A 72,089-nucleotide genomic window follows, 5' to 3' on the forward strand; every position below is an offset into this window, starting at 1 on the left:
ATATAGACCTTTCTATTGTGTTATTGACTGTATGTTTGTCTATGTGTAACTCTGTGTTGTTTGTGTCACACTGCTTTGCTTTAATTTGACCAGGTCGCAGTTGTAAATGAGAACTTGTTCTCAGCTGGCCTACCTGGTTAAATAAAGGTGACATAAAAAATAAACACATCTTGGCCAGGTCGCAGTTGTAAATGGGAACTTGTTCTCAACTGGCCTACCTGGTTAAATAAAGGTGAAATTTAAAAAATGATCTCCCCTCCTCTCACCTTTTTCCTTCGATTGTGGACTTCAGTGCACAATACAACATGTGGCCTGTCCCCTTATTAATGTCATAGTCAACATAGCTACTACAACTAACACGTTAGTAAACCGCTACAATCACGCAGTACAGTGTACAGCAAGCAGTTTAGCAGTTACACTGGCAGGCCCTGGTGGCAATACATTAATAAAACCTTTCCTTGACTTGGAAGAGTTCCAGTGTTGGATAGCCATAGTCAGCTAGCTAATGGAGCATCCCTCTCTGTTTGAACTGGGTGTTTGAGTAAGCTAAACTAGCTAGCTGCATATGCTAACTAAGTGAAAGTGAAAAAAAATTATATATACCCACGAAATATAGCTAGCGTGGTCTCTCTCTCTTGCTTCTCATTAATTTAGGAATAAATTAATTAATTAAAAACTGTTCAACTATTGTCTTTCTCTTTCTTTGAGTCGATTGCTGAATGCACCAAGGTGTCTATTTAAACTACTAGCACACAGTTCAGTCACCCATGCATACTCTACAAGACATGTCACCAGAGGTCTCTTCATCCCCAAGTCAAGAACAGACTATAGGAGGCACAAAGTACTACATAGAGCCATGACTACATGGAACTCTATTCCACATCAGGTAACTGATGCAAGCAGTAGCATCAGATTTAAAAAACAGATGAACATACACCTTATGGAACAGCGGGGACTGTGAAGAGATACACACAGAGGAACACACAGGAACAGACACACTCTACACACATGTACTGATCATTGTAATATTGTTGTATTGCAGTATTATACATTTTAAAACAACAACATCCAAATTATTACTTACTTACACGACTTGCTGTGTGCCAGATGGTCTCATAGACTAGACGTAACATAGTAAATGTAAATCCTGACATGAACAAAAAGACATGAACGAGCTCCAAAAACACGCTCTCAGTATAGTGAGGTATGACTTTAGATGTTTTACACATGATATTCCGAAATGTATCTGCAACTTTATAATCCATTTGGGTGGAGTCATGTTGTTTCCCCCACGGAGCTGTGCAGCTGGATTATAACATTGCGGATAAAGTCAGCAACACCACAATTTCATGTGTACAACATCTAAAGACCTACATCACTATACTGAGAGCGTGTCCGTTTCTAAAATGACCTATTTGGGTGTTTTTTGAGCTCCTTCCTGTCTTTTGCTTGCCTTGACACTGCGCATTGAGCAATGAGGATGTGAATCGCGATAAGTTTCTGAAAGACAAGCCAAATCACAAACAAAAGCGTAATTTACTTCAGAAATAGGAAACTTCTCCTCTAAGGCAAAAATGAGGGTGGTTAGTCAGGGTGGAAAAATGGGCATATAACACGAGTATCTAGCAACCCAAAAGTTCAAAACTCATCATGGACAACTAGCATTTTAGCTAAATACCAACTTTGCAACTACTTACTACTTTTTTGCTACTTTGCACCTACTTAGCATGTTAGCTATCCCTTCCCTTAACCCTAACGTTAACCCTTTAACCTCACTCCTAACCGTAACCCTAACCCCTAGCCTAGCTAAGGTTATCCACGTTAGCGTTAGACACCTAGCTAACGTTAGTCACAACAAATCTGAATTCGTAACATATCATATGATTTGCAAATTCATAACATATTGTACAAATAGAACATTCATAACATATCAAATTAATTCATAACATATCTTGCGAAATGGATCACGGTAATCCACAAAGTAACACATACCATACGAAACTTAACATATCACACTAAATGGAGTGTTACAGATTTACATTCAGAATAATACGAAATGCTATGAGATCAGGTTGTAGCCAGCCTGCAGCAGCATGCACTTAAAATAACATGAAATGCTTGTTAACTACATGGTTAAATGAGTCTGTTTTCAACAAATTAACTGTTTTAGACTATTGTACACTACATGTCCAAAGTATGTTGACACCTGCTCGTTGAACATCTCATTCCAAAATCATGGATGTTAATATGGAGAAGGTCTCACCTTGCTACTTTAAAAGCCTCCACTCTTCTGGGAAGGCTTTCCACTAGATGTTGGAACATTACTGCGGGGACTTGCTTCCATTCAGCCACAAGAGCATTAGAGCGGTTTGGTACTGATGTTGGATGATTAGGCCTGGCTCACAGTCGGCATTCCAATTCAGCCCAAAGGTGTTTGATGGAGTTGAGGTCAGGGCTCTGTGTATAGGCCAGTCAAGTTATTCCACACTGATCTCAACAAACCATTTCTGTATGGTCTTCACCAAACTGTTGCCACAAAGTTGGAAGCACAGAATCGTCTAGATAGTATTGTATGCTGTAGCGTTAAGATGTCTCTTCACTGACACTAACGGGGCCTAGCCCAAACCATGAAAACAACCCCAGACCATTACCCTTCCTCCACCAAACTTTACAGTTGGCACTATGCATTCGGGCCGGTAGCGTTCTCCTGGCATCTGCCAAAACCAGATTTGTCCGTCAGACTGCCAGATGGTGAAGAGTGACTCATCACTCCAGAGAATGCGTTTTCATGCTCCAGAGTCCAAAGGCGGCAATCTTTACACCACTCCAGTCGATGCTTTTCTTTCTGCATGAAGATCTTAGGCTTGTGTGCGCCTGCTCGACGATGGAAACCCATTTCATGAAGCTTCCAATTTGGCTTGGTCCCTAAGATCCCTTTTTACGTGTTATGCACTTCAGCACTCTGCGGTCCCGTTCTGTGAGCTTGTGTGGCCTACTATATCGCAGCTGAGCTGGTGTTGCTCCTAGATGTTTCCACTTCACAATAACATGACTTACAGTTTACCAGGGCAGCTCTAGCAGGGCAGAAAATTTAGGAAGTGACTTGTTGGAAAGGTGGCATCCTATGATGGTGCCACGCTAAAAATAATTGTGCTCATTCTGCTTACAATGTTTGTTTATTGAGATGGCTGTGTGCACAATTTTATATGGCTGTCAGCAACAGGAGTGGCTGAAATAGGCGAATCCTCTAATTTCAAATTTCTGGTTCTAGCTCCTAAGGAACTTTGCAGTGTATATGTTTTTTGTGTTATTTCTTACATTAGCCCAAAATTTGTTTTATTTTATTATATACAGGTATTCGGAGTGGACTTCTAGTCCGACTGTCACACCCTGGTCAAAGTATTTTGTGTTTATCTTTATTTATTTGGTCAGGCCAGGGTGTGGCATGGGTTTGTGTATGTGGTGTGTATGTATGGGGATTGTAGCTAGTGGGGTGTTCTAGCTAAGTCTATGGCTGTCTGAAGTGGTTCTCAATCAGAGGCAGGTGTTTATCGTTGTCTCTGATTGGGAACCATATTTAGGCAGCCATATTCTTTGAGTTTGTCGTGGGTGATTGTCCTTATTGTCCTGATGTCATTGTTCTGTGTTAGGTTACACAAGTATAGGCTGTTTCGGTTTTCGTTAAGTTTATTGTTTTGGTAGTGTTTGTGTTTAGTGTGTTACTTCATTAAACATGGATTGCAATAGACACGCCGCATTTTGGTCCGACTCTCCTTCTCATCAAGAAAACCGTTACAGAATCACCCACCACAAAGGGACCAAGCAGCGTGTCAACAGGCAGGAACAGCCCAAAGTGGAGTACAGTATGGACTATACTTCTTGGGAGGAGATAGACAGGTGGGCGGTCGACCCAGGGAGAGTGCCGGAGCCCGCCTGGGATTCGATGGAGCAGTGCGCGGAAGGATATAGGAGAATGGAGTTTGCGAAGCAAGCAAGGCGGCGCGGACGGAGGCCCCATAGTCAGCCCCAAAAATTTCTTGGGGGGGGGCTCAGGGAGAGTGTGGCAGAGTCAGGAGCCAGACCTGAGCCAACTCTCCCTGTTTATCGTGAGGAGCCAAGGAGGAGACCAGAGCCGGTGTTGGAGGTGAGCGAAACAGAGACTGTGAAGGAGTTAATGGGGAAATTGGAGGAGAGAGAAATGAGGGAGTTGCTGTGTTGGTGTTTTAAACATGGAATTCGCCCGACGGAGCGTGTCGGGGATTTGATGGCACCTGGGTCAGCGCTCCATACTCGTCCTGAGGTGCGTGTTAGTCGGCTGGTGAAGATGGTGCCAGTCTCACGTACCAGGCCTCCTGTGCACCTCCCTAGCCTTGCACGTCCTGTGCCAGCACCGCTCTCAAGATCTCCAGTACGCCTTCACGGTCTAACCCATCCTGTGCCACCTCCACACCCCAGCCCTCCGGTAGCAGCTCCCCGCACCAGGCTTCCTGTGCGTGTCCTCGGCCCAGTACCACCAGTGCCAGCACCACGCATCAGGCCTACAGTGCGCCTCGCCTGTCCAGCGCTGTCGGAGCCCTCCTCCTCTCCAGCGCTGTCGGAGTCTCCCGCCTGTTTAGCGCTGTTAGAGCCTTCCTTCTCTACAGCGCTGCAGGAGTCTCCCGCCTGTTCAGAACTGCCAGTTAGCATAGAGCTGCCAGTTAGCATAGAGCTGCCAGTTAGCATAGAGCTGCCAGTTAGCAAGGAGCTGCCAGTCTGCATAGAGCTGCCAGTCTGCAAGGAGCTGCCAGTCTGCAAGGAGCCGCCAGAGCTGCCTGTCTGCAGGATGCCGCCAGAGCTGCCAGTCTGCAAGGAGCCGCCAGAGCTGCCAGTCTGCAAGGAGCCGCCAGAGCTGCCAGTTAGCATGGAGCAGCCAGGGCCGCCAGTCAGCATGGAGCAGCCAGGGCCGCCAGTCAGCATGGAGCAGCCAGGGCCGCCAGTCAGCATGGAGCAGCCAGGGCCGCCAGTCAGCATGGAGCAGCCAGGGCCGCCAGTCAGCATGGAGCAGCCAGTCAGCATGGAGCAGCCAGAGCAGCCAGTCAGCATGGAGCAGCCAGAGCTGCCAGTCAGCATGGAGCAGCCAGTCAGCATGGAGCAGCCAGAGCTGCCAGTCAGCATGGAGCAGCCAGTCAGCATGGAGCAGCCAGAGCTGCCAGTCAGCATGGAGCAGCCGGTCAGCATGGAGCAGCCAGAGCTGCCAGTCGACCAGACTCTCCCAGATCTGCCAGTCGACCAGACTCTCCCAGATTTGCCAGTCGACCAGACTCTTCCAGATCTGCCAGTCGACCAGACTCTTCCAGATCTGCCAGTCGACCAGACTCTTCCAGATCTGCCAGTCGACCAGACTCTTCCAGATCTGCCAGTCGACCAGACTCTTCCAGATCTGCCAGTCGACCAGACTCTTCCAGATCTGCCAGTCGACCAGGATCTGCCAGTCAGCCAGGATCTGCCAGTCAGCCAGGATCTGCCGAAACCGCCAGCCAGCCAGGATCTGGTAGATTCATCAACCTGCCTGAGCTTCCTCTCACTCCTGAGCTTCCTCTCACTCCTGAGCTTCCTCTCACTCCTGAGCTTCCTCTCACTCCTGAGCTTCCCCTCAGTCCTGAGCTGCCTCAGTCCCGAGCTGTCCCTCAGTCCCGATCTGCTCCTCAGTCCAGTGGGGTTCTGGGTGAGGACTACTAGGCCATGGTCGGCGGCGAGGGTGGACTATCCAGGGACGCGAGGAGAAGGGACTAAGACATTGATTGAGTGGGGTCCACGTCCCGCGCCGGAGCTGCCACCATGGACAGACGCCCACCCGGACCCTCCCTATTGTTTTGAGGTGCGTTCGGGAGTCCGCACCTTAGGGGGGGGGTTCTGTCACACCCTGGTCAAAGTATTTTGTGTTTATCTTTATTTATTTGGTCAGGCCAGGGTGTGGCATGGGTTTGTGTATGTGGTGTGTATGTATGGGGATTGTAGCTAGTGGGGTGTTCTAGCTAAGTCTATGGCTGTCTGAAGTGGTTCTCAATCAGAGGCAGGTGTTTATCGTTGTCTCTGATTGGGAACCATATTTAGGCAGCCATATTCTTTGAGTTTGTCGTGGGTGATTGTCCTGATGTCATTGTTCTGTGTTAGGTTACACAAGTATAGGCAGTTTCGGTTTTCGTTAAGTTTATTGTTTTGGTAGTGTTTGTGTTTAGTGTGTTACTTCATTAAACATGGATTGCAATAGACACGCCGCATTTTGGTCCGACTCTCCTTCTCATCAAGAAAACCGTTACACCGACTCAGGAGGCTTGCACAACATCCACCGCTTCCGAGTATATATACTCTCGAATGTTCAGTCCCTGGACAATAAAGTAGACAAGCTCAGGGCGAGGAACTCCTTCCAGAAAGACATCAGGGACTGTAACATACTCAGTTTCACGGAATCATGGTTCTCTCCAGATATACTGTCCCCGTCCATACAGCCAGATGGGTTCTCAGTAGACAGGAATAAAGAACTCCGGGAAGAAGAAAGGTGGATGAAGAAAGGTATGTTTCATGATTAACTTTTCATGGTGTGATTGTTTATCACATCTTCTCCTGCTCCTCCCTTCCGGCGTACGACGTTGCCAGAATACTAACCACAGGTTCTGGGATTCATCATTACACACACCTGGACTTCATTCCCTTCAATATTGCCTCCCCTTTATATGTCACTCACTTATGTCTTCTCACCAGTTGGTATTGTTCTTATTTACCGGCGTGTAGCCTTATGGTATTGACTTGTTACTGGTTTTGTTGTTTTATTAAATATTTCACCTGCACCTGCTTCCCGACTCACAGCTCCGTTATTACATTGGGATAACTGACAGGAACTCAAGTCCCTTTTGTTCCACCGACCTAGAATACCTCACAATCAAATGCCAACCGTATTATGTCCCAAGAGAATTATCTTTGGTTAGAGTCACAGCCTTATATATTCCCCCTCAAGCCGATACCACGACAGCCCTCAAGGAACTACACTGGACTTTGTGAAAACTGGAAACCACATATCCCAAAGATGCATTTATTGTAGCTGGAAACCTTAACAAACCAAATTTGAATAAAATGCTACCGAAGTTCCATCAACACATTGCCTGTAGTACTCGCGCTTCAAAAACTCTCAACCATTGTTACTCTCCCTTCTGGGATGGTTGCAAGGCCCTCCCTCACCCTCCTTTCGGCAAATCAGATCAGACCTCCATCCTGCTCCAAGCAGGAAATACCCGTGCTAAGGTCTATTCAACTGACGCTTTGGAATCCATGCTTCAAGATTGTTTTGATCATGTGGACTGGGATATATTCTGGGTTGCCTTTGAGAATAACATTGACGTATACACTGACACAGTGACTGCGTTCATCAGGAATTGTATAGTGGATGTTGTCCCACTGTAACTATTAAAACCTAACCAAAAACCGTTGATATGTGGCAAACAGTGCACTTCTGCCCTCCGTAAGACAATCAAACAGGACAAACGTCAGTAGAAAGACATAGTGGAGTCGCAATTCAATGGCTCAGACATGTGACGTGTGGCAGGGACTCCAGACAATCACGTATTACAAAGGAAAACCAGCCATGTCTTGCTCCCGAACAAGCTAAACACCTTCTTCGCCCGCTTTGAGGATAACATCGCGCCACTGACGCGGCCCGCTCCCAAAGACTGTGGGCTCTCGTTCTTCAAGGCCGATTTGACTAAGACATTTAAGTGTGTTAACCCTCACAAGGCTGCCTGCCCAGATGGCATCCCTAGCCGCATTTTCAGACCATGCGCAGACCAGCTGGCTGGAGTGTTTATGGACATATTCAATCTCTCCCTATTTCAGTCTGCTGTCCCCACATGCTTCAAGATGTCCATCATTGTTCCTGTACCCAAAAAAGCAAAAGTAACTGAACTAAATAACTATCGACACCATAGCACTCACTTCTGTCATCATGAAGTGCTTTCATAGACTTGTTAAGGATTATGTCACTTCCACCTTTCCTGACACCCTAGACCCACTTACATTTTCATACCATCCCAATAGATCCACAGACGATGCAATTGACATCACACTGCACACTGCCTTATCCCATCTGGACAATACCTATGTAAGAATGCTGTTCATTTTCCACAACTCTGCGTGGCCACGCATGCCTCCAATTCAATCATGAAGTTTCTAGATGTCACAACAGTAGTAGGCCTGATTACCAACAATGACGAGACAGCCTACAGGAGGAGGTGAGGGCCCTGGCGGAGTGGTGCCAGAAAAATAACCTCAACGTCAATAAAACAAAGGAGCTGATCGCGGACTTCAGGAGACAGCAGATGGAGCACCCCCACGTCCACATCGAAGGGACCACAGTGGAGAAGGTGAAATGCTTCATACATATCACTGATAATCTGAAATAGTCCACCCACACAGACAGTGTGGTGAAGGGGGACCCTCACAAACCTTTACAGATGCACCATTGAAAGCATCCTGTCGGTCTGTATCACAGTCTGGTACGGCAACTGCACCACCACAACCGCAGAGCTCTCCAGATGGTGGTGCAGTCTGCCTAAGGCATCACCTGGGATACACTGCCTGCCCTCCAGGACACATACAGCACTTGATGCCACAGGAAGGTCAAAAAGATCATCAAGGACATCAACCACCCGAGCCACGGCCTGTTCACCCAGCTATAATCCAGATGTCTACGTCAGAACAGGTGCATCAAAGCTGGGACCGAAAGACTGAAAATAGCTTCTATCTTAAGGCAATCAGACTGTTAAATAGCCATCACTAGCCAGCCTCCACCCAGTACCCTGCCCTGAATTTAGTCATTGTAACTAGCTGGCTGCCACCCAGTTACTCAACAAGGTAATTTCGAGGGTGCTGCCCTATGTACTGTACATAGATATGGAATCACTGGTCACTTTAATAATGGAACAATGGTCACTTTAATAATGTTTACATACTGTTTTACACATGTCATATGTATATGCTGTACTCTACTGTATTCTAGTTTATCTCACTCCGACGTTGCCCATTCTAATATTTAGTATTTATTCATTCCATTATTTTACTTTTAGACTTGTGTTTCTTGTTATGAATTGTTACAGTTGAAGTTGGAAGTTTACATACACCTTCGTTTTTCACAATTCCTGACATTTAATCCTAGTAAGAATTCTCTGTCATAGGTCAGTTATCACCACTTCATTTTAAGAATGTGAAATTTCAGAATAATATTACAGAGAATGATTTATTTCAACTTTTGTTTATTTTATCACATTACCAGTGGGTCAGAAGTTTACATACACTCAATTAGTATTTGGTAGTATTGCCTTTAAATTATTTAACTTGTGTCAAACGTTTTGAGTAGCCTTCCACAAGCTTTTTTTTATTGTGGGTGAATTTTGGCCCATTCCTCCTGACAGAGCTGGTGTAACTGAGTCAGGTTTGTAGGCCTCCTTACTCGCACACGCTTTTTCAGTTCTGCCCACACATTTTCTATGGGATTGAGGTCAGGGCTTTGTGATGGCAATACACACACACACACACACACACACACACAGACACACAGACACACAGACACACAGACAGACAGACAGACAGACAGACAGACAGACAGACAGACAGACAGACAGACACATGCACACCACTTACCAGACCAGACAGACACATGCACACCACTTATCAGACCAGACAGACACATGCACACCACTTACCAGACTTAATATTATGCTAAATACTTCACTATTTAAACATTTGCCTAACAATCCCCCCTTCCCCAGAACAAGTGTAAATCCTGGACTATGAATTGTGCCTTCATGTATTATACTGATGCTGATGCTGACATGTTTATTATATTCTACTGAGTCATTTACTTTATGTTCATATTCTTATATTTGATCATTTCATATTGTTGCTTGTCGAGAAGGAACATCTCGACAACAGGTTTGGAAGCTCATGGAAGCTCTGCTACAGGTTTATCATGGATGCTCTGCTACAGGTTTATCATGGATGCTCTGCTACAGGTTTATCATGGATGCTCTGCTACAGGTTTATCATGGATGCTCTGCTACAGGTTTATCAGGGATGCTCTGCTACAGGTTTATCATGGATGCTCTGCTACAGGTTTATCATGGAAGCTCTGCTATAGGTTTATCATGGATGCTCTGCTACAGGTTTATCATGGATGCTCTGCTACAGGTTTATCATGGATGCTCTGCTACAGGTTTATCATGGAAGCTCTGCTATAGGTTTATCATGGATGCTCTGCTACAGGTTTATCATGGATGCTCTGCTACAGGTTTATCATGGGTGCTCTGCTACAGGTTTATCATGGAAGCTCTGCTATAGATTTATCATGGAAGCACTGCAACAGGAAGACATATCATGGAAGCCCTGTTACAGGTTTATCAAGGAAGCCCTGTTACAGGTTTATCATGGAAGCCCTGTTACAGGTTTATCAAGGAAGCCCTGTTACAGGTTTATAATGGAAGCCCTGTTACAGGTTTATAATGGAAGCCCTGTTACAGGTTTATCATGGAAGCCCTGTTACAGGTTTATCAAGGCATCCCTGTTACAGGTTTATCAAGGAAGCCCTGTTACAGGTTTATCATGGAAGCCCTGTTACAGGTTTATAATGGAAGCCCTGTTACAGGTTTATCATGGAAGCCCTGTTACAGGTTTATCATGGAAGCCGTGTTACAGGTTTATCAAGGAAGCGCTGTTACAGGTTTATCAAGGAAGCGCTGTTACAGGTTTATCATGGAAGCCCTGTTACAGGTTTATAATGGAAGCCCTGTTACAGGTTTATCAAGGAAGTCCTGTTACAGGTCTATAAAGGAAGCCTGTTACAGGTTTATCAAGGAAGCCCTGTTACGGGTTTATCAAGGAAGCCCTGTTACGGGTTTATCAAGGAAGCCCTGTTACGGGTTTATGAAGGAAGCCCTGTTACAGGTTTCTCAAGGAAGCCCTGTTACAGGTTTATACAGGAAGCCCTGTTACAGGTTTTGACTGAGAATTACCCTTTTTTTGATCATCACTGTTTGCAATCATGAAAATCCCTGTCTCTCTTCCTCCCTATTTCTTCACCTCTCCATTGCCCTCTCTCTCTCTTCCTCCCTATTTCTTCACCTCTCCATTGCCCTCTGTCTCTCTTCCTCCCTATTTCTTCACCTCTCCATTGCCCTCTGTCTCTCTTCCTCCCCATTTCTTCACCTCTCCATTGCCCTCTGTCTCTCTTCCTCCCCATTTCTTCACCTCTCCATTGCCCTCTGTCTCTCTTCCTCCCCATTTCTTCCTCTCCATTGCCCTCTGTCTCTCTTCCTCCCCATTTCTTCACCTCTCCATTGCCCTCTCTCTCTACCTCCCCATTTCTTCCTCTCCATTGCCCTCTGTCTCTCTCCCTCCCCATTTCTTCACCCCTCCATTGCCCTCTCTCTCTACCTCCCCATTTCTTCCTCTCCATTGCCCTCTGTCTCTCTACCTCCCCATTTCTTCCTCTCCATTGCCCTCTGTCTCTCTTCCTCCCTATTTCTTCACCTCTCCATTGCCCTCTGTCTCTCTTCCTCCCCATTTCTTCACCTCTCCATTGCCCTCTGTCTCTCTTCCTCCCCATTTCTTCACCTCTCCATTGCCCTCTGTCTCTCTTCCTCCCCATTTCTTCCTCTCCATTGCCCTCTGTCTCTCTTCCTCCCCATTTCTTCACCTCTCCATTGCCCTCTCTCTCTACCTCCCCATTTCTTCCTCTCCATTGCCCTCTGTCTCTCTTCCTCCCCATTTCTTCACCCCTCCATTGCCCTCTCTCTCTACCTCCCCATTTCTTCCTCTCCATTGCCCTCTGTCTCTCTACCTCCCCATTTCTTCACCACTCCATTTCCCTCTGTCTCTCTTCCTCCCCATTTCTTCACCTATCAATTACACTCTCTCTCTCTTCCTCCCCATTTCTGCACCTCTCCATTGCCCTCTGTCTCTCTTCCTCCCCATTTCTTCACCTCTCCATTGCCCTCTGTCTCTCTACCTCCCCATTTCTTCCTCTCCATTGCCCTCTGTCTCTCTACCTCCCCATTTCTTCCTCTCCATTGCCCTCTGTTTTTCTTCCTCCCTATTTCTTCACCTCTCCATTGTCCTCTCTTACTCCCTATTTCTTCACCTCTCCATTGTCATCTCTCTCTTCCTCCCCATTTCCTCACCTCTCTATTGTCCTCTTTTAATCCCTATTTCTTCACCTCTCAATTACCCTCTGTCTCTCTTCCTCCCCATTTCTTCACCTCTCCATTGCCCTCTGTCTCTCTTCCTCCCCATGTCTTCCTCTCCATTGCCCTCTGTCTCTCTTCCTCCCCATCTCTTCCTCTCCATTGCCCTCTGTCTCTCTTCCTCCCCATGTCTTCCTCTCCATTGCCCTCTGTCTCTCTACCTCCCATTTTCTTCACCTCTCTATTGCCCTCTCTCTCTCTCTACCTCCCCATTTCTTCCTCTCCATTGCCCTCTGTCTCTCTTCCTCCCCATCTCTTCCTCTCCATTGCCCTCTGTCTCTCTTCCTCACCATTTCTTCACCTCTACATTGCCCTCTCTCTCTACCTCCCCATTTCTTCCTCTCCATTGCCCTCTGTCTCTCTTCCTCCCCATTTCTTCCTCTCCATTGCCCTCTGTCTCTCTTCCTCCCCATTGCCCTCTGTCTCTCTTCCTCCCCCTTTTTTCACCTCTCCATTGCCCTCTATCTCTCTTCCTCCCCATTTCTTCACCTCTCCATTTCCCTCTGTCTCTCTTCCTCCCCATTTCTTCACCTCTTCATTTCCCTCTTCTCTCTTCCTCCCCATTTCTGCACCTCTCCATTGCCCTCTGTCTCTCTACCTCCCCATTTCTTCCTCTCCATTGCCCTCTGTTTTTCTTCCTCCCTATTTCTTCACCTCTCCATTGTCATCTCTCTTCCTCCCCATTTCTTCACCTCTCCATTGTCCTCTCTTACTCCCTATTTCTTCACCTCTCCATTGCCCTCTGTCTCTCTTCCTCCCCTTTTCTTCACCTCTCCATTGCCCTCTGTCTCTCTACCGCCCCATTTCTTCACCTCTCGATTTCCCTCTGTCTCTCTACCTCCCCTTTTCTTCACCTCTCCATTGCCCTCTGTCTCTCTTCCTCCCCATTTCTTCACCTCTCCATTGCCCTCTCTCTCTCTTCCTCCCCATTTCTCCACCTCTCCATTGCCCTCTCTCTCTCTTCCTCCCCATTTCTGCACCTCTCCATTGCCCTCTGTCTCTCTTCCTCCCCATTTCTTCACCTCTCCATTGCCCTCTGTCTCTCTACCTCCCCATTTCTTCCTCTCCATTGCCCCCTGTCTCTCTACCTCCCCATTTCTTCACCTATCCATTGCGCTTTGTCTCTCTACCTCCCCATTTCTTCACCTCTCCATTGCCCTCTGTCTCTCTTCCTCCCAATTTCTTCACCTCTCCATTGCCCTCTCTCTCTTCCTCCAAATTTCTTCACCTCTCCATTACCCTCTATCTCTCTTCCTCCCCATTTCTTCACCTCTCCATTGCCCTCTGTCTCTCTTCCTCCCCATTTCTTCACCTCTCCATTGCCCTCTGTCTCTCTTCCTCCCCCTTTCTTCAACTCTCCATTGTCCTCTGTCTCTCTTCCTCCCCATTTCTTCACCTCTTCATTTCCCTCTCCTCTCTTCCTCCCCATTTCTTCACCTCTCCATTGCCCTCTGTCTCTCTTCCTCCCCATTTCTTCACCTCTCCATTTCCCTCTGTCTCTCTACCTCCCCATTTCTTCACTTCTCTATTTCCCTCTCTCTCTTCCTCCCCATTTCTTCACCTCTTCATTTCCCTCTCCTCTCTTCCTCCCCATTTCTTCACCTCTCCATTGCCCTCTGTCTCTCTACCTCCCCTTTTTTTCACCTCCATTGCCCTCTGTCTCTCTTCCTCCCTATTTCTTCACCTCTCCATTGTCCTCTCTTACTCCCTATTTCTTCACCTCTCCATTGTCATCTCTCTCTTCCTCCCCATTTCTTCACCTCTCCATTGTCCTCTCTTAATCCCTATTTCTTCACCTCACCATTGCCCTCTCTCTCTCTTCCTCCCCATTTCTGCACCTCTCAATTGCCCTCTGTCTCTCTACCTCCCCATTTCTTTACCTCTCCATTGCCCTCTATCTCTCTATCTCCCCATTTCTTCCTCTCCATTGCCCTCTGTCTCTCTACCTTCCCATTTCTTCACCTCTCCATTGCCCTCTCTCTTCCTCCCAATTTTTTCACCTCTCCATTGCCCTCTCTCTCTTCCTCCCCATTTCTTCACCTCTCCATTGCCCTCTCTCTCTTCCTCACCATTTCTTCCTCTCCATTGCCCTCTGTCTCCCTTCCTCCCCCTTTCTTCACCTCTCCATTGCCCTCTTTCTCTCTTCCTCCCCCTTTCTTCACCTCTCTGTTGCCCTCTGTCTCTCTTCCTCCCCATTGCCCTCTGTCTCTCTACCTCCCCATTCCTTCCTCTCCATTGCCCTCTGTCTCTCTTCCTCCCCCTTTCTTCACCTCTCCATTGCCCTCTTTCTCTCTTCCTCCCCCTTTCTTCACCTCTCTGTTGCCCTCTGTCTCTCTTCCTCCCCATTGCCCTCTGTCTCTCTACCTCCCCATTCCTTCCTCTCCATTGCCCTCTGTCTCTCTTCCTCCCCCTTTCTTCACCTCTCCATTTCCCTCTGTCTTTCTACCTCCTCATTTCTTCACTTCTCCATTTCCCTCTATCTCTCTTCCTCCCCATTTCTTCACCTCTTCATTTCCCTCTCCTCTCTTCCTCCCCATTTATTCCCTCTCTATTGCCCTCTGTCTCTCTACCTCCCCATTTCTTCACCTCTCCATTGCACACTCTCTTTTCCTCCCCATTTCTTCATCTCACCATTGCTCTCTGTCTCTCTTCTTCTCTCTCCCCACTCTTCCACCCCTCTCTCTTCTCTCCTCTCCCTCTTCCACCACTCTGTCCCACCTCTCCCCCTCTCTCGTCTATCCCGCTCTTCTCTCCCTCTCCCCCTCCTCCCCCCTCTTCTTCCCTCCCTCTCCCTCTACCCCTCTCCCTCATCTCTCCAGGAGAACCACTGTAGGCGTATAAAGATTCTGGGGGACTGTTACTACTGTGTGTCAGGTCTGACCCAACCCAAGGCAGACCATGCACACTGTTGTGTAGAGATGGGCCTGGACATGATCGACACTATCACGTGAGTCTGCACTGACCACACACACACACACTCACACACATGCACACAAACACAGTGAGCATACACGGACCGCACACTGTCATGCAAAATTATTTTCAGGATACGCAAATCATACACACACAAACGCGCACATGCGCACGCACACACACACACACACACACACACACACACACACACACACACACTCAGAGAGACATAGTGTCACAGTGTTGATCCCATACTCCAGAATGAGAAGCAGAGCAGAGCATTTCTGCTGTCGTGTTGTTTTCCTTTCTTTCTGTTGAGCGGATGGATGTCAATGCTGGAGCTCATTATCACCCAGGACAAGTGTTGCCATACACTCTCTCCTCACCTCGCTCATACACACTCCTCTCTCATCCCTTGCTCAAACACACTCCTCCCTCCTCCCTTGCTCATAAATTGTCCTCTCTCCTCACCTCGCTCATTCACACTCCTCTCTCCTCCCTTGCTCATACATTGTCCTCTCTCCTCACCTCGCTCATTCACACTCCTCTCTCCTCCCTTGCTCATTCACTGTCCTCTCTCCTCACCTCGCTCATACACACTCCTCTCTTCTTCCTCCCTAATACACATTCCTCCCTCCTCCCTTGCTCATAAATTGCCCTCTCTCCTCCCTCGCTCATTCACACTCATCTCTCCTCCCCTGCTCATACATTGTCCTCTCTCCTCACCTCGCTCATACACACTCCTCTCTCCTCCCTCCCTCATACACATTCCTCCCTCCTCCCTTGCTCATAAATTGTCCTCTCTCCTCACCTCGCTCATACACACTCCTCTCTCCTTCCTCCCTAATACACATTCCTCCCTCCTCCCTTGCTCATAAATTGTCCTCTCTCCTCCCTCCCTCATACACATTCCTCTCTCCTCCCTTGCTCATACATTGTCCTCTCTCCTCACCTCGCTCATACACACTCCTCTCTCCTCCCTCCCTCATACACACTCCTCTCTCCTCCCTCCCTCATACACATTCCTCTCTCCTCCCTTGCTCATACATTGTCCTCTCTCCTCACCTCGCTCATACACACTCCTCTCTCCTCCCTCCCTCATACACATTCCTCCCTCCTCCCTTGGTCATAAATTGTCCTCTCTCCTCACCTTGCTCATTCACACTCCTCTCTCCTCCCTCCCTCATACACACTCCTCTCTCCTCCCTTGCTCATACATTGTCCTCTCTCCTCACCTCGCTCATACACACTCCTCTCTCCTCACCTCGCTCATACACACTACTCCTTTCTCTCTCTATTCCATATGGTCCTCTCTTTCTCTTTCTATTATGGTCCTCTCTTTCTCTCTCTATTCCTTATGGTCCTCTCTTTTTCTCTCTATTCCATATGGTCCTCTCTTTCTCTCTCAATTCCTTATGGTCCTCTCTTTCTCTCTCTATTCCTTATGGTCCTCTCTTTCTCTCTCTATTCCATATGGTCCTCTCTTTCTCTCTCTATTCCATATGGTCCTCTCTTTCTCTCTCTATTCCATATGGTCCTCTCTTTCTCTCTCTATTCCTTATGGTCCTCTCTTTCTCTCTCTATTCCATATGGTCCTCTCTTTCTCTCTCTATTCCATATGGTCCTCTCTTTCTCTCTCTATTCCATAAGGTCCTCTCTTTCTCTCTCTATTCCATATGGTCCTCTCTTTCTCTCTCTATTCCATATGGTCCTCTCTTTCTCTCTCTATTCCATATGGTCCTCTCTTTCTCTCTCTATTCCATATGGTCCTCTCTTTCTCTCTCTATTCCATATGGTCCTCTCTTTCTCTCTCTATTCCATATGGTCCTCTCTTTCTCTCTCTATTCCATATGGTCCTCTCTTTCTCTCTCTATTCCATATGGTCCTCTCTTTCTCTCTCTATTCCGTATGGTCCTCTCTTTCTCTCGCTTCTTGAATTATCCACTCTCTCCCCCTAGATTCCCCTTCTCTCCCTCTATATATACTCATGTGGAGGAAAGGAGAGACTGTGGTGGAAATAGTCCCACTTTATCTCCTCAAAACCATACCACTAAGACACGCACACACACACACACACACACACACACACACACACACACACACACACACAGGTAGGTATCAGCTCTACAAATCAAATCAAATTTTATTGGTCACATACACATGGTTAGAAGATGTTATGTGTGTAGCGAAATGCTTGTTCTTCTACTTCCGACATTGCATCAATATCCAACATCTAATCTAACAATTCCCCCACAACTACCTAATACACACAAATCTAAATAAAAGGAATGGAATAAGGATACAGTTGAAGTCGGAAGTTTACATACACCTTAGCCAAATACATTTAAACTCAGTGTTTCACAATTCCTGACATTTAATCCGAGTAACAATTCCCTGTCTTAGCTCAGTTAGGATCACCACTTTATTTTAAGAATGTGAAATGTCAGAATAATAGTAGAGAGGATTATTTATTTCAGCTTTTATTTCTTTCATCACATTCTCAGTGGGTCAGAAGTTTACATACACTCACTTAGTATTTGGTAGCATTGCCTTTAAATTATTTAACTTGGGTCAAATGTTTCGGGTAGCCTTCCACAAGCTTCCCACAATAAGTTGGGTGAATTTTGGCCTATTCCTCCTGACAGAGCTGGTGTAACTGAGTCAGGTTTGTAGGCCTTCTTGCTCGCACACACTTTTTCAGTTCTGCCCACAAATGTTCTAATGGATTGAGGTCAGAGCTTTGTGATGGCAACTCCAATACCTTGACTTTGTTGTCCTTAATCCATTTTGCCACAACTTTGGAAGTATGCTTGGGGTCAATGTCCATTTGGAAGACCAATTTGCAACCAAGATTTAACTTCCTGACTGATGTCTTGAGATGTTGCTTCAGTATATCCACATAATTTCCCTACCTCATGATGCCAATCCCTCCTGCAGCAAAGCACCCACACAACATGATGCTGCCATCCCTGTGCTTCACGGTTGGAATGCTGTTCTTTGGCTTGCAAGCCTCCCCCTTTCGCCTCCAAACATAACGATGGTCATTATGGCCAAACAGTTCTATTTTTGTTTCATCAGACCAGAGGAGGACATTTCTCCAAAAAAGTACGATCTTTGTCCCCATGTGCAGTTGCAAACCATAGTCTGGCTTTATTATGGCGGTTTTGGAGCAGTGGCTTCTTCCTGGCTGAGCAGCCTTTCAGGTTAAGTCGATATAGGACGTGTTTTACTGTGGATATGGATACGTTCGTGCCTGTTTACTCCAGCATCTTCACTGATTCACTTCACTTCGCTGATTTCTTTTGATTTTCCCATGATGTCAAGCAAAGAGGCACTGAGTTTGAAGGTAGGCCTTGAAAACCATCCAAACGTACACCTCCAATTGACTCAAATTATGTCAATTAGCCTGTCAGAAGCTTCTAAAGCCATGCCATAATTTTCTAGAATTTTCCAAGCTGTTTAAAGGCACAGTCAACTTAGTATATGTAAACTTCTGACCCACTGGAATTGTGATACAGTGAATCATAAGTTAAATAATCTGTCTGTAAACAATTGTTGGAAAAATTACTTGTGTTATGCACAAAGTAATGTCCTAACCGACTTGCCAAAACTATAGTTTGTTAACATGACATTTCTGGAGTGGTTGAAAAATGAGGTTTATTGACTCCAACCTAAATGTATGTAAACTTCTGACTTCAACTGTATATCATAAAAATATATGGATGAGCAATAGAAGGTATTAAATACAGTATATACACAAGAGATGAGTAATGCAATGTATTTAAACATTATTAAAGGGGCATTATTAAAGTGGCTAGTGATTCATTTATTCAATTGGCCAATGATTTCAAGTCTGTATGCAGGCAGCAGCCTCTCTGTTTTAGTGATGGCTGTTAAACAGGCTGATGGCCTTGAGATAGGAGCTGTTTTTTAGTCTCTTGGTCCCAGCTTTGATGCACCTGTATTGACCTCTCCTTCTTGATGATAGCGTGGTGAACAGGCAGTGGCTCGGGTGGTTGTTGTCCTTAATGATATTTTTGGCCTTCCTGTGACATCGGGTGCTGTAGGTGTCCTGGAGGCCGGGTAGTTTGCCTCCGGTGATGCGTTGTGCAGACCACACCACCGTCTGGAGAGCCTTGCGGTTGTGTTCGGTGCAGTTGCCGTACCAAGCGGTGATACAGCCTGACAGGATGCTCTCAATTCTGCATCTGTCAAGGTTTGTAAGGGTTTTAGGTGACAAGCCACATTTCTTCAGCCTCCTGAGGTTGAAGAGGCACTGTTATGTCTTCTTCACCACACTGTCTGTGTGGGTGGACCATTTCAGTTTGTCCGTGAAGTGTATGCCGAGGAATTTAAGACTTTCCACCTTCTCCACTGCTGTCCCATCGATGTGGATAAGGGAGTGCTCCCTTTGCTGTTTCCTGAAGTCCACGATTTTCTCCTTTGTTTTGTTGACGTTGAGTGAGAATGTTGTTTTCCTGACACCACACTCCGAGTTCCCTCACCTCCTCCCTGTAGGCTGTCTTGTCATTGTAGGTAATCAAGCCTACTACTGTTGTGTCGTCTGCAAACTTGATGATGGAGTTGGAGGCCTGCATGTCCATGCAGTCATGGGTGAACAGGGAGTACAGGAGGGGGCTGAGCACACACCCTTGTGGGGCCCCAGTGTGGAGCATCGGCAAAGTGGAGATGTTGTTTCCTACCTTCACCACCTGGGGGCGGCCTGTCAGCAAGTCCAGGACCCAATTGCACAGGGTGGGGTTGAGACCCAGGGCCTTAAGCTTAATGATGAGCTTGGAGGGTAGTATGTTGTTGAATGCTGAGCTATTGTCAATGAACAGCTTTCTTCGATAGGTATTCCTCTTGTCCAGATGAGATAGGGCAGTATGCAATGTGAAGGCATTTGCATAGTCTGTGGATCTATTGGGGTGGTAAGTAAATTGAAGTGGTTCTAGGGTGACAGGTAAGGTGGAGGTGATATGATCCTTGACTAGTATTTCAAAACACTTCATGATGCCAGAAGTGAGTGCTACGGGGCGATAGTCATTTGGTTTAGTTTCCTTTGCCTTCTTGGGTACAGGAACAATGGTAGCCATCTTGAAGCATGTGGGAACAGCAGACTGGGATAGGGAGAGATTGAATATGTCCGTAAACACACCAGCCAGCTGGTCTGCACATGCTCTGATGACGCGGCTAGGGATGCTGTCTGGGCCCGCAGTCTTGCGAGGGTTAACACCTTTGAATGTCTTACTTACGTTGGCCACGGAGAAGGAGAGCCCACAGTCCTTGGTAGCGGGCCCCGTCGGTCGCACTGTATTATCCTCAAAGCGGGCAAAGAAGGTGTTTAGTTTGACTGGAAACAAGACGTCGGTGTCCGTGACGTGGCTGGTTTTCCTTTTGTGGTTTTCCTTTTATGTCTGTAGACCCTGTCTAATATGTCTCGTGTCTGAGCCGTTGAATTGCGACTCCACTTTGTCTCTGTACTGACATTTCACTTCTTTGATTGCCTTGCGGAGGGAATAACTACACTGCTGGTATTCGGCCATAATCCCAGTCACCTTACGATGGTTAAATGCGGCGCTTTCAGTTTTGCGTGAATGCCTCCATCTCTCCACGGTTTCTGGTTAGGGTAGGTTTTAATAGTCACAGTAGGTACAGCATCTCCTATACACTTCCTTATAAACTCACTCACTGAATCAATGTATGCGTCTATGTTATTCTCTGATGCTACCCGGAACATATCCCAGTCCGCGTGATCAAAACAATCTTGAAGCATGGATTCCGATTGGTCAGACCAGCGTTGAATAGTCCTTAGCACGGGTACATCCTCTTTTGAGTTTCTGCTAATAGGAAGGCAGGAGCAAAAGGGAGTCGTGGTCAGATTTGCAGAAAGGAGTGCAGGGGAGGGCCTTGGAGTAGCAGTGATCCACTCTTAGAATTAGTGGTGACTCGAGGAACCCCTGAGATCCTCAAGGAACAACTGGAGTTCCTCAAGGAACCATTGCCATTGGTAAATTGTTCAAATCTGCACCTTTGGTTTATTTAACCAGGCTAGACCTGATTAGCGGCAAAAGGCGGTGGGGGAAGTGGCTGGGATAAAAAAAAAAAAAGACAAAAAAAGTAAGACAAAATGGACAACACAGACAAAAGACAACAGCACAAATTCAGTAGCAAACAAACAGTGGATATGTGTGTGTGTTTCCTTACATAAGGCAGCGCAAGCTAGTAGCTAGAAATAATTGCTTTTCTTTTCATCTTTTTGTCCTTTGAACTCCTCCAGGTCCTGGACTTTTAGGTTGGCTTGGAGGGAATTCCAAGACTAGGGGGCTGAAATGACCTTTTTAGAAGCTTGGTTCTCATTTTTGGGACTCTTAAAACAAGATTGAGACTGGTGTATTATCATCACATGTTAAGGTTGAACACTGACAGTATTGTAGCTTAAATTATGCTTACAGAGGTGAATAAATTCCTTAAGTGTCCATGTAAATCCCAAAGTAAATCCCAAATCCCAAAATAGTAACCATTTTTATTCATTTATGTAATTAGCAATGTTAATATTATTATTATATTAGAATATGTAGTGATGGGACAATTCATGCCGGGGCACTGATGCTCCGATTCAGTTTTCAAAGCACTACTGATTGAACCATAGACATTGAAACCAGTTGACAGTGATAGCGCTGACGTCATCATGTATTCCAATGGAAAACTCCTTATGGCGCATGAAACCGGAAGTATTTCAATTTGGAGTGCCAAGGATCATGAAAATAGCCGTAACTAGCAAAGGATCATGGTCAATGTATTCATTTCAATCCTGCCTGAGAGAGTCAGCCAGGAGCCTCTTCGTAGCATGCCGGCCCGTCATTGGTCTGTGTCAGCAAGTAGTGCTGTGTGATGACAAATGTAGTAGTCAGAATGGATCATTATTTAATGAAATATCTCGATTTGTTGTGAACTTAAAAATGATTCCCCATAGGGATCGAAATTTAGCATAATAAACCAATTTTAGGGCCTAAAACGATCATCTAAAAAAAAATTATTTGGCTGTTCTGGTGATCATAATTTAGATACGCTTTATAGGGCAGATCAGGGCTTTTGGCACCGCTAGGTTGTTACGCAGTAGCCGACCAGCAGAGCTTGTGACGCTGGGGTCCTGGATTCGACACAACGTAACGATGCTTGTATCGAAGAAACAATACCACGTGATGATGATGTTAAAAGCTTCGAATGTCACACTACATATCTGTCAATTGTCGGAACTTGGAAGAACGAATGCCGTCCCCTGCTGGAAGCTTTTTGTTTTTATCTAGATATTTCACCTTCTTAGCAGAGGAATATATTCTGAAATCTTAGCATTGTTTTTTATTTCTCAAACAGTGATTGTAAATGTAAACAACTCTGGTAGTTGCTTTTGATAATTATCACATTTTGTTAATATGTAAAAGTGAGTTAAAAAAGTTGAAGTCAACCCAAAGAAAAGTAGTTACCATGTGATAAATTACATACAGAGCTTTGTTTGGACCCTCAGTGGATCCCACTGTGGTTTCCAAAACATCGACCTCTGCTGTCAGACATTACTTACAGACTTAGTCTATGTCGTGACGTTGTATTAGTTAATGTGACGACTGTTGCTCATCAAATGATTACAAGTTTCTAATTGCGTGATTAACTGAATCAAGCAATTATTAACTCATTAACCTGGGGCACCATGGGAAAACTAGTTTTTATTGAGTTTCTATTTCCCAAATTAACTTAAAGAATATCAGAATATTGATTTTACAACAGCCGCAAATGAACCAGTTGCCTCTACCAATCTCGTTCTGAACGTGGTAGAGCCCGTGAATCTGCACAGACCCGTGTCTCACCAATGAGTTCGTACCAAACCAATCTTAGTTGAATATTTATTTACTAGAAATCTAAAATGATGATAAAAGATACACATAGACAAAACACATTATAGGCTATTGATTAGAACTTAGTATAACAGGGCCAACACACTATGACGCGTGTTACCCGCGTGAAAAAGAAAGTACACAAGAAAAATATACATTTGGGTGAATTTGTCAGCTATGCTATTCTAACCCTAGCCTTGACCCAAACTGCCGCTCTTATGGGTCAGAATATAATGATGTAATTACGTGGGGATGATCTCCGAGGATTCTCTGCGTAGGCCTTCGGCTGTTCGATGACGCACTACTCCGGCGCACCTCCCTGCTCGTCCTCCCGGTGTCAGTGTCCTTTTTGGCTTAGGAGTCTGTTTCCTCACCCCTTTCTCTGGAAGGGGTCTTCTGAGGACAGACAGCTCTGTAGCTCAGAGCTCACAGCGTTGGAATGAAACAGTGCAGATACCATGATTTGATGGGAGATGGAGGCTAGGTGGTTCGACTTGAATTCACCCTCTTAGACACAGCTACTCATCCGTAGCTTGGGTAGAAAAGGATTTCTTTGTCCTCAAACTTGCGTTGCGTTCTGGGTTCATTGACTTTTTAGACCTTGCTGCAGCTTGGGTCACGTAGTCTCCTTGTAAATTCTATACTCACAGGTTTTATACCCTTGGGTCAGAAGTGGGCGTAGCCGCCTTTAGGGCAATTCTCTAGGAGTACCAAGTTAATGAGGCAAGGTCCAGATTTTACTCAAATCCAATTTTAGACAACTAACTTCACATTTCATCTTTACCAAAACATTCTCTTTGATTTGGACATTTTCCACACAACGTACAATGTATAAACATCAAACATATACTAGGAAAACTCTTCACATTACAATGTTTTCGTAATAACGTCATCTATTAACCTTTAATAACAAAACAAAAATGACATACATTTTCATATTCCATCTATCGTCATGACCACCGTTGTGGCTGACGGAAACCATTGTTCCAAATTCCCTTTATTTAATGTTTAATGTTCTGAGGCTGGTTCTCCATAGTAACACGACAAAAGGAATTTGTCTGTGGCCTAAGTTTTACCAGGGGCCTGAGGGGTCATAAAACCCCCACATCTTCAGACCCCTAGATCTCTCCTCCTCTGTTGGGGTTGAGCGATAATCTGTAGGGTTGTGGTCTCCTGTAACCTGACCCGATCAGGACAGTCATGACAGAGTGCACACTCAGGGCCGTACCCGTTAACAAGCATACCACTTGTTAGTTTAAGATTTTAAAGTGAACAAAATGTATATTCTGATGATATAAAGCGGTCTACAACAATGCTTTAGGCTAGAAGCAGGCTGTACATTTCACGAGGCTTCTATCTCTTCCTAGGTCTGTGGTGGAGGCTACAGAGGTGGATCTGAACATGCGTGTGGGTCTGCACACGGGCCGTGTACTCTGTGGGGTTCTGGGACTCCGGAAGTGGCAGTATGATGTCTGGTCCAATGATGTCACTCTGGCCAATGTGATGGAGGCAGGAGGACTGCCTGGGTATGTATGACTTCTGGAAACTATGTCTGAGTCCTAATTGGCTCCCTATTCCCTATATGCAGTAGTGCACTATTTTTGACCAGAGCCCATGAATAGCCCATATATAGGGAGTAAGGTGTCATTTGGGAAATGCCACATATTGATGACATGGAATGTTTTGTCAAGCTCTTTTGGGGAAGAATTGTCTCGCTATTGAAAGAAAGCCTTGTATCTCCAAAACTATTTCTGAACAATCACAAAACTACAGAAGCTATTTTTAATGCATTTTATTGGTCCCAGAGTCGTGAAATGTTGAGTGTACAAAAAGGGGAGTGCTTTCAATTCGATGCAATTAAAGTCTTTTTTATTTTATTTTATTTAACCTTATTTTTAACTAGGCAAGTCAGTTAATAAGAACAAATTCTTATTTGCAATGACGGCCTACACCGGCCAAACCCGGACGATGCTGGGCCAATTGTGCGCCGCCTTATGGGACTCCCAGTCACGGCTGGTTGTGATACAGCCTGGATTTGAATCAGGGTGTCTGTAGTGACGCCTAAAGCACTGAGATGCAGTGCCTTAGACTGCTGTGTCACTCAGGAGCCAAGTAAACAAGAACCAGCTAATGAGCAGAGATAGCAGGGTAGGGATCCATTTAATTCCAATCTCAGTGTGCTCAGTAGATGAACTGAAATGTAATGAATGATTAATGATCTATCTCAAACCTGGAAGAGATGAAAACAGTTTCTGATTCTCCTTTAATGAATTACATATCCATAATTACTCCCCCCACCTCTCTCTCTCCCCACTTTCCCTGTATACCCCTTCCTTCTCATGCCTCTCTCTCTCTCTCTCTCTCTCTCCTCTTTCAGTAAGGTCCACATAACCAGGACTACTCTAGAGTGTTTGAATGGAGACTATGAGGTGGAGCCTGGCTTTGGCCATGATCGACATACCTTCCTACAGAAACACAACATTGAGACCTTCTTCATAGTACCCTCCCACAGGCGAAAGGTACACAACCACACACACACACACACACACACACACACACACACACACACACACACACACACATTCCAATAACCGTATATACACAAACACACAACCACAACAATCTTATATTGTACCCTCCAACAGACTTAAGGTACACAGTGACTCATACTGTTTTCATCCAAAATGGCACCCTATTCCCTTTATAGTGCACCGGGGTCCATATCCTGGTCCCGCCACTTACACTAGTCCAACATCTCCTGTGCTCCACCCAGAACATAATGCAGTGGCTGGTCACCCCTTATGTGTGATTTGGTTATGGGTTGCCCAGATTAGTCAACTTCAACTTCCTTTGCACCATTCTGTTAAATAGTCTGTATTTAGTTGTTGTACCTGAAACACTTAATAACCACAAGAGGTCTAACGTATCATCTAGAGCAGGCAGACACACACACACACACACACACACACACACACACACACACACACACTGCTTGATCTGTCTCATCTTTTCTTCCTCAGGAAGTGTTAGGACTGATAGTCCTGATGTGATCATTTTATCTCTCTCTCTTCCTCTCACATAACACTACCAGTTATTAGACTCTATCACATAACACTACCAGTTATTAGACTCTATATCACATAACACTACCAGTTATTAGACTCTATCACATAACACTACCAGTTATTAGACTCTATCACATAACACTACCAGTTATTAGACTCTATCACATAACACTACCAGTTAATAGACTCTATCACATAACACTACCAGTTATTAGACTCTATCACATAACACTACCAGTTATTAGACTCTATCACATAACACTACCAGTTATTAGACTAAATCACATAACACTACCAGTTATTAGACTCTATCACATAACACTACCAGTTATTAGACTCTATATCACATAACACTACCAGTTATTAGACTCTATCACATAACACTACCAGTTATTAGACTCTATCACATAACACTACCAGTTATTAGACTCTATCACATAACACTACCAGTTAATAGACTCTATCACATAACACTACCAGTTATTAGACTCTATCACATAACACTACCAGTTATTAGACTAAATCACATAACACTACCAGTTATTAGACTCTATCACATAACACTACCAGTTATTAGACTCTATCACATAACACTACCAGTTATTAGACTCTATCACTTAACACTACCAGTTATTAGACTCTATCACATAACACTACCAGTTATTAGACTCTATCACATAACACTACCAGTTATTAGACTCTATCACATAACTCTACCAGTTATTAGACTCTATCACATAACACTACCAGTTATTAGACTCTATCACATAACACTACCAGTTATTAGACTCTATATCACATAACACTACCAGTTATTAGACTCTCTATCACATAACACTACCAGTTATTATACTCTATCACATAACACTACCAGTTATTAGACTCTATATCACATAACACTACCAGTTATTAGACTCTCTATCACATAACACTACCAGTTATTATACTCTATCACATAACACTACCAGTTATTAGACTCTATCACACAACACTACCAGTTAATAGGCTCTTTTATAGAGTTTATATTATAAAGGCTGAAGATCTTTCTCTAGTACTTAAACATCTCTCTCCCCCTGCTTTACCCCCTCCACTCTCTCCCTCCCCCACTCCTTCCCTCCCTCCCCCTCTTTCCCACCTCCCTCTCCCTTTCCCTCTCTCTCCCCCACCCCTTTCTCTCTGCCTGCTCCCTCTATTCCCCCTCTCTCCCCCTCTCCCTCTCTCTCCCTTCTCTCCTCAGATCTTCCCAGGGTTGATCCTGTCGGATATCAAGCCAGCCAAGAAGATGAAGTTTAAGACAGTGTGCTACCTGCTGGTTCAGCTCATGCACTGTAGGAAGATGTTCAAGGCGGAGATCCCCTTCTCTAACGTCATGACCTGCGACGACGATGACAAGGTGTGTGTGTGTGTGTGTGTGGGTGTTGTGTGTGTATTCGTATTTCTGGGAAATAATATGTCTGAGAGCTAAAAGCCTTTTAACGGGTTTTTATGTCCAGCTGTGAAATCCTGCTCGGTTTCCTAATCCTGAAGACACACACACACACACACACACACACACACACACACACACACACACACACACACACACACTAATCTGTATCACTCCTATAAGTGCCAACACACTCATTCCCAGAGTAAGTTACAGAAACTTGGTTAAAACCAAGGCAACAGATATCATTGCTAACTCTAACACCAAAACAAACCGCTATATTATAGGGTGGGTGTGTGTTGAAAACTGTGACTCAGTGATGACTCAGTGTGTTATGATTGGTGTGTGTGTGGAGGCATCATTTCTCTGTCAGGAATAGCCCTGTAACTGTGTAATCCTCTAATAACTGTCGGGGCTTTGTCTGGCTTTAGAATTCACTGTAGAGCTCACTGCTAATGCTAGCGTTATGACACCCAAAAGTATTACGTTGTAGAACTCATTGCTAATGCTAGCATTATGACACTCAATAATATTACATTGTTCAACGGGTGGGTCTAATCATGGACGCTGATTGGTTCAAATCAGCCGGTGTCTATTCCACAAGTTACCACCGGCTAAAGCTCTGTTCCAATCCACTGTCTCATCAGCCCAGCCAGACAATTTATACATTTGATCTCCATTGTAAAAAGCATCTAGACATTATCTCCCATTTCTTTTAGATTAGCAATTGGTTTTCAATAGCGGAGAGCTGTATAAAACTTGTGGTCTGTCTCTCTGATATTTGCAAAATTGTTTCAATATTTAAATAATAATAATGTACGTGTAGGGGTCGGGAGTCGGGACGAGACAGACAGGCAGACAGCTTTTCTCAGCCAGTCAAAATCATAATTTTTAAGAACATATACAAAGAAATAGAAAACAGGTCAAACGAAACGAAATGTAGCTACTTTGCGGTCTTTCCAGCTTCAGTTTGAAGTGATTGTCTTAGCTGTGTTTGTGTTGTGTTATTTGTGTTGGTGTTGTGTTAGCTGTGTTTCCACAGTCTCACCATTTGATACACTAACAAGGGCATTACCAATTGAAGGGAATGTTATTCTTACCAATACAGTTGTTATACACTCAGTGGCCAGTTTATTAGTGGTTCCAGTGGGCACTCAATCACAGACACTGGACAATTGAGGAGTGGAAAAACATTGCCTGGTCCGACGAATCCTGGTTCCTGTTGCGTCATGCTGATGGCAGAGTCAGAATTTGTCTTAAGTCCATGGACCCATCCTGTCTGGTGTCAATGGTGTGGGGAATTTTTTCCTTCAAGCTGTTCTGGGGGCAAAGGGGGTTCCGACCCGGTACTATATGGGTATACCTAATAAACTGGCCGCTGAGTGTATGTTTCCTATATGTTTCCTGTATGCCATGATTCATTATTTATTCCAATAACTGTTTGCGACTAAACTATATAAGCTGTAGGACCTACAGTATAAGAACTCATTAAACCTTGGAATGAACATTTGTATAAAGGTGGAACGGCCACTTCCAGGTTCTCCTGTGGATGGGGTTCAAGTCCTTGTGACTCTGATGCTGTCCTAATATTAGCACATTGTCCTCTGTCCCGCGTCCCTGACAGAGGCGTGCGTTGCGGACGGCATCGGAGAAGGTGCGTAGCCGGACGTCGTTCTCGGGCTCCGTGCAGCACCCGCCTGGTACACGGGTTAACCGCTACATTGGCCGGCTAATCGAGGCTCGTCAGACAGACTCACAGACCACCGACCTCAACTTCATCACACTCACCTACAGGAACACAGACAGGGAACGCAGGGTATGTAGAGTACACACACACATACACACACACACACACACTGTAAAAATCTGCCTTCTCACTGTCTTTCTTTCTCAGTGTGTGGGTGGCAAAGAAGGGGCATGCTTCGTGACTCCCTTCATCTTCTCTCTCTTTCGCTCTCTCACTCTTTCTCCCCCCCCCTCTCTCTCTCTCTTTCTCTGTTTCTCGCTCTCTCTTTTCTTCTCTCCCTCTCTCTCTCTCTCTCTCTCTCTCTCTCTTTCTCTCTTTCGCTCTCCTCTCTCTTACTCTTTATTTTTCTCTCCCCCTTCCCCTCTCCTCTCTCTCTCCCACGCCTGTCATCTTTGGTTGTGGGGTTTAAAGTGATCCACCCACACTCTCAGGAGGGGGTACTGCTAATGATTTGGGAGCCTCTGAGCCACATGCGCCCGCCGGATGACTTTCTCCTTCGTGTGAGTGGGAGTCTGACACAAAGACCCAGAGAACAGAACAACTGTGATTGTGTGTATATGTATGTGTGTATGTTTGTGTGTGTGTCTGTGTGAGTGCGTTGCGTGTGTGCCTGCGTGAGTGTGTTGCGTGTGTGCCTGCGTGAGTGCGTTGCGTGTGTGCCTGTGTGAGTGTGTTGCGTGTGTGCCTGTGTGAGTGCGTTGCGCGTGTGCCTGTGTGAGTGCGTTGCGTGTGTGCCTGTGTGAGTGCGTGTGTGCCTGTGTGAGTGCGTTGCGTGTCTGCCTGTGTGAGTGCGTTGCGTGTGTGCCTGTGTGAGAGCGTGTGTCTGTGTGAGTGCGTGTGTGCCTGTGTGAGTGCGTGTGTGCCTGTGTGAGTGCGTTGCGTGTGTGCCTGTGTGAGTGCGTTGCGTGTGTGCCTGCGTGAGTGCCTGTGTGAGTGCGTTGCATGTGTGCCTGTGTGAGTGTGTTGCGTGTGTGCCTGTGTGAGTGCGTTGCGTGTGTGCCTGTGTGAGTGCGTGTGTGCCTGTGTGAGTGCGTGTGTGCCTGTGTGAGTGCGTGTGTGCCTGCGTGAGTGCGTTGCGTGTGTGCCTGCGTGAGTGCGTTGCGTGTGTGCCTGTGTGAGTGCGTTGCGTGTGTGCCTGTGTGTGCCTGTGTGAGTGCGTTGCGTGTGTCTGTGTGAGTGCATGTGTGCCTGTGTGAGTGCGTGTGTACCTGTGTGAGTGCGTGTGTGCCTGCGTGAGTGCGTTGCGTGTGTGCCTGCGTGAGTGCGTTGCGTGTGTGCCTGTGTGAGTGCGTGTGTGCCTGTGTGAGTGCGTTGCGTGTGTGCCTTTGTGAGTGCGTGTGTACCTGTGTGAGTGCGTGTGTACCTGTGTGAGTGCGTGTGTACCTGTGTGAGTGCGTGTGTGAGTGCGTGTGTGCCTGTGTGAGTGCGTGTGTACCTGTGTGAGTGCGTGTGTGCCTGCGTGAGTGCGTGTGTGCCTGCGTGAGTGCGTGTGTGCCTGCGTGAGTGCGTTGCGTGTGTGCCTGTGTGAGTGCGTATGTGCAGGGTTGGGTAGGTTACTTTCTACATGTAACTTTTTGATTACTTTCCCATTAACAGGTATTAGAAGAAGACAAAGATAATCTAAATGTAACTTTTTGATTACTTTCCCATTAACAGGTATTAGAAGAAGACAAAGATAATCTAAATGTAACTTTTTGATTACTTTCCCATTAACAGGTATTAGAAGAAACAAATATAATCTATTAAACACATTTGCTGTGTCACCATAGTGGTTTCTGACTTGGGGTCAGACTCGCTCAGGTGGAAGAAATGTAAACTTGCATCTTTTTTTCAATGCTGAATTGAATGTCATTGAGAAAACAGAAAGGTGTTGTAATGTATTTTTTCACAAGAAGTAATCATCTAGAGGTCATCTAATTTTTCAAAACTATCTAATCTGATTACAATTTTGTTGACGGTACACACTAAAAACAAATGTTGCCAAATAAGGGTTCTTTGGCTTGTAACCATAGCGGAATCCTTTTTGGTGCTATATGGAACCTTTTCTTGAAGGTTCTATAAACAACCATGCTGTTAAGCTTCTAAATGGACCCTGTATGGTGCTATACAGAACCTTAAGGTAAAGAACCATTAAAAAACTGTTCCGATATCATTACAACCCTTTTACAGAGCCTTCAGAAAGTATTCACGCCCCTTGACTTTTTCCACATTTTGTTCTGTTACAAAGTCATATTAAAATGGATTTAGTTGTCATTTTTGGTAAATGTACACTAAATCCTCTGTAATGTCGAAATGGAAGAAAATTTCCAAAAATGTATCACATTTATGGAAAATGAAACACTTTCTGGGTAAGTCTCTAAGAGCTTTGCACACCTGGATTGTACAATATTTGCACATTATTTATTTTTTTATTCTTCAAGCTCTGTCAAGTTGGTTGTTGTTCATTGCTAGACAGCCATTTTCAAGTCTTGCCCTAGATTTTCAAGCCGATTTAAGTCAAAACTGTTACTAGGCCACTCAGGAACATTCAATGTCATCTTGGTAAATCATTGGTTCGAAACTACAGAACAGTACAAAACAAGAGAACACACATGGTTAATGTTCTGAAAAATATAATATATATATTGGTCATATTGGTCATGGCTCTCGAGTGGCGCAGTAGTCTAAGGAACTGCAGTCCCTGATCTGACTGTGATTAGAGCGATGTTGATGTTGTGCTGTGATGCCAGCAGATTCCAGACTGCATTTGCCGATCGCCCTTCATCTTCATTCATCAGTGAGCTTGAATAGTCTCACTGGAAATTGAATACAATGTAAAAAATGATGACCAGCAGGGTCAAATAATCTAAACAGTCGTTATAGAGGGTGCAACCAGTCAGCACCTTAGGAATAAATGCCAGTTGGCTTTTCATAGCCGAGCATTCAGAGGTCAAGACAGCAAGTGAGAGAGAGAGAGAGAGAGAGAATATCGAAACACACACAGTAACGCGTGTTAATGAGTTCCGAGAGCCGATCTGTTATCCAACGATTAGATTAATATCCCGGCTACTGTAGGTGGGAAAATCCCCCCCAACAAGCAATAGCCTCCCCCGTGTGGTCAACTATTTTAGCACCATTTCGCGCTGATCTGAGACAATGAAGATTACTTAATAAACATATACATTTTATTCACCCTGCATTATAATATATAATTGTAAAAACGCCCCTTAGATAGGAATTTAGAATCCTCTAATTTACTTAGATCTACTTACTGTACAAGGACATTTTATGGATCTGCCAGTATTTCCATTTAGAGATTCCGGTAAAGAAATGTGTATGTAGAGGGGTAACATTCTTCCCCAGTTCTCTTACCATTGTGTACAGTTGTATGATAAGCCTACCAGTTGGTGTGACTGTAATGTTAATTCTCTTGAGAGGAGTTTTGCTCTTCACTATCACAATATGAAACACTTTCAAATGCATTCAGGAAGGAAATCTCTTTAGCCGACATGTTGCTGTTCATCTGATGAAGGATTGACTCGATCTATAAGCCCAGGACGACAGTAAAATGGGCAATAAGATACACTGCAAGAAAGGGAACACAGGACCCTGTCTTTCAAAGATAATTTGTAAAATTCCAAATAACTTCACAGATCTTCATTGTAAAAGGGTTTAAAACACTGTTTCCCATGCTTGTTAAATGAACCATAAACAATTCATTAACATGCATCTGTGGAACGGTCGTTAAGACACTAACAGCTTACAGACGGTAGGCAATTAAGGTCACAGTTATGAAAACTTAGGACACTAAGGAGGCCTTTCTACTGACTCTGAAAAACACCAAAAGAAAGATGCCCAGGGTCCCTGCTCATCTGCGTGAACGTGCCTTAGGCATGCTGCAAGGAGGCATGAGGACTATTGCAATGTCCGTACTGTGAGACGCCTAAGACAGAGCTACAGGGAGACAGGACGGACAGCTGATCATCCTCGCAGTGGCAGACCACGTGTAACAACACCTGCGCAAGATCGGTGCATCCGAACATCACACCAGGTACAGTGTACAGGTACAGAATGGCAACAACAACTGTCCGAGTTACACCAGGAACGCACAATCCCTCCATCAGTGCTCAGACTGTCTGCAATAGGCTGAGAGAGGCTGGACTGAGGGCTTGTAGGCCTGTTGTAAGGCCCCCCCCCTTTGTTCAGGGACACATTATTCAATTTCTGTTAGTAACATCTCTGTGAAACTTGTTCAGTTTATGTCTCAGTTGTTGAATCTTGTAATGTTCATACAAATATTTACATATGTTAAGTTTGCTGAAAATAAACACAGTTGACAGTGAGAGGACATTTATTTTTTTGCTGAGTTTACATACCCGTAGAAAATGGTTGCAGGTCGGAGGGCCATCTAACAAGTGCAGATCGGAGGGCCATCAAGCGAAACAGACCAATGAAGCACGGGTAAACGGTAGGTGTATCTGTGACTCTCTGAGGACTTGGGTAGGGTAGGGGGCCCACTCCCTCCACTTCTCCCTTCCCTTGGCGCGGGTTCTGGGCTGGGAGGGATGGTAGGGTGGCTTTGGCTCTCGCCCGAGCTCGGATCCCCGCGTCTCCACGTGGCCTGGGCTGCACCATCCAAAGTGTAATTAATAACTTCACCTTGCTCGAAGGGATATTCAGTGACTGTTTTTTATATATTTACCAATCTACTAATAGGTGTCCTTCTTTGCGAAAGATTGGAAAACCTCCCTGGTCTTTATGGTTGAATCTGTGCTTGAAATTCACTGCTCAACTGAGTGACCTTACAGATCATCATATGTGTGGGGTACAGACATGGGGTGGTCATTTAAAAATCATGTTAAACACTATTCTTGCACACAGTGAGTCCATGCAACTTATGTGACTTGTTAAACATGATTTTACTCCTAAACTTATTTAGGCTTGCCATAACAAGAGGGTTGAATACTTATTGACTCAACACATTGCAGCTTTTCATTCATTGTTAGATTATAAACATTTCTAAAAACATATTTCTACTTAGACATGTGATATATGGTGTATTGTGTGTAGATCAGTGACACAGAATCTAAATGTAATCCATTTTAAATTCAGGCTGTAATACAACAGAACATGGAACAAGTCAAGTGGTGTGAATACTTTCTGAAGGCACTTCAGGGTTCTTTATAGCACCTTTATGGAGAATGGTTCTACAAAGAATATTTTTCAATTTCAAAGATTCTTTGTAGAACCATGCAGGGATTTTCTTCCAGTTTAATAGCCATATTACACTAATGACACTGTCACTCATGGTTGCACAAAAAGACCTGTGCGCCCCAAACACCCCAAATATTCTGATTAGCCGCAGCCCCTACATTTTAAATAATTTATCACTAAAGGAAATAAAAAAAATGTGAATTGTAAAGAACCATTAAAGGGCTCGAAGGGTTCTTTCGGTCAGTATGGTTCCACATAGACTGACTGTCCTTTGGCTACAGTGTTTACATAATTGTTACATTTGTTTAACTGCAACTCATATTTTGCCCCACCTCTCTCTCTCTCTCTCGCTCTCTTGTTCTCTCTCTTTCTCTCTCTCTCTGTAGATTGCCTGACATTTAAAAGATCAATCTCATCTCTGGAATCAATGAAAAACAGTTTCGGATGCTTCTTTAATTAATTACATGTCAGTAATCACTACTCTCTCTCTCTTCACCCCTCTCTCTCTCGCTCTCTCTCGCACTCTCTCTCTCTCACTCTCTCTCACTCTCTCTCTCTCTCTCTCTCGCTCTCTCTCTCGCTCTCGCTCTCGCTCTCGCTCTCGCTCTCGCTCTCTCTCTCTCCAGTATAACCAGGAGTATGATGATAATTTCATCAGTGCAGTGATTGTCTCTCTGGTCCTCGCTGCACTCTTTGGCCTTATCTATCTTCTGATGATACCACAGTACGTACGTACACACACGCTTGTTCGCTCGCACACACACACGCACGTAGGCACACACACACACACAAACACGCACACACATACACACACACACACACACACACACACACACACACAAAGCAGTATTGGATGTTTATCCAGGTCCCCAGGACGCTAGGAGATGCCTTCAATCCCATCCACTAGGGGCAACGGTGAGCACTATTACCATCAAGTAGGCTCTATTGTTGCAATGTATACCAAAACGTTGGTACTTTTTCAATACTAGAGCATGAAAAAACGATTCGGTACTAGAATTTTTGTTGCTTTCGTTCTGTTGCTGCTGGGTTTCCCCCGCTCAACCGTTTCCCCTGTGTATCAACAATGTTCCACCACCAAAGGACATCCAGCCAACTTGACACAACTGTGAGATGTAAGATCTTTTTGTGTTATTTAATGATGTTTTTCTTCATTTAGAAAATGTATTGATTATAGAACAGAAGGTATTCTATTTGTTTTTGTTGTTGTTCTACCAGTTATCAACACATTATTATTACAATGTTCTATGTAAAAAAAAAAGTGGAATTCCATTAGTTATTCTGTGACTTCAGCTAATACGCTTATTTTTTTTGGCGTGGTATCGTTTTGGTATTGAATATAGTTTTGGTGTCAAGTATGGTGATAGTAAACCTGGTACTGGTATCGAAGTCAACATGTTGGTATCGTGACAACACTAGTAGGCTCACGGCTTGCTAGAACTCCGGCTCTAAGGGTTCAGTCCCAGTGGCACGCTGGGCTTTTAACCCTATCAAAACGTTAATCAATCAAAACCCTATCTCAACTTAACCAATCAGAAGGAATGACTCAATTTAACTGTCAAAACTCAACGTTTATCCCCCTCCCTGGACAAACGTTGAATACCGAAGCCAGACCTTGATATCTTGTTGCGCACACACATAAACACACACACAAACATAAACACACACACGAACACACACACAAAGAGACATCTCGAAAGAAACAAGACATTGAAGTTGATAAGTCACTACATACTTATCTCTCTCTCTATGTATCTATCTCTCTCTCTCCCTCTCTCTCTATCTATCTATCTCTCTCTCTCTCTCTCTCTCTCTCTCTTTATCTATCTATCTCTCTCTATATCTATCTCTCTCTCCCTCTCTATATCTCTCTCTTTATCTATCTCTCTATATATCTATCTCTCTCTCCCTCTCTATATCTCTCTATCTCTCTCTCTCTTTATCTATCTCTCTCTATATCTATCTCTCTCTCCCTCTCTATATCTCTCTCTCTCTATATATATATATCTCTCTCTCTCTCTCTCTATATATATATATATATTTATCTCCCTCTCTCTCTATCTCTCTCTCTCTCTCTCTCCCTCTCTCTCTCTCTCTCTCTCTCTCTCTCTCACTCTCTCTCTCTCTATATATATATATATATCTCTCTCTTCCTCCCTCTCTCTCTCTCTATATATATATATATCTATCTCTCTCTCTCTCACTCTCTCTCTCTCGCTCTCTCTTTCTCTCTAGGGGACTGTTGGTGCTGCTGTTGCTGGTGATGTGTTTGTTCTTCCATGTGGTCTGTGTGATGTATCTTTACATCACAAGTGTTCAGGTAGGGAAGTCTGCCTACCTAGTGCTAGTCTACCTATTTGGGAACCCTTTAGTTGACACCCAGCGTCATAACACGTTATGACATGGTCATAACCATGTCATAATATGTCAGAACAGCTGACATAACGTGTCATACATAACCTGTTATAATATGGTCATAGCACTGTAATGACGTATATATTTAGACCATTATTTTATGGCTGGTTATGACATCTTTATAAGAGTGTCAAAACCCACAAAACCTACCACATAAGGAAAGACATTCCATTACACCATAGCCTACGCATCAATAGTATGTTTGTTATATATAAAAAATGAAATTGACCATGTTAAATTATCATTGTAATTGAGCACACACTAATGTCAGACATGCACCTACCCCAGTGCTCTGTTGCTGATGACTGGGATGAACGCAGGAGCATATTTCAGGAGCAGGACAAGACACCCTCTTTGTGACTGATGACTGATATAAAGACATGTATGTGATAGGCCTATCTGGCTTATATGATTATGATGGTCATAAAAGCTCTTTTTTTTGTAGGTGTCATAACCAGCCATAAAATAATGCAATATATGTCACAACAGGTGTAAATATATTGGTCATATTATGACAAGTTATGTCAGCTGTTATGACATATGTGTCATATGTGACTGTGTCATAACGTGTTATGATGCTGGGTGTCAAGTAAAGTGTTACCAACAAAACACAGGGTCATACCTATAGGCCCTGCTTTAAAGTAGCGCACTAAATAGGGAATAGTCTCCCTCTCCTCCTCTATAGTAGTGTGGTGTCTGTGGAGTGGACTTACTGCCCGTCCCCCTCCAGTAATTTTACTCCTCTCACAGAGAGAGACTCGTTCTCTTTTCAGACTCTGTTCTCTTTTCCGCTCCCCAGTAATGACAAGATGCATAAAACTATCATTGAGATAAACTGGTACTTCAACTCCTCGTTCTCCATCTCCCTCTCCTCGGTTTAGTGTTTTCCAGGGTGTCTCACCATTCAGATCCGAACAGCGCTCTGTGTGTTTCTAGTCCTGTTGACCTACTCTGTCACCCAAGCATGTGTGGTAAGTGTGTGTTTAGAAGTCATCATGTACGTTTGAAATCTGGCCACTCTAAGGCATGCTTTAAAACGCAGGTTAGCTCCACTATTAGAGCTCCTTTCCCCTCATAATCTCTCCCTCTCTTTTTAACCCGTCTCCTTCCCCTTTTACCCCTCACCCTTTTCCTACCTCCTCCAGGTGAGCTGTTTACCCTGGGTCTGGATTATGGGAGGTAACTCTAGTAGCAGCTCCGTGGAGACTGTTTCCATGGACACACCGAGCGAGCCAGGGCCAATGAACAGTACGGTAGCGGAGGGGGTGTGTCCGAACGTTTCCTACGCTCTCCTCTCCTGCGTGGCCGGAACTCTCACCGTCATCCCTTACCTCCGCGTCTCCTCGCTACCTAAGATACTCCTGCTCTTCCTTCTCTCGGTCCTTTACACCGTTGCCATGGAGACCAGCGGGTACCGCATCGCCGTGGGGTAAGGGGGCGGGGGCTCGGGTGAGGGGGTGAGAGGAGTGTGGTTCGATATGGGCAGGGTATGCTTTATCGGTAAGTTTGGTAAGCGTGTGTTTTAATGCAGTGTGTGTGTGTGTGTGTGTGTGTGTGTGTGTGTGTGTGTGTGTGTGTGTGTGTGTAGGGGAGGTTTGCTCCACCCTCGGCGGTATGATCCAGTGCTGGGTCTCCTGTTGTTTACTGTAGCTCTGGCTCTACACTGTAGACAACTGGACCTCAAACTACGCCTAGACTACCTGTGGGCCACTCAGGTGAGTGTTTGTGTGTGTATTTGCGTATATGTGTGTCTGTGAGTCATTAGTGTTTGTGAGTCATTACCCCCCTCTAGTGATGAGGAAAAGCTATTACAGAGGAAATAGACTACTTTGTGAGCTCCAAGTGAAAACCAAGCCCCCCTTTTGGATATCGCTACAAACTAAAGGACTATCACTCTTTCATTCTGTCTGTATCTAGGTGTGTTGGTTATTTTTTGGTTGAAACCCAAATGGCACCCTATCCCTATGTAGTGCACTACTTTTGACCAGAGCCATATAAGGAATAGGTTGCCATACTATACTAATACATGTATTGCATCAGTGATAGTGATGTACGGCTACCTTGTTTTTGTTTCCATGTATTTTGTGCAGGCAGAGGAGGAGAGAGGCGACATGGAGAAGGTGAAGTTGGACAACAAGAGGATCTTGTTCAATCTCCTACCTGCACACGTTGCGCAGCACTTCCTCATGTCCAACCCCCGCAACATGGTGAGTCTCACCCCCGTTCCCCTCTCTCCCTGTCTCCCTGCATCTCGTCCCCCTATTCCCCCGTCCCCCGTCCCCCTTATGCCTTGTCCCCCCGTTCCCCCGCACCTCATTCCCCTGTTCCCCCTACGCCTCGTCCCACTGTTCCGCCTGCCCCACCTGTGCCTTGTCCCCCAGTTCCCCCTGTGCTTCGTCCCCCTGTCCCTGCCATTCCCTGCTGGATCATCTCCCGTTTGGGTAGTGGTGCATTTGAGTAGCCGGCTGGTGTGATCATGTCATTTTGAGGTCATGTTTGGGTTGAAGTGTGATCTGACCGCATCATGGCGTGGTCATGTTTTGATGTTGCCTGAGAGCTTTTGAACAGTAAATGTTAAGAATTGCCTCTTTTACCTCCAAGGTTGTATGGTCATTGTGGTTTGGTTGTGGTGGTTGATATTTGTTTGAGATTTGATTTTGGTTTGGTTGTGGTTGTTTGTTTGTGATTTGGTTGCGGTTTGTTTGGGTTTGGTCAAGGTGTGATGTGACAGGTTCTCCGTCGTTGTGTCTGCTGATTGATCAATATCCGTTCTAATGATGTCTGTTCCACTCCCAGGACCCTCCCACTCCCCCTCTCAGGAAGAGGAAGTGATTAAATCAAACATCCTGTAGACTTCCCAACCAGGACACGTATATTCCCGTCACTGACTTTTTTGTAAACAGTGGAACCAGGAAGTGACCTTGGGATAGTTGTTACAGGGGTGGTGGAACAGGTTCTAGAGCAAGGATAGAGAAAGGATATTTTTTTACATAGGGTTAACAGTACAGGTCCTGCAGTGGTCTGTCATATTGGTACAGTGTGTTGATGGCCATAGGGATACCGGGAACAGCGGTCACCCTTAAACCCTGGAATGTTGTAGAATGGTTACATCTCTCGATCCCATGTATCCCTATGTCCATCAATGCACTGTACCAATATGCCAGGGCTCTGTAGGACCTGTTCTGCCACCCCTGTAACAACTGTCCCAGGACCAGTGTAATAGCCCTATCTAGCTCTGGTTGCCTGTCTACCTCTATTCTAGGACATGTACTGTTAACCCTCTGTAACAACTGTCTCAGGACCTGCTCATATCTGTGTATTAGCCCTATCTGACTTTTAGTTCCTCGTATCTGTTCTATGACATGTACTGTTAACCGTCTATAACTGTCTGAAGACCTGTTAATACCTGTGCAATAGCCCTATGTAAGTCTTGTTTCGTGTCTACCTATCTGCCTCCCTGTTTTAGAAACTGTACTGTTATAACCATGTAACAACTGTCCCAGGACCTGTGTATATAACAAGCCTGATCTGATCTAGGATTGGTACTGTTAACTCTGCAATAACTGTTCTTTCAGGGTGATGAACCATCTAAAGTCAAGTTGTAAAATCCTGAAATTTTCCTTTAACCCTTTGTAAAAACTGTTTCAGGACCTGTTAATACCTGTGTAGTAGTCCTATCTAACTGCTAGGTTCCCTGTCTGAATCTGTGTTAGGACCTGTACTACCAGTCGTATAGTCAGGTAGGAGTGCTGTTTGCCTCCATCGCTAATTTCAATGACTTCTACATTGAGCTGGACGGCAACAACATGGGAGTAGAGTGTCTCAGGCTGCTCAACGAGATCATCGCAGACTTTGACGAGGTGAGGCATCCCAAATGGCACCCTATTCCCTATATAGTGCACTGCTTTTGACCAGGGCCCTATGGCACCTTATTTATTTTATAGTCCTATGGACCCTGGTCAAAAGCAGTGCATAGGGAATAGGGTGCCAATTGGAATGTGGACCAACATCTCTATTTTCATGTTCTACTGTTCCATGTGTACTGACAGTGTTGACATTAGTTCCATGTGTACTGACAGTGTTGACATTAGTTCCATGTGTACTGACAGTGTTGACATTAGTTCCATGTGTACTGACAGTGTTGACATTAGTTCCATGTGTACTGACAGTGTTGACATTAGTTCCATGTGTACTGACAGTGTTGACATTAGTTCCATGTGTACTGACAGTGTTGACATTAGCTGGTCAGATATTATAGTGGTGGTGTGATCATACAGTTTATTCATTGCTCTCTTCAGGGAGAGGAAGATATGCATGTGGGGAGGAGGTTGGTTTGGCTGAAAGTTGATTACAGGGTTGGGGTTTGAATTGAAGGCAGTCAATTCAGGAAGTAAACTTTCCAAAAGTTCCAATTCCATACTTGAAAACATTTGATCTATTTTTAACGACTTCGCAATGATCTGAAAAAGAGAAGCTATGTATGTCTAAAGTTTGTCCATTTGTGTTTTTCTTTTAAAAATCAAATCGCTTCCTGAATTGACTGACTTCAATTGGAATGAACCCAACCCTGGCTTATTATTTCAAATGCTTACTGGTCACGTCTCTCTCATAACTCTCTGTATACCTATATGTAATTACCTTTCTCTCTCTCTCTGCCTGTAGCTGATGGACAAAGAGTGCTATAAGGACATTGAGAAGATCAAAACTATCGGCAGCACATACATGGCTGCAGTAGGCCTGGTACCTACCACTGGCTCCAAGGTACACTTAACTTGTATATCATACTGTGTGTGTGTGTGTGTGTGTGAGACCCAAATCCAAGGGTCCTCAGATACTGATTTCTTTGCATGAGGTGAAGTTTCCACCTTCCAGAGAGAGAGAGAGAGAGAGAGAGAGAGAGAGAGAGAGAGAGAGAGAGAGAGAGAGAGAGAGAGAGAGAGAGAGAGAGAGAGAGAGAGAGAGAGAGAGAGAGAGAGAGAGAGAGAGAGAGAGAGAGAGAGAGAGAGAGAGAGAGAGAGAGAGAGAGAGAGAGAGAGAGAGAGAGAGAGAGAGAGAGAGAGAGAGAGAGAGAGAGAGAGAGAGAGAGAGAGAGAGAGAGAGAGAGAGAGAGAGAGAGAGAGAGAGAGAGAGAGAGAGAGAGAGAGAGAGAGAGAGAGAGAGAGAGAGAGAGAGAGAGAGAGAGAGAGAGAGAGAGAGAGAGAGAGACTGAAATAAACACTGAAATGCAAGAAATTGAATTATACCAACAAGACACTTGATGAAATTGAAAACGCAATTGACCAAAATCAGTTCTGGGACATGTGGAACAATTTAAGCACAACAAAGCCACAAAAATTAGCCATACAAGATGTAGGAATTTGGAAAACTTACTAAAAACATCCCATAAAAAGACTTACAACAGAACCAATTAGAAATTAAAGAAAAATGGAACATCCTGGAATCAGTCATTAAAAACAACCAAAATCCATTAGATTACCCAATAACCCAACAAGAACTAAATGAAAAGCTAAAATCTATTAAATCAAAAAAGGCTTGTGGTGTAGACAACATCAGAAATGAAATGCTGAAAAACAGCACACCTGAGTTGCAAAATGCTGTGCTTAAATTGTTCAACATGGTTTTAACTTCTGGCTGCTTCCCTGATGTCTGGAACCAGGGGCTCATCTCCCCTATCCACAAAAGTGGAGACAAATCAGACCCCAATAATTACAGGGGAATTTGCGTCAACAGTAACTTGGGAAAGATTTTCTGTAGCATTTTGAATTCAAGAATTCAAACCTTTCTTCAAGAAAAAAATGTAATAAGTAAATGTCAAATTGGCTTTCTCCCTAACCATCGCACTACTGACCATATATACACCTTACACACACTAATTAATAAACACGTCCACCAAAAAAAAAGAGGGCAAAATCTTTGCTTGCTTTATTGACTTTAAAAAAGCATTTGATTTGATTTGGCACGAAGGGCTATTCTACAAAATTCTACAAAGTGGGCTTGGTGGTAAGGTGTATGACTTAATAAAATGTATGTACACAGAAAACAAGTGTGCAATAAAAATCAAAAACCAAAGAACATAATTTTTTTCACAATGTCGAGGTGTGAGACAAGGCTGCAATTTGAGTCCAAATCTTTTCAACATTTATATCAATGAATTAGCAGACATGTTGGACCAATCTCCAGCCCCAGGACTCACACTATTTGACACAGAGGTGAAATACCTGCTATATGCTGATGACTTGGTACTTCTATCACCAAGCAAAGAAGGTCTTCAACAAAACATTAATATTCTAGAGCAATATTGCCATAATTGGGCCCTGGCAGTAAATTTCCAATAAACTAAAATCATGATTTTCCAAAAAAAACCCAGATGTTAGAAACACAAATGTAAATTCACCCTGAACAACACCTTAATTGAACACACAAAAAATTACACCTACCTTGGTCTGACCATATCTGCATCGGGAAACTTTAATATGGCAGTGAAGGCACTCAAAGAAAAGCCCGCAGAGCAATGTATGCAATAAAAATGAAATTATTCAAAATCAACATCCCAATTAGAATTTGGACTAAAATATTTGACAGTGTAATCCTACCAATAGCACTTTATGGAAGTGACGTTTGGGGGCCACTCAAGAAACTGGATTTTAAAATGTGGGACAAACATCCAATTGAAGCCCTACATGCAGAATTCTGTCGGAAAATTCTACAAGTCCAGAGAAATACACCAACTAATGCATGTAGGGCAGAATTGGGCCGTTTTCCAGTAATAATGAAAATACAGAAAAGATCATAAAAATTTTGGCTACATCTAAATTCAAGTCCAAATTCGAGTCTGCAATTTAAAGCACTTCAAGCCCAAGAGCTGAGCCCAGAAACGAGCCCTCTCAGTCAGCTGGTGTTGGACCTCACCAACCAAGCTGACACCAGCACTGCTTCAAAAGAAAGAATTCCAATAAGCAAAATCATGAACCAATCAAAGGAATCATATTTACAATACTGGAAAAACGAAACAAAATCCCAAAGCCGACTAAATTGCTATCTGACCCTAAACAGAGAATATGAATTGGCTGATTATCTCTACTCTGTCAGAGATACGAAGCAGAGACAGATCCTTACCAAGTACAGGCTGAGTGACTACCGATTGGCAATAGAAACCGGCAGACATAAAAAGACATGGCTACCCAAAGAGGAGCGTGTATGTGGTCACTGCATGACAGGGGAGGTAGAGACAGAGATGCACTTTCTCCTTTACTGTGATAAATATTCCTCACAAAGAGATTCATTATTCACAGAAATGACTACATATATTCCACATTTTTTACAAATTGAACCCAGAAGAAAAACTAAGAATACTCATGGGCGAAGGAGCAATGGCTCCTCTTGCAGCCAAATATGTATTTTCCTGCCATAGCCTGAGGGACACTGAATAATAACATCTGCATAGTAAACAGTAACTTACTTATTATTACTATTATTGTTATTACTATAATTATTCATGTTTATCATTCCAAATATGGGTGGTAACGGTAGTGATAACAGTTTAGTGATGGTAGTAGTAGTCGTAGTAATGATGATTGTAGTTGTAGTACTGATATAAAGAAGAAGATGACCGTTATTTAGTTATAAGTTAGTTATAGTTTCATTTCTACTATTGACTGTTACCATTTTATTGTTATTAATTTTGTATTTAATTTTGTATTATTATTTACTACCATTTTATATTATTATTTGCTATCATTTATAATTTGTATATTGTATGCATTGTTGCTTTGGCAATATTGACACAATGTTTTTCATGCCAATAAAGCAGCTTGAATTTGAATTTGAATTTGACATTGAGAGATGAAGAGAGAGACGGGGAAAGAGAGAGAGAGAGAGAGAGAGAGAGAGAGATAGAGAGAGAGAGACATTGAGAGATGAAGAGAGAGAGAGACGGAGAGAGAGAGAGAGAGAGAGAGAGAGAAGAGACATTGAGAGATGAAGAGAGAGAGACGGAGAGAGAGAGAGAGAGAGAGAGAGATTGAGAGACGAAGAGAGAGAGAGAGAGAGAGACAGAGAAAGAGAGAGAGAGAGACGGAGAGAGAGAGACGGAGAGAGAGAGAGAGAGACAGAGAGAGAGAGAGTGAGAGAGAGAGACATTGAGAGATGAAGAGAGAGAGACGGAGAGAGAGAGAGAGAGAGAGAGAGAGAGAGACAGACAGACAGACAGACAGACAGACAGACAGACAGACAGAGGATTAAACGTTATTGTAGTGTAAGTATGTCTGCCTTTTATAAAACACTCTTCTGGCTTTACATTAAATCCTCGAAGGTGGACAAACAAAGCAGTCATTTTGAGACTTGAATCCAAACTTTATGCAAATGTCACAGTTTGTGAGCCGGCAATATTTAAAATCCTTATGGTATGAGCTGCATTAGATAACTTCCTTCATAGCTTTTTTTCCATTTTGTACTTAATTCTCACCTCTTGTCTTGTGATTTCAAGGCTAAGAAGTCCACCTCCTCACACTTATGCACAGTGGCAGATTTTGCTGTTGAGATGTATGATGTACTGGATGCCATCAACTACCAGTCGTATAACGACTTTGTCTTGAGAGTGGGTGAGTGGAAACACACACACACGAACACGAATGCATGCATGTACACATGCACACAGACGAACAGGCACACAAACACACACATACCCCCCCCCCCCCCCCCCCCCACCACACACACACACACACAAATAAACACACACAGACAGACACACACAGGTCCACAAAGATTGTTGTGAGAGTCAATGCGTAAAGCTGTGACCTTTGACAGTCCGTCAGCACCATCAAGAGCCTTCTGACAGGAAGCGTGTCACAGGGAGACCTGAGGGGTTGACACTAGTTACCACAGCCACAGTCTTTATCGTAAATATGAATATACATATATACTTTCATATATACATTAATATATATAAAATATAATATATATAAATATATTTAATATATATAAAATTGGCTTTTTTGTCTTAATTTAAGGTTAGGGTTAGGTATAAGGTTAGCAGTGTGGTTAAGGTTAGGGTTACGGTTAGGGTTAGGTTTAAAATCTGATTTTAAGAAAATAAATGGTGGAAATAGGCAGTGTTTAACCGTGACCATGACTTTGGCTGTGGTAACTAGTAATGTCCGACCTTGGTTTCAATTGTATTTGTTATCTTGTTTGGAACCCGAACCTGCTAGTTAGTCACTGTAGTGCCTGATGTACACACTTCCATACTGTCAGCAGACTCTGTGTGTGTGTGTGTGTGTGTGTGTGCGTGTGCGTGCGTGCGTGTGTGTGTAGGTATTAACGTGGGTCCAGTAGTAGCAGGAGTGATTGGAGCACGGAGGCCTCAGTATGATATCTGGGGTAACACAGTCAACGTGGCCAGCAGGATGGACACCACCGGACTACCTGGCAAGATACAGGTACAGCACCCCAAACACACACAAATGTACAGACACACGCACACATAATCACGCACACATAACGCACGCAGATGCACACACACACACACTATGCAGGTGATCATTCAGCCGTCGTTTGTTATCATGTGTCCTACATTACCCCCAGGTGACAGAAGATGTGCAGCGCATCATTAAGGGTCAATATGACTTTGTGTGCCGTGGCAAGGTCAGCGTCAAGGGCAAAGGACAGATGCTTACCTACTTCCTGGAGGGGCGGATCCCCGGCAGAGGGTCACAGCACCAGCCCAGGAACCTGGATCGCTCCCGGACAAGTCTTTTCAACCGTTCAGCCATTAGCAACATCTGTACCAAACTGAGCCCCGCCCCCACCATGACCGCCTATTCCACGATGCGAAACCCCACCCCCGGCACAGCCACTGCAGCAACCACCTCCACAAACAGCACCATCCTCTACCTGCCCTCTGTGGCTGTTCCCACGGCGATGGAGGTGTGAGTGAGTGGCTGACATGAAGACTGTCTCCATAGTGACCAAGGAATCTCCCTTGACAGATAGAGAGTGGAGATCAAGAGAGAGATAGAGTAGAGCTGTTAGAAAGTCACTGAAAGTGAGAGTGAAATAGGGATGAGAGAGAGAGAGGAAGAAGGAGCGGGTTCCACTTTAATGGACTATCACTAGAGAATGTGGTTCCACCTTACTGGACTGTCACTAGAGAATGTGGTTCCATTTTACTGGACTGTCACTAGAGAATGTGGTTCCACTTTACTGGACTGTCACTAGAGAATGTGGTTCCACTTTACTGGACTGTCACTAGAGAATGTGGTTCCACCTTACTGGATTGTCACTAGAGAATGTGGTTCCACTTTACTGGACTGTCACTAGAGAATGTGGTTCCACGTTACTGGACTGTCACTAGAGAATGTGGTTCCACCTTACTGGACTGTCACTGGAGAATGTGGTTCCATTTTACTGGACTGTCACTAGAGAATGTGGTTCCACTTTACTGGACTGTCACTAGAGAATGTGGTTCCACTTTACTGGACTGTCACTAGAGAATGTGGTTCCACCTTGCTGGATTGTCACTAGAGAATGTGGTTCCCTCTTACTGGACTGTCACTAGAGAATGTGGTTCCACTTTACTGGACTGTCACTAGAGAATGTGGTTCCATTTTACTGGACTGTCACTAGAGAATGTGGTTCCACGTTACTGGACTGTCACTAGAGAATGTGGTTCCACCTTACTGGACTGTCACTAGAGAATGGGGTTCCACTTTACTGGACTGTCACTAGAGAATGTGGTTCCACTTTACTGGACTGTCACTAGAGAATGTGGTTCCACGTTACTGGACTGTCACTAGAGAATGTGGTTCCACTTTACTGGATTGTCACTAGAGAATGTGGTTCCACTTTACTGGACTGTCACTAGAGAATGTGGTTCCCTCTTACTGGACTGTTACTAGAGAATGTGGTTCCACTTTACTGAACTGTCACTAGAGAATGTGGTTCCACTTTACTGGACTGTCACTAGAGAATGTGGTTCCACTTTACTGGACTGTCACTAGAGAATGTGGTTCCACCTTACTGGACTGTCACTAGAGAATGTGGTTCCACTTTACTGGACTGTCACTAGAGAATGTGGTTCCACTTTACTGGACTGTCACTAGAGAATGTGGTTCCACCATACTGGACTGTCACTAGAGAATGTGGTTCCACCTTACTGGACTGTCACTAGAGAATGTGGTTCCACCTTACTGGACTGTCACTAGAGAATGTGGTTCCACTTTACTGGACTGTCACTAGAGAATGTGGTTCCACTTTACTGGACTGTCACTAGAGAATGTGGTTCAACTTTACTGGACTGTCACTAGAGAATGTGGTTCCACCTTACTGGACTGTCACTAGAGAATGTGGTTCCACTTTACTGGACTGTCACTAGAGAATGTGTTTCCACTTTACTGGACTGTCACTAGAGAATGTGGTTCACCTTTACTGGACTGTCACTCTAGAATGTGGTTCCACCTTACTGGATTGTCACTAGAGAATGTGGTTCCACCTTACTGGACTGTCACTAGAGAATGTGGTTCCACCTTACTGGACTGTCACTAGAGAATGTGGTTCCACTTTACTGGACTGTCACTAGAGAATGTGGTTCCACTTTACTGGACTGTCACTAGAGAATGTGGTTCCACCTTACTGGACTGTCACTAGAGAATGTGGTTCCACTTTACTGGACTGTCACTAGAGAATGTGGTTCCACTTTACTGGACTGTCACTAGAGAATGTGGTTCCACTTTACTGGACTGTCACTAGAGATTGTGGTTCCACTTTACTGGACTGTCACTAGAGAATGGGGTTCCACTTTACTGGACTGTCACTAGAGAATGTGGTTCCACTTTACTGGACTGTCACTAGAGAATGTGGTTCCACTTTACTGGACTGTCACTAGAGAATGTGGTTCCCCTTTACTGGTTTGTCACTAGAGAATGTGGTTCCACTTTACTGGACTGTCACTAGAGAATGTGGTTCCACCTTACTGGACTGTCACTAGAGAATGTGGTTCCACTTTACTGAACTGTCACTAGAGAATGTGGTTCCACCTTACTGGACTGTCACTAGAGAATGTGGTTCCACCTTACTGGACTGTCACTAGAGAATGTGGTTCCACTTTACTGGACTGTCACTAGAGAATGTGGTTCCACTTTACTGGACTGTCACTAGAGAATGTGGTTCCACTTTACTGGACTGTCACTAGAGAATGTGGTTCCACTTTACTGGACTGTCACTAGAGAATGTGGTTCCACCTTACTGGACTGTCACTAGAGAATGTGGTTCCACTTTACTGGACTGTCACTAGAGAATGTGGTTCCACTTTACTGGACTGTCACTAGAGAATGGGTTTCACCTTTACTGGACTGTCACTAGAGAATGTGGTTCCACCTTACTGGACTGTCACTAGAGAATGTGGTTCCACCTTACTGGACTGTCACTAGAGAATGTGGTTCCACTTTACTGAACTGTCACTAGAGAATGTGGTTCCACCTTACTGGACTGTCACTAGAGAATGTGGTTCCACCTTACTGGACTGTCACTAGAGAATGTGGTTCCACTGTACTGGACTGTCACTAGAGAATGTGGTTCCACCTTTACTGGACTGTCACTAGAGAATGTGGTTCCACTTTACTGGACTGTCACTAGAGAATGTGGTTCCACCTTACTGGACTGTCACTAGAGAATGTGGTTCCACTTTACTGGACTGTCACTAGAGAATGTGGTTCCACCTTACTGGACTGTCACTAGAGAATGTGGTTCCACTTTACTGGACTGTCACTAGAGAATGTGGTTCCACTTTACTGGACTGTCACTAGAGAATGTGGTTCCACAGTGCAGACGGACAGAGAAATCGTCCAGGACCCAGTCCTTTCTCTCTCTGTGAGGAAATGGAACTTAAGGATTTTGGTCAGCCGGGCTAGTAGACCACAATTTCTACTAGCCAAAGGTTCTAAATCTGTACCATGCATACTTCACTCGCATGACATTGCTTTCATCTTACTTTACCTAAAGATTCATTCACATTACGTAACCATTCCCTGGTCTTACCTTACCTAACCTTTCCTTCACCTTACCTTACCTAACCTTTCCTTCACCTTACCTTACCTAACCATTCCTTCACCTTACCTTACCTAACCATTCCTTCACCTTACCTTACCTAACCATTCCTTCACCTTACCTTACCTTACCTAACCATTCCTTCACCTTATCTAACCTACCATTTCTTTACCTTGCCTTACCTTATCTAACCATTCCTTTACCTTACCTTACCTTACCTTACCTAACCATTCCTTTACCTTACCTTACCTTAACCTAACCTAACCATTCCTTTACCTTACCTTACCTAAACATTCCTTCACCTACCTTACCTTACCTAACAATTCCTTTATCTTACCTAACCTAACCATTCCTTCATCTTACCTTACCTTACCTAACCATTCCTTCATCTTACCTTACCTTACCTAACCATTCCTTCATCTTACCTTACCTTACCTTACCATTCCTTTATCTTACCTTACCTAACCATTCCTTTACCCTACCTTACCTAACCATTCCTTTACCTTACCTTACCTAACCATTCCTTTACCTTACCTTACCTAACCATTCCTTTACCTTACCTTACCTAACCATTCCTTTACCTTACCTTACCTAACCTAACCATTCCTTCATCTTACCTTACCTTACCTAACCATTCCTTCACCTTATCTAACCGAACCATTCCTTTACCTTACCTTACCTTACCTTATCTAACCTAACCATTCCTTTACCTTACCTTACCTTACCTAACCATTCCTTCTCCTTATCTAACCTAACCATTCATTTACCTTACCTTACCTTATCTAACCTAACCATTCCTTTACCTTACCTTACCCAACCATTCCATTCCAACCATCTTAACTTATCTTAACTAACCATTCCTTCACCTTACCTTACCTTACCTTACCTAACCATTCCTTTACCTTACCTTTCCTAACAATTACTTCACCTTACCTTATCTTAACTAACCATTCCTTCACCTTACCTTACATTTCCTAACCATTCCTTTACCTCACCTTACCTTACCTTACCTTACCTTACCTTACCTTACCATTCCTTTACCTTACCTTACCTAACCATTCCTTCACCTTACCTTATCTTACCTAACCATTCCTTTACCTTACCTTATCTAACCATTCCTTTGCCTTACCTTATCTAACCATTCCTTCATCTTACCTTACCTAACCATTCCTTCACCTTACCTTACCTTACCTAACCAGTCCTTTACCTTACCTTATCTAACCATTAATTCACCTTACCTTATCTTACCTAACCATTCCTTTACCTTACCTTACCTAACCATTCCTTCACCTTACCTTACCTTATCTTACCTAACCATTCCCTTCCCTTCCCTTCCCTTCCCTTCCCTTCCCTTCCCTTCCCTTCCCTTCCCTTCCCTTCCCTTCCCTTCCCTTACCTTACCTTACCTTACCTTACCTTCCCCTACCTTACCTTACCATTCCTTCCCTTCCCTTCCCTTACCTTACCTTACCTTACCTTCCCTTCCCTTACCTTACCTTACCTTACCTTACCTTACCTTACCTTACCTTACCTTACCTTACCTTCCCTTACCTTACCATTCATTCCCTTCCCTTCCCTTCCCTTCCCTTCCCTTCCCTTCCCTTCCCTTCCCTTCCCTTACCTTACCTTACCTTACCTTACCTTACCTTACCTTACCTTACCTTACCTTACCTTACCTTACCTTACCTTACCTTCCCTTACCTTACCTTACCTTACCATTCATTCCCTTCCCTTCCCTTCCCTTACCTTACCTTACCTTACCTTACCTTACCTTACCATTCCTTCACCTCGCCTTAGGTTGACCCCTTCTATCCCTCTGATTAGGGTTACAAAATTCCGGTAGCTTTCCCAAAAGTTTTCAGAAATCCAGGTTGGAAGATACTTGGAATTAGGAATGGATCAACTGTAAATCCAGGTTGGGAGATACTTGGAATTAGGAACGGATCAACTGTAAATCCAGGTTGGAAGATACTTGGAATTAGGAATGGATCAACTGTAAATCCAGGTTGGAAGATACTTGGAATTAGGAATGGATAAACTGTAAATCCAGGTTGGAAGATACTTGGAATTAGGAACGGATCAACTGTAAATCCAGGTTGGGAGATACTTGGAATTAGGAACGGATCAACTGTAAATCCAGGTTGGGAGATACTTGGAATTAGGAATGGATCAACTGTAAATCCAGGTTGGAAGATACTTGGAATTAGGAATGGAACAACTGTAAATCCAGGTTGGAAGATACTTGGAATTAGGAACGGATCAACTGTAAATCCAGGTTGGAAGATACTTGGACTTAGGAATGGATAAACTGTAAATCCAGGTTGGAAGATACTTGGAATTAGGAACGGATAAACTGTAATCCAGGAATCCTACAACCAGGATTTCTGGAAACCTGGGATTGTTGGGAAAGTTACCAGAATTTTGCAACCGTACTTATGCATCTTATATCAGAGCTGTAGCCTTACCAACGGACCACTCTACAGGCAGAGTTTAGTGAAAGTGTTATAATTGTATCATCTTTCAAATAGATCAATGTAGATTTCATCCAAGCATTTAGATATCCTCCCTTTTCCATATAAATGTAATTCTGCCAAAAATGTCTGTCACAGACTGGACCATATTACATTTTCTGGACCATATTCCTCCAATACAAACTGCCAGACCACATTGTCTATTGCAAAGTGTTTTAGTCTTTATTACAGCTTTTTAAATGTACAAAACTTTGAATTTAAGAATGACAGCTATTATCTTAGAGATGGGGCCTTGTATCAGTTCAGGGTTGGTCACCAGTAGTGCTGTTGTTGGATGCATGATGACACCTTCCGCTACATTGGAGTCCAGTTTGCTGTGTGTTTGTATTAAAGTGGATAAATGATGCTTCTAACTTCCAGAATCTTCCTTCCGTCATTCCAGTAAATGTGTAGCAATAAAACAGTGTGTGTTCTTCTGAAACGGAATCTCCCCTGCCCTATCCTGCTTGCAGTAGCAGTGTTGCTGACTGTTTTTCAGTGAGAATCACTATTGGCTCCTTGATTTGTTGCTAGAAGTCCTTAGATTACGCTTTGCCGTGAGGTCAGCTGGCTCAGTAGCTCAGCTCTGATTGAATAATGCTGTTAGAGCATCCTGATTGGATAGCTGTTTATTGTAAGAGCATCCCGATTGGATAGATGTTTATTATAAGAGAATCCTGATTGGATAGATGTTCATTCATTGTAAGAGCATCCTGATTGGATAGCTGTTTATTGTAAGAGCGTCCTGATTGGATACATGTTTATTCATTGTAAGAGAATCCTGATTGGATAGCTGTTTATTGTAAGAGCATGGATACTGGATAACTGTTTATTGTAAGAGCATCCTGATTGGATAGTGCTCTAATAAGAGCATCCCAATTGGATAGTGCTCTTTAAGAGCATCCTGATTGGACCGTGATGTTAACTGCAAGAGCATCCTAATTGGATAGTGCTGTTATCTGCAAGAGCATCCTGATTGGATAGTGCTGTTAACTTGTAAGAGCATCCTGATTGGATAGTGCTGTTAACTTGTAAGAGCATCCTGATTGGATAGTGCTGTTACTGTAACTTGTAAGAGCATCCTGATTGGATAGTGCTGTTAACTTGTAAGAGCATCCTGATTGGATAGTGCTGTTAACTTGTAAGAGCATCCTGATTGGATAGTGCTGTTAACTTGTAAGAGCATCCTGATTGGATAGTGCTGTTAACTTGTAAGAGCATCCTAATTGGATAGTGCTGTTATCTGCAAGAGCATCCTGATTGGATAGTGCTGTTAACTTGTAAGAGCATCCTGATTGGATAGTGCTGTTAACTTGTAAGAGCATCCTGATTGGATAGTGCTGTTAACTTGTAAGAGCATCCTGATTGGATAGTGCTGTTAACTTGTAAGAGCATCCTGATTGGATAGTGCTGTTAACTTGTAAGAGCATCCTAATTGGATAGTGCTGTTAACTTGTAAGAGCATCCTGATTGGATAGTGCTGTTAACTTGTAAGAGCATCCTGATTGGATAGTGCTGTTAACTTGTAAGAGCATCCTGATTGGATAGTGCTGTTAACTTGTAAGAGCATCCTGATTGGATAGTGCTGTTAACTTGTAAGAGCATCCTGATTGGATAGTGCTGTTAACTTGTAAGAGCATCCTGATTGGATAGTGCTGTTAACTTGTAAGAGCATCCTATTTGGATAGTGCTGTTAACTTGTAAGAGCATCCTGATTGGATAGTGCTGTTAACTTGTAAGAGCATCCTAATTGGATAGTGCTGTTAACTTGTAAGAGCATCCTGATTGGATAGTGCTGTTAACTTGTAAGAGCATCCTGATTGGATAGTGCTGTTAACTTGTAAGAGCATCCTAATTGGATAGTGCTGTTAACTTGTAAGAGCATCCTGATTGGATAGTGCTGTTAACTTGTAAGAGCATCCTGATTGGATAGTGCTGTTAACTTGTAAGAGCATCCTGATTGGATAGTGCTGTTAACTTGTAAGAGCATCCTGATTGGATAGTGCTGTTAACTTGTAAGAGCATCCTGATTGGATAGTGCTGTTAACTTGTAAGAGCATCCTGATTGGATAGTGCTGTTAACTTGTAAGAGCATCCTGATTGGATAGTGCTGTTAACTTGTAAGAGCATCCTGATTGGATAGTGCTGTTAACTTGTAAGAGCATCCTGATTGGATAGTGCTGTTAACTTGTAAGAGCATCCTGATTGGATAGTGCTGTTAACTTGTAAGAGCATCCTGATTGGATAGTGCTGTTAACTTGTAAGAGCATCCTAATTGGATAGTGCTGTTAACTTGTAAGAGCATCCTGATTGGATAGTGCTGTTAACTTGTAAGAGCATCCTGATTGGATAGTGCTGTTAACTTGTAAGAGCATCCTGATTGGATAGTGCTGTTAACTTGTAAGAGCATCCTGATTGGATAGTGCTGTTAACTTGTAAGAGCATCCTGATTGGATAGTGCTGTTAACTTGTAAGAGCATCCTGATTGGATAGTGCTGTTAACTTGTAAGAGCATCCTGATTGGATAGTGCTGTTAACTTGTAAGAGCATCCTGATTGGATAGTGCTGTTAACTTGTAAGAGCATCCTGATTGGATAGTGCTGTTAACTTGTAAGAGCATGCGTTGCCGTGACAAAAAAAGTATGTATTTCTGTGAAAAAAAAGACGAGCATGTTACAGAGAGTTATTTTTGTGTTGAGTGTGGTGAGGTTACAATTCTTTGGTGGTTTAAAATTGCGTTTTTGCCTGCTTGTTTACTGAGTGATATTTTCAATGACAAAAAGACCATGTTCAACTTCTATTTTTATCAAAACTTTATTGAGACCTGTGGTTTTGAAGCAGGAAGGGGAGTACAATTCTCTCACTGAAGAGCAACCTGTATGTCTCTTACAGGCCACCGTAGCCAGTTACTCTGAAGGCCTCTCCTCTCGGGCCTGCATGAGGTAAAGACACAACGAAACAAACAGACAAACAGTCCAACAGACCAACATACACAACAGTCCTCTTGCATGTGAAAACTAAGCCAAGGAAAGCAGTGGTCTTGAATATTTGCTGCTTTTCAACCTGTGACTTTCTTTGGGGGGTTGTGCTGTGGTGTGGTCGTACGATCTTCAATTTGATGTTTGCTGTAGTTGAGCAAATGTCTGAAATCGACTTCTGTTTGTAAGCCATGTTGAACCTAACTGAGACATTACAGGATGGTAGGAGGCCGGGGGGGAGGGTACTCTGTGACCCTCTGTGGTCATAATGATATGGATTAGGTGATGTATCAATGTGCCAACATATTGTTGTAAACATATCATACATATTTTGGGGTGCATCCCAAATGGTACTCTATTCCGTATATAGTGCACTACTTTTGACCAAAAGTAGTGCACAAGGTATGGAATAGGGTGGCATTTGGGAAGCTCCCACCCAGTGTACATCAGTAGCACACAGACCTGTGGCTATGGGGTTTCATTGACTGTGTTTTTACTGTTTTCATTTGTCGTTTTATTTAAAGGGATCTTAGTGCTTTTGTAACTCAAGATCAACTTTATTGGAATGCTGTAGCACGATCAACCATCCCCGTATTTTATTACCATGGAAGTGATTCTGCATATCATATCAACCAGAAAGTCTCAAACTCTTCATACTTCTGTGTCAGATTCAGGTCAGATTCAATCTTTCTACATTTCATCATATCAGTCTCTGAGAGAAAAAAAGATTTTTATATACCTCTGCTTTGGACAACCAGTAACATTGAGGGACAAGGGTTCTATATTCTATATTTCCTGTGAACTAGATATTGATATTTTCATATATGATACGGGTTGAAACATTGTGATATGTTTAGGTATTGCTCACTGTATGTTGTATTTAGAGAGACATGACATACTAACCTGAATGATGGTGAAATATTTCCAATGTCCAATATTCCTTTTGTTAACAAAACAGTTTTGGTTGATATGTTATATGTGAATGTACATTTCTTATGGAGAAACTATTTTATACTATAAGTGTTTGCACTGCTATGATATTGACGTATTATTAAATAATAATCAACGTATGCTCTTGCGTCAATCTCCTCAACCCTTTGTGTTCTTCCAGTGTGTGTGTGTGTGTGTGTGTGTGTGTGTGTGTGTGTGTGTGTGTGTGTGTGTGTGTGTGTGTGTGTGAGGCAACCAGAGTAGTTGCTTATGGAGAGGTAACTAAACTAATAATGCATAAAATGACAACCCGGCAGAAGAGAGAACTGAGGGATGTAAGGAGTGGGGGGCAACAACACAACATGGGGTCAGGCTGTTGGTCATAGTGCGGCCTCTCTCTGTCTCTCTCTGTGTTGTGGTTGGTTGTGTCGTAACAGTGTACGGACGTCATGTGGGGTAGCAACTGACAACATAACAGGAATCTTGTCCAGAGAAGAGAGGAAATCTGTTGACACTCAGACGTCACTGATCCCCAGAATATGTATTCCTTTCAAGGGGAGAATGGCCAAAAGATCTGGAGATGGGGATAAAGAAAACACACAGACACACTCTCTCGCTCTCGCGTTCTCTTGTGCTCTCTCGCTCTCTCTTTCTTTGTCTCTCTCTCTTATATGCACACACACACACACACACACATACAGTACACACACTCAGGAGGTTGAAAAGGTTTGGCATGGGCCCCCAAATCCTGAAAGATTCTACAGCTGTACTATTGAGAGCATATTGACTGGCTGCATCACTGCTTGCTATGGAAATAGCAGCGCTCTCAATAGTACCTCCCTTGATGTCATGGCGCTAGAGAGGGTTGTGCGGACAGCCCAGTACATCACTGGGGTCGAGCTCCCTGCTATCCAGGAACTCTATACCAGGTGGTGTGAAAAGAAGGCTCTGAAAATCGTCAAAGATCCCAACCACCCAAGCCATAGACTGTTCTCTCTGCTGCCGCATGTCAAGAGGTACTGGTGCATCAAGTCTGATACCAACAGGTTCCTGAACAGCTTCTATCCCCAAGCAATATGACTGATAAATAGCTAACAATAGCTAATAGCTCTATATGCACACTCACAGGGCCCTACACACTCACATACACTGTAACTCCAACGCTCATACAAACACTCCATCATTTTCTTACTCACACATAACATGCACACACTCTATACACACACCCACTCACATATAAGCTGCTGCTACTCTGTTTATCTTATATCCTGTTGCTTAGTCCCCTTACCCCTGTACATATCTACCTCCATTACTCCAGTATCCCTGCACATGCAAATATGGTGTATATGTCCTGAATATAGTAAGCCTGCTTACTTGTTTTTTCTAGTAATAAATTGATATTGATTATTGCGTTGTTGGGTGTTGAGTTTGCAAGAAAGGCATTTCACTGTACTTGTGCTTGTGTTATTAAAATGTGTAACACACACACACTTCCTTTCTCTCTTTCCATCTTTCACACAGACATGCAGTACACTCTCGCTCTTTCTCTCCCTCTCTTTCACACACACACACACACACACACACACACACACACACACACACAATGCCTTTCTCTCTTTCCATCTTTCACACAGACATGCAGTACACTCTCGCTCTTTCTCTCCCTCTCTTTCGCACGCACGCACGCACGCACGCACGCACGCACGCACGCACGCACGCACGCACGCACGCACGCACGCACGCACGCACACACACACACACACACACACACACACACACACACACACACACACACACACACACACACACACACACACACACACACACACACACACACACACACAATGCCTTTCTCTCTTTCCATCTTTCACACAGACATGCAGTACACACTTCCTGTATATGGGGCAGCGCCAGCAGCTTGCGTAGTTAGGAGTGGTGCCAACAAGGTGTTCCAGTAGTAGTGACGGTGGTGGAAACTCAGCCTGGCATACACACACCAGAGGGTTCCGCTCTCATTGGGAAAAAAGGAAAAGGATCATGTGTGTGTGTATGTGTGTGTGTGTGTGTGTTATGTGAGCAAAGGGCTGAAGGAATGGTTAATGTCCTGCCGCAGGAAGATGTTTCCAAACATTCAGCACAGTTTGGGAACGTTGCACTTGCTCTGTGTGTGTGTGTGTGTGTGTGTGTGTGTGTGTGTGTGTGTGTGTGTGTGTGTGTGTGTGTGTGTGTGCGTGTGTGTGTGTGCGTGTGCACGTGCGTGTGTGTGTGTGTGTTCGTATTGCCATTCAACAGTGGGAATTGAACAGAATTAGCAGATTTCTGATGATAAGGTCCTTTTAGCTGCATTATCCCCACTTCACATGCCTGAGTGACAGGTTCGATGAGAACTCTGACACCATCACAGCCTACTGGACAATATGCACAAAACGCACAGAGCTACTCTCTGCACCAGAACACTTCACAAGTACATCACTGTGGTTTGGGACCAGGAGATTGTCCCCCAACTGTGGCGGGATGCAAACGTTGTCACCATCTATAAGAACAATCTGTGGCAACTGCCAGGGGATATCCCTTTGGCTGTTGCCGGCAAGGTCCTGGCCAAGGTGATGCTACACAGGCTGGTGAACAACATCAAAGAGGAACTGCTACCAGAGTCACAATGTGGCTTCAGGTAGAACAGGAGAATGATCAACATGATATTCACAGCATGGTTGACATGGAAATTCCAAGAGAAGTGCCGTGAACAACATCAGGACCTTCTTCATGGCCTTTGTCGACCTCTTCAAGGCCTTCAACACTGTGAGCAGGGAACTACTATGGGGGATTCTACTCGCATTTGGCTGTCCGGCCAATCTTTCAACATCCTTTCCAGGATGGAATGATGGCTCGGGTGGCCATAGGAGGGCAGGAGCCCTTTGGAGTAACCATCAATGTAAGGCTGGCACCGGTACTATTTAACATCTTCCTACTATGTGTCAACCATCTTCTCCACAAGGTACTTGAGGCCACAGCGGGGTTACGGTGGACTTCAGGCTGGATGGAAACCTATTCAACATCAGAAGGCTCCAAGCAACTACCAAGGTTTTGACGGTGTGGTTTCTTGAGCTGCAGTATGCTGATGACTGTGCTTGTGGCCCACACTCTGGAAGACCTTCAGTCTGTCCCTGTAGAGGCTGCTAGGGTCTATCAACACCACCAAAACAGAGGTGGTCTGCCAATGGAGATCCAGCCTTCCACCCACCATGCCTGTCTTCACCATTGAACACAAATCGCTGGAAATAGTCCCATCTTTCAAATACCTTGGCAGCATCCTCTTGGAGGACTGCAGCATCAACCTCGAAATTCCAAATAGGATCAAGCAAGCATCAGCTGCATTCAGGAATCTCAGACGCAGGGTCTTCCAAAACAGGGATCTCCACCTCCACACCAAAGTCCCCATCTATCAAGCCTTCTGGATCACCACACTTCTTTACAGCTGTGAAGCCTGGGTCACTTACAGTCGCCACAAAAAGCAGCTTGAACAATTCCACATAAGATGCCTTCAGCGCATCCTGGGAATCACCTGGTGCGACCATGTGCTCCATACAGACATTTTTGCTAAGATCAACTGAAAAAGTATGGAGGCCATGGTCACCAAACACCAACTGTGCTCGCATAGGCATGTCATTAGAATGTCTCAGGAGTGCCTGCCGCGGAAGATCCTGTATGGCCAGCTACATCTTCGCTGGCAGTCTGCAGGGGGACCAGCTAAAAACATTGCTGAACAAGTACAACATCAAACCCACAGACATAGAGGTTGCTGCTGCCACCCGTTCTCCCTAGCGGAAGCTCTGCCAGAGCGGTGTACAAAGGTGGGAGGAGAAGAGGAGCACAAAGAGACAGCAAAAACAGCTCAGGAGACATACATGCCTGCCCCTGCCAACACAGACTGCATATGCCCCACCTGCAATAAAGTTTGTGGATCTTGGATTGCACTCTACAGTCATCAAAGAATTCACCGTTAACTCAAAAGTGGAAGTGATCATCGGATACGATGGACTACCATAAGCATGTTATGTGAGCTAAGAGCTGAGGGGATGGTTCAAGTCCTGCCGCAGGAAGAGGCTGCTTCCAAACATCCAGCGCAGATTGGGAATGTTGCACTTGCTCTCTGTGTGTATATGTCTGTGTGTGTACATGCAAGTGTGTGTGTGCGTGTGTGTGTATGGTTTGTGTATACTGAAAATCCTTTTGTATGATAGTGTGCGGTCCCTGTATGCTCCCTGTGTGCGTGTGTGTGCGCTTCCAAACATCCAGCACAGATTGGGAATGTCGCACTTGCACTGTGTGTGTGTGTGTGTGTGTGTGTGTGTGTGTGTGTGTGTGTGCGTGCGTGCGTGCGTGCGTGCGTGCGTGCGTGCGTGCGTGCGTGCGTGCGTGCGTGCGTGCGTGCGTGCGTGCGTGCGTGCGTGCGTGCGTGCGTGCGTGCGTGCGTGCGTGCGTGCGTGCGTGCGTGCGGTTGTAGAGCCCCGCCTGTTTAGCAAAAATTTGTTTTTGTTTTGTTGCCTGTTTTGAACGTGATTTTGGCATTAATACGTGTCACATATCAGTTTGCAAACAATGTAAAAAAATAATAAGGATAAAGCCGCATAAAACATGGTCTCTTTTTTGCTTTCTTGAGTGAGGCAGCTCTAAAATGCAGCTGTTTCAGCCTAGCTCAGGGCTTTCTGTGGTGGTGAGGCAGCCAGTAGAAAATACAGAGCGTAGGGGTTGGTAATGTTCTCTAGTTTCATCCTGATTGGCTCAGTGCTCTATTCTCATGGGGAACCTACATCAACACAAAATCTACAGGGAGAGCTTGAAAATTCAAGTCCCTTGGCTGCTGCCATAGAGTTACATTAGAAGTGTCCATCCAAGAAGTCTCAAGGTCATTGGCCACAGATAAACTGATGTCAAATAACATATCTACTGTAGCTTTCTATTGGACTGATCATGTCAACAAGTTAGCAGTCATCATCATGAATCAAGTCGGCAATCTACTGGCAAATCCTTTTCAATCCTTGTCATATGAAAATAAATGATGAAGAGAAATTATAGATAGAATGTATCGGTGCTCATCGGCCATTGGACATAAACATTACACAACAAGTTGGAAATCTCAAATTCAACAATGAGTGGTTTGGAAGGAATTAGTGGCTAACTGCATGCGTTGCAAAGAAATCACTAGCCTGCTATTCAGTGGAGTGGGTGTGTGGTCTGGGTTTAAGGGTCTCTTTTCCAAGCTTAAAGGATAAACATTCAACATTGGCCATGCTGTCAATCCAGCATGACTTCTGCCACGTTCAAAACAACTTAAAACTTAGAACTGGAAAATTTCCGACTTCAGTGAGTTCAAGATAACTGGGAACTCAGAAGAAAATGAGCTCCGACTGGTAAAATAAGATTTGAACGGTCATCCAACTCGGAATTCTAAGTCGGGAACTTGGGCCTCTTTCTAGAGCTTCGACCTGAAGATCACTGACATCATGATTCAACCTTGTTTCTTTCAGTGTTCCCAGTTGTCTTGAAAACACCTGAAATTCCAGAGAATGACAGACTTTGATGACAAGGTTTGATGACAAAATTCGAGCCACCTTCCTGTTCAAATGAGCACAGCACAACAAGGTGAGTCCAAAAATGTATTGTATGTTGCTGCATAAATTATGTAATATGCCAGAAAGATATGTATACTGTAGTTAAGAAAGTAATACTAAGTGGATGATGTGTAGTCAGCTGTTAGCTGTTGGTGGTGCAAATGTAGCCTGTAGCCTGTTTTAGAGAGATGTCAACATCAAATTTTGTAAGAGCTTTCATTATCTGCTTATATGCCCCCTAGATTTATCATATGGTTCTGACTTGGTGTACAGGGAGAACACTGTAAGAATGGCCCATGTTCTGAATTCTGGCACTGTACATTTCAAAAGTGCTGAACAAATGGTTATATTGACAACATCCGTCTAGCTCGCTCATTAATGTCTTAATCAAAATTACAGATTGACTCTTATCCACTCGTCGTCTCCCTATGCCATACAGTGCCTTGCGAATGTATTCGGCCCCCTTGAACTTTGCGACCTTTTGCCACATTTCAGGCTTCAAACATAAAGATATAAAACTGTATTTTTTTGTGAAGAATCAACAACAAGTGGGACACAATCATGAAGTGGAACGACATTTATTGGATATTTCAAACTTTTTTAACAAATCAAAAACTGAAAAATTGGGCGTGCAAAATTATTCAGCCCCCTTAAGTTAATACTTTGTAGCGCCACCTTTTGCTGCGATTACAGCTGTAAGTCGCTTGGGGTATGTCTATCAGTTTTGCACATCGAGAGACTGACATTTTTTCCCATTCCTCCTTGCAAAACAGCTCGAGCTCAGTGAGGTTGGATGGAGAGCATTTGTGAACAGCAGTTTTCAGTTATTTCCACAGATTCTCGATTGGATTCAGGTCTGGACTTTGACTTGGCCATTCTAACACCTGGACATGTTTATTTTTGAACCATTCCATTGTAGATTTTGCTTTATGTTTTGGATCATTGTCTTGTTGGAAGACAAATCTCCGTCCCAGTCTCAGGTCTTTTGCAGACTCTATCAGGTTTTCTTCCAGAATGGTCCTGTATTTGGCTCCATCCATCTTCCCATCAATTTTAACCATCTTCCCTGTCCCTGCTGAAGAAAAGCAGGCCCAAACCATGATGCTGCCACCACCATGTTTGACAGTGGGGATGGTGTGTTCAGCTGTGTTGCTTTTAAGCCAAACATAACGTTTTGCATTGTTGCCAAAAAGTTCAATTTTGGTTTCATCTGACCAGAGCACCTTCTTCCACATGTTTGGTGTGTCTCCCAGGTGGCTTGTGGCAAACTTTAAACAACACTTTTTATGGATATCTTTAAGAAATGGCTTTCTTCTTGCCACTCTTCCATAAAGGCCAGATTTGTGCAATATAGGACTGATTGTTGTCCTATGGACAGAGTCTCCCACCTCAGCTGTAGATCTCTGCAGTTCATCCAGAGTGATCATGGGCCTCTTGGCTGCATCTCTGATCAGTCTTCTCCTTGTATGAGCTGAAAGTTTAGAGGGACGGCCAGGTCTTGGTAGATTTGCAGTGGTCTGATACTCCTTCCATTTCAATATTATCGCTTGCACAGTGCTCCTTGGGATGTTTAAAGCTTGGGAAATCTTTTTGTATCCAAATCCGGCTTTAAACTTCTTCACAACAGTATCTCGGACCTGCCTGGTGTGTTCCTTGTTCTTCCTTTTGCCTTCATCGTTCTTTAGTGAGGCGAGGTGAGGGTAAAGGGGTGTTGGCCTTGGTCTCGGTCATCCTAAGCAAACCTCTCCAGAGGAACACTGAAGGGGGAGAGAGGGATAAATGGGAAGGAGAGAAAATGTACATGGTCTTATCAGTAAGGTATGCCAGGTATTATAAATGCAGGTATTCTGGTTGGAAATTGGGTGATTTTCGAGGCAAATAATGCATTACTAAACCTTCTAAAAAGATAGTGAGGATCCATTGAGACATTTATTTTATTGATTTATTTTATTTTACCGTTATTTTACCAGGTAAGTTGACTGAGAACACATTCTCATTTTCAGCAATGACCTGGGGAATAGTTACAAGGGAGAGGAGGGGGATGAATGAGCCAATTGTAAGCTGGGGATGATTAGGTGGCCATGACGGTTTGAGGGCCAGAATGGGAATTTATTTGAGGAGCAAAGGGGAGGACACTCACATGTTCATGGAGTGGAAGCCAAAGTAGGAGTTGATTCCGTACGTCTCCTAGTTGAACATCTCACTAGCATCCAAGCCATTTGGCTAACAGACAAGGGAATGGTGGTTAGTGTGTGTGTCATAGTGTGTGTCTCACTGAGTCTGTCGCCAGAGTGGTATACTATGAAACAAGCTAGACCAACTGAACCTTTAATGAAGGCTTTATCCGTACTATGACGGTGGATATTGCTTGCACGCCTACCGCTAACTGCAGCAGGCTTGTAACTGAGTTTGTATGTCGCACATGGCCAGTAAAACTGAAAACTCTTCATTGAGACAATGCTAACACATCAAACCATGGGCGTGCCAGTGACACATGCTCATTTGTGAAGAAATCTGATACTCCTTCCATTTCAATATTATTGCTTGCACAGTACTCCTTGGGATGTTTAAAGCTTGGGAAATCTTTTTGTATCCAAATCCGGCTTTAAACTTCTTCACAACAGTATCTCGGACCTGCCTGGTGTGTTCCTTGTTCTTCATGATGCTCTCTGCGCTTTTAACGGACCTCTGAGACTATCACAGTGCAGGTGCATTTATACGGAGACTTGATTACACACAGGTGGATTGTATTTATCATCATTAGTCATTTGGGTCAACATTGGATCATTCAGAGATCCTCACTGAACGTCTGGAGAGAGTTTGCTGCACTGAAAGTAAAGGGGCTGAATAATTTTGCACGCCCAATTTTTCAGTTTTTGATTTAGTTGAGGTTTGAAATATCCAATAAATGTCGTTCCACTTCATGATTGTGTCCCACTTGTTGTTGATTCTTCACAAAAAAATACAGTTTTATATCTTTATGTTTGAAGCCTGAAATGTGGCAAAAGGTCGCAAAGTTCAAGGGGGCCGAATACTTTCGCAAGGCACTGTAGTTTGTACATCTCACTTGTTAGTAGAAACCACATTTCTTTAAGCAATTCAGCCATATCAACTTTTTTTTTTAAAGGCAGTAAATGAGGCAGAAAAACTGAATTTTTTCACTGCCAGACAATGCCAGATAGCCAGGTATAGCAATGGTAAGGATTCACTCCATGGTGCTGAAAAGAAAGCTCTGCTGTTGGGACAGTTTTATGTAGGCCCTAACAGTTTGTGGGCACCATTTGTCACCATTATGGTGCAATTCATGTATTGCTTAGTGTTGTGTTGTGTAGTGGCTTTGCTGGCTAGCAAGACTTGCACACCAATATTTACATGTTAAAATTGCCACTGTGTGTTTGTGTTTGCGTACGTGCGTGCGGGTGTGTGTGCTGTTTTGTATTGCCATTCAACAGTGGAAATTTAACAGAATCAGGTCATTTTACCAAGCTACATTATCTCACTTCACCCCTTCTTTTTCTCTGAGAGTCAATAAAGAGTAAGGAAATAGGAGTTCCCCCCTTGACCAGGGTCCCTGATCCGTTCAAATAATACATAACATTCCAATAACACACACACACACACACACACACACAATGCCTTTCTCTCTTTCCATCTTTCACACAGACATGCTGTACACTCTCACTCTTTCTCTCCCTCTTTCTCACCGACACACACTTCCTGTATATGGGACAGCGCCAGCAGCTTGCGTAGTTAGGAGTGGTGCCAACAAGGTGTTCCAGTAGTAGTGACGGTGGTGGAAACTCAGCCTGGCATACACACACCAGAGGGTTCCGCTCTCATTGGGAAAAAAGGAAAAGGATCCACAAAACAAGCATGGGTCTTATCGTCAGCATTTGTGTAAGAGGAGAGAGGTGTGGATGTTTCAAGTCCTGTGAGTGTGTGTGTGTGTGTGTGTGTGTGTGTGTGTGTGTGTGTGTGTGTGTGTGTGTGTGTGTGTGTGTGTGTGTGTGTGTGTGTGTGTTCGTATTGCCATTCAACAGTGGGAATTGAACAGAATTAGCAGATTTCTGATGATAAGGTCCTTTTAGCTGCATTATCCCCACTTCACCCCTGCTTTGTCTGGGGGTTGCACATACCTGAGTGACATGGCAGATGGTTGTCATAGCTACATGACCTGACATGATATCAGGGCTTTGTTTTTCAAATTAGTCAATGAATGTTACCCAAACGTCACCCTATTCCCTATTTAGTGCACCACCCTGGTCAAAAGTAGTGCACTACATAGGAAATAGGGTGCAATTGACACAGGCAAAAAGTCAAAAAGAATAAAAATAGAGGAGTTCCCCATTGACCAGGGTATGAACTATGTGATGGGGTCCCTGATCCATACAAATAATAAATAACATTCCATTAACATGCACACACACACGCACAAACACACACAAACACAGACGCACACAGATTTCTCAATCACTGTATAGTATTAACACAAAAAACTATGTTTGAAGTGAAATATTAGCTCCTGTCTGATGCCAGAAAAAATACAGAAAATTCTAACGATAATTTGACCTATGCACTAACAAGGATTTTCAGCATAAGCAGCTTGACTACTGCTAGAGACCTGTAGCTTTTTGATCTACTGTAACTCAGCAACAGATGTAACCACATTGGATGGGTTGATTTAGGATTCTAACCTTCTCTCAAACAACCTAATACATACTCTTAGAGTAGGTTCACCCCATTAATGTACTTGGTAATGTAAATGTGTTTTTTTCAAGAAAGACACCATCCCATTCCACTCATTGAAACATTATGGGAGGTTTTCCCAGACACAGATTAAGTCTAGTCCTGGACTAAAAAGCAAGATGAATGGAAAATCTCCAGCTAAAGTTGTTTCTAGTCCAGGACTACTGCTCCTTAACCCTACATTTGACCTAGCCTAATACATAAGCCTACTCAGATGGGGAATGGACAAGGTAGTTGACAGCTTTTGAACATATTTTGAAGCTATTCATGTTTTATGTTCCTCTTCTAAACAATGGAGTAACATAACCTTATATTTTGAGTTATGATAGGGTAAGACAGTTGTGCTATGCTCTTGAGATATATATTATAGTATTTAAAGGGTCATTATTTTATTGCTTCAGCATTAGTGACGTTGGGCACTAATGTTGGGCGATTAGGCCTGGCTCTCAGTCAGCTTTCCAATTCATCCCAAAGGTGTTCGATGGGGTTAGGGTCAGGGCTCTCTGCAGGCCAGTCAAATTCTTCCACGCCGATCTCAACAAACCACTTCTGTATAGACCTCGCTTTATGCACGGAGGCATTGTCATGCTGAAACAGGAAAGGGCATTGCCCAAACGCTTGCCACAAAGTTGGAAGCACAGAATCGTAGAATGTCATTGTATACTGTAACATTAAGATTTTCCTTCACTGAAACTAAGGGGCCTATCCCGAACCATGTAAAACAGTCACAGACCATTATTCCTGATCCACCAAACTTTACAGTTAGCACTATGCATTGGGGCAGGTATCGTTTTCCTGGCATCCACCAAACCTAGATTTGTCTGTCGGACTGCCAGATGGTGAAGCGTGATTCATCACTCCAGAGAGCGCGTTTCCACTGCTCCAGAGTCAAATGGCGGCGAGCTTTACACCCCTCTAGCAGACACTTGGCATTGTGCATGGTGATCTTAGGCTTCTGTGCGGCTGCTCGGCCATGGAAATCCATTTCATGAAGCTCCTGACGAACAGTTATTGTGCTGACGTTGCTTCCAGAGGCAGTTTGGAACTTGGCAGTCAGTGTTGGAACTGAGGACAGACGATTTTTACGTGCTACACACTTCAGCACTCAGTGGTCCTGTTCTGTGAGCTTGTGTGGCCTACCACTTCGCTTCTGAGCCGTTGTAGCTCTTAGCCGTTTCCACTTCACAATAACAGCACTTAAAGTTAGCTTGCTAGCTAATGTTAATTAAAACCGACGAAAGAGGTTAGTTAGCTAATAGAGCTTGGTTAAAAGTTTCCTTGTGCGCCTTTTTCAGCAGATCATTCTATGCATTGTTATGTTTGTGTCTAGCTAACAACATTAGACATTGGACATACAGTGCCTTCAAGAAGTATTCATACCACTTGACTTATTCCACATTTTGTTGTGTTATACTGTATCCTGAATTCAAAATTGATTACATGTTTTTTTTAAATCTCATCCATCTACACACAATACCTCATCCTGACAAAGTGAAAACATGTTTTAAGAAATGTTTGCAAATGTATTAAAAATTTAATCAGAAATATCTCCATTTCAAGAAGTAACCTTTGGCAGAGATTAGCTGTGAGTCTTTTTGGTTAAGTCTCTAAGAGCTTTGCACACCTGGATTCTTGTAACGTGTACGCTGGGAGCCGGGAAGCAAGTTCAGGGAGTGAATCATTTAATAAATGAATGAAACATAATACAAAACAAGAAACACAAACAAAGCACAGACATGAAACAGAAACAATAACGCCTGGGGAAGGAACCAATGGGAGTGACATAAATATGGCAGGTAATCAAGGAGGTGATGGAGTCCAGGTGAGTGTCTTGAGGTGCTGCTGCGTGTGACGATGGTGACAGGTGTGTGCAATAATCAGCAGCCTAGTGACCAAGAGGCCAGTGAGGGAGCACACGTGACAATTCTAGTATTTTCACATTATTATTTTTAACATTCTTCAAACTCTGTCAAGTTGGTTGTTGATCATTGCTAGACAGCCATTTTCAAGTCTTGCCATAGATTTTCAAGCAGATTTAAGTTAAAACTGTAACAATGCCAGTCAGGAACATTGAATGTTGTCTTGGTAAGCAAATCCAGTATATATTTGTCCTTGTGTTTTGGGCTATTGTCCTGGTGAAAGTGAATTTGTCTCCCAATGTCTGTCGGAAAGCAGACTGAACCAGGTTTTCCTTTAGGATTTTGCCTGTGCTTAGCTCTATTCTGTTTGGTTTAATCCTAAAAAAAACTTCCTAGTCCTTGCAGATGACAAGCATACCCATATCATGATACAGCCACCACCTTGGTTGAAAATCTGAAGAGCGGTTGTGTTGGATTTGCCCCAAACATCACTTTGCATTCAGGACATAACATTTTCCACATTTTTTTGCAGTTTTATTTTAGTGCCCTACTGCAAACAGGATGCACGTTTTGACCAATTTTTATTCTGTACAGGCTTCATTCTTTTCACTCTGTCATTTAAGTTAGTATTGTGGAGTAACTACAATTTTGTTGATCCATCCTAGGTTTTCTTATATTGCATGTCTCCTAGCCATTAAACTGTGACTGTTTTAAAGTCACCATTGGCCTCATGGTGAAATCAATGAGCGGTTTCCTTCCTCTCCTGCAACTGAGTTAGAAAGGTCTATCCAAATTGTAATTAATAACTTCACCATGCTCAAAGGGATATTCAATAGGTGCCCGTCTTTCTGAGGCATTGGAAACCTCCCTGGTCTTTGTGGTTGAAGTTTTGTTTTAAATTCATGGCTCAAATGGGGGACCTTACAGATAATTGTATGCGTGGGGGACATAGATTAGGTAGTTATTCAAAAATAATGTTAAACACTATTATTGCACACAGACTGAGTCCATGCAACTCATTATGTGACTTGGTAGCCTTTATCCAGCAGTAAAACGATCTAGTGGCCTCATGGGTGGAATGTTATTAATATTTGTAATATTTTCATAATTAATAAAGATACAAATAAAAATAAACTGACAATCCAGAGTTTCTATGTCAAACAGTTTTGCTATATTTGAGTCTTCTGTGATGTATATGAAGTATAATATTGGTATGCAAACTCAAAATGTAATACATTTCAACTGTTACATTGCATATCTGACATGGTACAAGTGTCTTCCTTTTTGTAACCCAGTAACCATATGTGTGAGGTGTAAACTTTTGCTTCAAAGTAGATTTGTTTAAGACTACCAAGAAACACTGTAGTAGAAGGTTAAGCACATTTCTGTACTTCTTTTGCCATAACGAAGTGGTTGAATGCTTACTGACGCAAGACATTTCAGCTTTTTATTTTGTATTCACTTTTAAGCATTTCTAAAAGCAGAATTCCACTTTGACATTATGGAGTGTTGTGTGTAAATTCAAGGTGTAACACAACAAAATGTGGAAAAAGTCAAGAGGTGTGAATACTTTCTGAAGACACTGATCAGGCATCTTGCAATTGGTTCACAAACTATCTAACGGACAGGACACAATCAATCAAATGTATTTATGAAGCCCTTTTTACATTTGCCGATGTCACAAAATGTTATACAGAAACCAAGCCTGAAACCACAAACAGCAAGCAATGCAGATGTAGAAGCATGGTGGCTAGGAAAAACTCCCTAGAAAGGCAGGAACCTAGGAAGAAACCTAGAGAGGAACCAGGCTCTGAGGGGTGGCCAGTTCTCTTTTGGATGAGATTATATCAGTACATGGCCAAGATGTTCAAACGTTCATAGACAACCAGCAGGGTCAAATAATAATAATCACGGTGGTTGTAGAAGGTGCAACAGGTCAGCACCTCAGGAGTAAATGTCAGTTGACTTTTCATAGCCGATCATTCAGAGTTAGAGACAGCAGGTGCGGTAGAGAGAGAGTCGAAAACAGCAGGCCCGGGACTAGGTAGCACGTCCGGTGAACAGGTCAGGGTTCCATAACCGCAGTTGAAACTGGAGCAGCAGCACAACTAGGTGGACTGGGGACAGCAAGGAGTCTTCAGGCCAGGTTTTCCTGAGGCATGGCCCTAGGGCTCAGGTTCTCAGAGAGAAGAGAGAAAGAGAGAGAGAAAGAGATAGAGAGAGAATTAGAGGGAGCACACTTAAATTCACACAGGACACCGGATAAGACAGGAGTAACACTCCAAATATAATAGACTGACCCTAGCCCCCCGACACATAAACTATTGCAGCATAATCACTGGAGGCTGAGACAGGAGGGGTCAGGAGACACTGTGGCCCTGTCCAATGATACCCCCGGACAGGGCCAAACAGGCAGGATATAACCCTACCCACTTTTCCAAAGCACAGCCCCCACACCACTATAGGGATATCTTCAAACCACCAACTTACTACCCTGAGACAAGGCCGAGTATGGCCCACAAAGATTTCCCCCACGGCATGAACCCGAGCTGGGGCGCAAACCCGGACAGGAAGATCACATCGGTGACTCAACCCACTCAAGTGACGCACTCCTCCTAGGGATGGCATGCAAGAGCACCAGTAAGTCAGTGACTCAGCCTCTGAAATAGGGTTAGAGGGAGAGAAACTCAGTGGAGAGAGGGGAACCGGCCAGGCAGAGACAGCAAGGGCGGTTTGTCTGGCCAGTGCCTTTCCGTTCACCTTCACACCCCTGGGCCAGACTACACTCAATCATACTACCTACTGAAGAGATGAGTTTTCAATGAAGACTTAAAGGTCGAGACTGAGTCTGCGTCTCTCACATGGATAGGCAGACCATTCCATAAAAATTTAGCTCTATAGGAGAAAGCCCTGCCTCCAGCATTTTGCTTAGAAATTTTAGGGAAAATAAGGAGGCCTGCATCTTGTGAACTGTCCAATGTGTATGTATTGCAGGACCAAATCGCAAAGATACGCAAGGCCATGTCATGCTTTGTAGGTTAGCAGTCAAACCTTGAAATCAGCCCTAGCCTTAGCTGGAAGCCATTGTAGAGAGGCTAGCACTGGAGTAATATGATCACAATGTTTGGTTCTAGTCAAGTAGCTGTGTTAAGCACTAACTGAAGTTTATTTAGTTCTTTATCCGGGTAGCCGGAAAGTAGAGCATTGCAGTGGTCTAGAAGTAACCTAGAAGTGACAAAAGCATGGATACATTTTTCTGCATCATTTTTGGACAGAAAGCATCTGATTTTTGCAATGTTACGTAGATGGAAAAAAGCTGTCCTTGAAACAGTCTTGATATGTTCGTCAAAAGAGAGATCAGGGCCCAGAGTAACGCCGTGGTCCTTCACCGTTTTATTTGAGACAACTGTACAACCATCAAGATTAATTGTCAGATTCAACAGAAGATCTCTTTGTTTCTTGGGATGTAGAACGAGCA

General features: G+C 43.9%; 2 protein-coding genes across 2 annotated transcripts; both read left to right on the forward strand.

The window, feature by feature from the left end:
* Positions 1-15,090: 15,090 nt before the first annotated feature.
* Positions 15,091-39,767, forward strand: LOC110523017 (adenylate cyclase type 1-like). The gene is made up of 12 exons (XM_036979070.2): positions 15,091-15,213; positions 24,439-24,597; positions 25,449-25,590; positions 27,374-27,529; positions 29,187-29,378; positions 29,741-29,868; positions 36,756-36,840; positions 37,817-37,906; positions 38,081-38,364; positions 38,524-38,650; positions 39,026-39,142; positions 39,732-39,767. Exons 1-12 carry the CDS (start codon positions 15,185-15,187, stop codon positions 39,765-39,767), a joined length of 1,545 nt encoding a protein of 514 aa, XP_036834965.2. The 5' UTR covers positions 15,091-15,184.
* An 878-nt stretch (positions 39,768-40,645) lies between these two features.
* Positions 40,646-47,941, forward strand: LOC118936420 (adenylate cyclase type 1-like). The gene is made up of 5 exons (XM_036978551.2): positions 40,646-40,795; positions 41,598-41,696; positions 45,421-45,535; positions 46,248-46,372; positions 46,518-47,941. Exons 1-5 carry the CDS (start codon positions 40,742-40,744, stop codon positions 46,863-46,865), a joined length of 741 nt encoding a protein of 246 aa, XP_036834446.2. The 5' UTR covers positions 40,646-40,741; the 3' UTR covers positions 46,866-47,941.
* The last annotated feature ends 24,148 nt before the right edge of the window (positions 47,942-72,089 follow it).

This window comes from Oncorhynchus mykiss, chromosome 5 (genome assembly GCF_057628025.1).
Source record: "Oncorhynchus mykiss isolate SJ-2025 chromosome 5, ASM5762802v1, whole genome shotgun sequence".
Classification (NCBI taxonomy): domain Eukaryota; kingdom Metazoa; phylum Chordata; class Actinopteri; order Salmoniformes; family Salmonidae; genus Oncorhynchus; species Oncorhynchus mykiss.

Excerpts from the sequence above, each read along its gene's own strand:
- LOC110523017 (XM_036979070.2), top strand. The coding sequence starts at position 15,185 with ATGGGCCTGGACATGATCGACACTATCAC. Across the intron at positions 25,591-27,373 it reads TACCCTCCCACAGGCGAAAG|ATCTTCCCAGGGTTGATCCT; the intron begins GTACACAACCAC and ends TTCTCTCCTCAG. Across the intron at positions 39,143-39,731 it reads TGTCCAACCCCCGCAACATG|GACCCTCCCACTCCCCCTCT; the intron begins GTGAGTCTCACC and ends TTCCACTCCCAG.
- LOC118936420 (XM_036978551.2), top strand. The coding sequence starts at position 40,742 with ATGGGAGTAGAGTGTCTCAGGCTGCTCAACGAGATCATCGCAGACTTT. Across the intron at positions 45,536-46,247 it reads CGACTTTGTCTTGAGAGTGG|GTATTAACGTGGGTCCAGTA; the intron begins GTGAGTGGAAAC and ends GTGTGTGTGTAG. Across the intron at positions 46,373-46,517 it reads GACTACCTGGCAAGATACAG|GTGACAGAAGATGTGCAGCG; the intron begins GTACAGCACCCC and ends CATTACCCCCAG.